This window comes from Pleurodeles waltl, chromosome 8, assembly GCF_031143425.1.
Source record: "Pleurodeles waltl isolate 20211129_DDA chromosome 8, aPleWal1.hap1.20221129, whole genome shotgun sequence".
NCBI lineage: Eukaryota > Metazoa > Chordata > Amphibia > Caudata > Salamandridae > Pleurodeles > Pleurodeles waltl.
Window position 1 is genome coordinate 928,520,703 of NC_090447.1, and position 72,089 is coordinate 928,592,791.

A 72,089-nucleotide genomic window follows, 5' to 3' on the forward strand; every position below is an offset into this window, starting at 1 on the left:
CACACTTCTGAAGTGTGAAAAGATTTTAAGTCAGTCTAAGCATTGTGTTTTGTACTGAAAGGGTATGATTCCTACCACTATGCTGCAAAGGTTTGTGGTTTGTGCTAAGGAACCTGATAGTTAATCAGAGCTCGGGAGAGAGCACAATAGTGTCATTTCTTAAAAGGCATGTTGTTTTCCTCTTCTCTCCTTTTTACACAATGCAGAGCAACAGGTGTGGTTGCTGTGCTATGTTTTGAGTTTTTATGTTCTGGACTAGGTCTCCAAGATTTAAATATTGTTGGAAATTACCCTTTTTGGAGGGTTACCCCCATGCTTTTGGCCTTTCTCCTTCACTTTTCTGACCTTGTTTATGCTGTCTTTAGGACTCTGTGAACTTTACCACCACTAATCCTGTTTGTGAAGTTTCACACTGCCATGTCGAACTGACCTAAAAACCCTTTTGCCAGTCCTAAACCTTCCCTTTTTATACATATAACTCACACTTTAAATAGGCACCGGACAACCCAGAGGGCAAGGTGCAATGTATTTAAAAAGTCAGGACATAAACTTTTAAGTTTGACATGCCCTAGTAGTGGAAAACTCCCAAAGTCATTTTTCACTACAACAAGGCCCATCTCTCCCAGTAGGATAACATTGAGATTACTTTTTCACATCTCATAAGTATAATTCACAATCTGGAAGAGATATGTTTTTTAAGTTTGGTGTCTCTGGACTCACAATTTATAATCACAACTTATTTTGAAATTGCAATTATGAAAATGCCACTTTTAGAATGTATGGAGGCGACTCCGTGCTGATCTTGCTCACTTATCACCAAATCATTGCTGCATCTATCCTTTCCTACTTTTAACTTCCAGTTGGCTTCAACTTCCTTATATTTCCCCTGATCTATGCTGAGCTGGAAAGCATTATTTTAACTACTCCTAAAGCACTTCATGGATTCTGGAATTCAGGAATTCTTTGTTGGCTGTAGTCTCCCTCTTTTACTTGGATTAAAGCTTTGTCATGAGGAAGTGCTCATAATGAAGACTCCAAGAAACTGTACAAAGCCTACTCACAGTCATGATGAGGCAGTATTATCTGGGTAGAAGGCATCACCAGATGTGACCTCATTACATTCTAATATATTTAGCCAAGGTGGCTGAGTTGGGCCCCTAGCTGATACACACCTGCAAGGTAGGGTACAAAGAGAAGGAAACAGAAGAAAAAAAGGTTAAAACTTTAAAGTCCATAATCACAGGTAAAAACCTGTTTCAAGGCAGCAAACAGTCCAAGAATGGCTAACGAAGGTACACAGAACATCAGACAATGTGTCACTGCCTACTCCTATTTCAGGATACTCAAATGGACTTCCAGGGTGACCTCCATGATATATAAAATGCAGACCAGAAGCTATCATCAAAAATCAACGTGTAATAGCTACAAGAGCAAAATAGCTATGCTTCCTTTTATTACAAATACAGGAGATTGTATCATCCCTGATGCCCTTGGTTCCCCTGTAAATTCCCCTGGGATCGTAGGGAACTTACAATCAGACTCTATCTATGCGGGTGACAATTTAGGAGAAGGAGAAACTCTGGGTTCAGGATTCGGTCATGACCACTTTGAAATTTTGGCTAATTCTTTTGATACTTCATTACCCGTGGATCAATTACAGACTTTAGAACACTTGGGGGATATGGAACAACCCATTCCATCATCAATGAATATGGGTGCAAATAATAAATCTACGTTCATAAGCAGGACAAACACTGAGTCTACAAATTTGACAGATGAGTGTACTCCCCTAACTTATACAGTATTGCAGCAATGGGGGCTATTAGTAATACCCTGATGCAGATGTGAGAAATACAATCCAATCAATCATCATTATTATCAGAACAGGTGTCACTACTAAATCAAATCAATAAGCAATTAACTTCTCTTAAAACCAATGCAATTCACAAATCTGCAATTAAACAAGGCCTTAATTATTTAGAGTCTGCTTCAAACAACGTATATCACCTAGATGATATAGTGGATCTACTACAGCTGTTCCCAATGAAGATCCAGACTCTAATAACATGTACAGGCAAAATGCATGCAGCGATTAATACGAACTCGGATTAAATCTGTGCCAGTGGCCCCGAGAATACTGGAACAATCAATGTTGATGAATATCATGATACGGTCACATATGAGAACAAAACAGCATCACTTGTAGCAAATTTACCCCTCAGGAATTTTCTGTCAACCCGACTCAAAAGTACGTGCTCAGTCGGGCTCTAAAACCTAGGCCTGAGGTTACTGACTGACTAGTAACAGATATGTCAGCAGGTAGCCAGCAAACACGCGTGAACAGGAAAATCAAGATTGATCCTACAGATAGGTGCTGCAACACCACAATTGTCCCAGGGAATGACTGTAGAGGTGAGAATTTTTACTCATATACAAGCAGCTGTTGAGTGAAGAAATTAAAATGACTTAAGAAGAACGCATGTATGAATATGGAATCTGCAAAACAAAACCCTCAAACAATGTTAGATAATACCCTATTCTCATGAACATAACTTCTAATACTACATCACATTCTTTTGCAGCACCCACCTTACCTTTTCCTGTTAAAAACATAGATGTTGCATCTTTGAAAGATATGCTGATTTCCACCTCAATCATCTCCAATGCCACATCTACATTATCAACAAGCCATCATCTCAGGTGTAGTGACACAGAAAATTTTGGAGCATCAGTTTCTAAAGGACCAGATGAAAAAATGGAAGCCTCTCTTACATTACTGACATCACCAGATTCATTATTACTAAAACATATGATGGATGGAGTCATCTTAATAGCAAAAACTCTAGCACTTCCCAAATCTGTCCAAGAGGGCACAATTGTTTTAAAACAGATCCATCAAGAGGTTGAACAGACAGTTAGTGTTTTCCAAAAAAACACCTGCCATGATCAGTATAATTCTACAGATTCATAAACATATAAAAACTCACAATTTAGAGCTCCGAAGGGAAGACATGTTGCAAGGGCACCCCAAAATGATAATTGAATGTACCATATTGAATAGCACACGCAGATGAGGCTCACAGTGTAAACAATTTGGCTGTTTTGATGTATGAAACCATCAAAACTTAACTTATTAAAATCTTTTAATGAACTAAGTTGATTTTTCAAACTTATCAAAAGTGTACTTGCTTCCAAACCAATAGATTAAAGGAGGTGGCAAAATCACTAGGATGACCTGGGTAGGTAACTGTATTGTTCAGAAAATATGGGCACATCAACAAGACCCTGCTAATTAGGGAAATTTAGCTGCATAAGTTGAAAGAGATAAATACCCTCAAATGCTCAGGCTTAGAGGTCAACAACCAGCAAGTTCAACATCTTCACTACAGTTGGCTCCAAATTTCAAGGGCCCAAGTCACATTTTTCCTATGTTAATCTAAAGATTACAACAAATTCGCAACTACCAACTCAATGCTCAATACTTCTTTCAGGCAACCCTTCTGGCCAAAATTCTTTATTAACTCTGCCAATGATTCAGAAAGCCAACGTTGCTAAGGATAAGTATGACTCCCTTGGAATTATCCCTAATTTCATGATTTTTAGGAGGTATAGCTAGACATCTAAATCTATCTGGAAGAAACCTGAATTATTTTCATATAATATGTTGACAGGAAACCTGAATCTCCTCTAAATTTTTGCATCTGAGTTTTTCTATTCACAAAAATTTGGCATAAACAGCTGTTATGGGAAGGCCTAATGGAGGCCTGTTAACTATAGTCAACAATAAACTCAGCCTGAAGAGTGATAGGCTCAACTTGAATTCCAACTACATTTTGGCAGTTTTGGTTAATCATTACAACAATTGGAAACTTTGATTCTGAATGTCCGCATTCCACTAGACTTGTTAAAAGACGGTGGCAATACTTGCGGAACTATATTAACTTTTAGAGAAATAAAGCCATCTTTTTACTAATATAACTGGGGATTTTAATCAAAACCTCTTACAACCAGGCTTACATAATATAAGTAGAGAAGACCCAGACTATAAATCCCAGGTCCACAAGTCAATTTTTATTAGAAACTTGAGTGATGATCTTTACTAAGTGGACAAAAATAAAACATTTTAACTGAGACAGGCTTTACCTCGCTTAACAGCCGAATGCCAAAGCATTAGCCAGTGAAGTCCAAATTCCGACAACCTTATGTACCGTCGATCATTGATTACACCTTTTTCCACATACCAATTTTCACGTATGCAAACACTTCGAGAAAATTAAGAGGACTGAAAGTGATCATGATCCCCAGAACATGACACTTAATCAGCTCAAACTGGGAAAAGCCTCTAAAAGAAACCACTTTTTTTGTGGCAAATAGGAATAAACATATATGGAATGAAGACCTTAGGACCAACTTTTTAGGTTGATACAATGTTTAGTACTGTGTGACTGGATTCAATCTTGGCAAAATATTTCTGTGTGTATCATAGAGCATGCAACATGGAAGCTATCGGGGAGAAGTCAAGGTGTTACCCATTCCTTTACTCTGGAAATTGGGAATGCCAAATGACTCTTACATAAAAGCTTAAGATTCACTATGAAACTACCAAGTTCTGATGCTCCCAATATAAAAATCAGGAATTTAATGATAACTTTTTGGTAAAGAATTATGGATATAAAGTGAAATAATCATGAGATAACCTGGGCTAACCTATTGCATGCAATCAATACCCAGAATGAGAAAGCATTCTGCACTATAATTGTGCGTGGATCATGGGCCTAGTGCTGCACAAATGACAAATGGGAGTCACATATCAATGAACTGTATGCATCAACCATTCTAACTCACCAGATATGTAGAGTGACTTCTGCATTGACTTTAAAGGTAACTCTGGTGGAGATAGCAACTTTATTTAATAATACCCACCTGTTGAAAGCTGCAGGCCAAATGGTATTTCTATATATCTAATCAAACCTAATGTTTAGTTCTGGAGCACTCTTCTGTGTCATCTATTTTTAAAGGTAATCACTACTGTTGTGGCTCGCCCAGCATGGAAATGAGCAGTAGGACCACCTGCCCATAAGAGAGGGTCAAAGCAAAATCTGATAAATTATCAGGTAATTGCCCTTCTGGATTTCGAGGTGAAATTATTTGCAAAATATTTGTTAAACCATTTAAGGAAGTGGGCGAAAGATCAGGGCCTAATACATTTAACTCACATAGATTTTTGCCCCAGATACTCAACAATTGATAATAGTGCAATGCTTTCCCCTCTTGCAAACAAGGCGTTTGTGAATAATACAGCTCTCTATGCTTGATTTGTGGATTATTCTACGGCTCTCAATAAGGTTGATTGCCATTGTCTGTAGAATTAGCTTGTAAATGGAAAATTTACTAAACCCTCTTGCATCTCTTCATATAGCTACTTTGGATACATAGCCACAAGTAAGACTTACTACTGAGAAAATACAAACCAAGAACAAACTCAAACAATGCTTTGATTTTACTCTGCTCATATTTTCCTTTATATAGCTGACTTGCTGAGTTTCACAATCAATCAAGATCATGTGGTTCCCCCAAAACTGGGAATATGGAGGATCTTACATTTCACAAATGCCAGACGGATTACAAAATCTTTTAGGGCAATGAGGCAAGTTCAGACTTGGGAATGGTTTAACAACAAATTACTCTAAAACCAAAATAATGGTGTTTGGGAAGAAAGCAAAGGAGATAGCCTGGGAACTTAGTGGTGCAATCATTGAAGCTGTTAATCAGTACAATTATCTCTGGCCTTGATCAATAGTAGGCTCTCATGGTTAAGTCATCTTTCAGTTAGGAAGTTCAAGTCTACCATCGTCACTATATCAATCATGAGATTCACCAATGCATTTGGTGACAGAGTTTTTGTCTTGCTCCCTAAAAGCCTTAAGAATGAAACTTATTCTATTTCTTCTTTATGCTTCACCTGTTTTGAATGGGAAGAAGGTCCTCAAATTTGAGAAAATCAATATGCAGAGTACATGTCAACTTTTACATCTTAGATCCACAACCTCTAATTGTGTCATCAGATTGGATATACATCTAAAATCACTCTCAGCACTCAATATTGGTACTACTGTGATTTATCTGTGTGGCTGTGTAAATGCAGATCCCACCACTGTAACATCTCTGATTTATCTGGAACTCAAGAATCTTTTAAACAATTACATGGAACTGAATATTTATTCTTTAAATAAGGTGATAACACACACAACATAGGAGACTTTTATAGTTTAGGTAAACTGAGTTGATCTGTATGGAAGAGTGTAATATGGAAGGCCTTAACTTTTGTTCAAAAGGAGAAAGAAAATATGAGCATATGGATCTGGTATACAAATCCTATTTACTGTCTCAGCAGGATCATATCAATTCTAAGTTGAAAGGTGCAATAAAAAGGAATTATTTAAGATTTTGATAGATGTATATTCCTAGCATTGAACATGGGGGGTGATGGTGGCAGGCTCTGCAAGAAAATAAGACATGTTGTCTCTGAGACTATAAAGGGGAAACCCTCAGTCACCTACTATGCATTTGTCAAAAAATTCTGCCCCTATGGAGTTACTATCTGCGGACCCATTTTAAGGACTCTAATATAAGTTTAATCTCTGAAGCAGTTAAATACTGTTTTAATTTTTTTAATCTTTATTGAGTTATTAAATGAATTACATTTTTAGATTTAACTTATAAAACCATCATATTTAAGTGTATTAAACTAATTCAGGTTCATAATCCCATTTTAAAAGTTTACTTTGACAAGTGTGGAACAACTACTTTTTAAATATTGTAATTACTGTGATTAATACAATAAAATGTTAAAAACAAATATTAAAACACATCAATATTCAATACTGATGACAATGGCTGCAATCACTAAGGACAACAGATATATTAAAAAAGTTAGTTCATGGTAGGAGGTGAGGGAAAATTGAAAGAGCCAACATGGGTCACAAGCACCTTAAACTGTGGGTTCTTCTTCTGTCTTTCAGTCATTTTATCCCTGAGCAAGGGAGAATGGTGAAGCATTAGATGTATAAATATTCAGACATAAGATGGAACATTCTTCAGAACACAGTTGTGTAGGACTGTCAATACTGACGGGTACAGTAGGCTGAAATAAGTCCCCAGGAACCAATGAGGTAGCATGATCGAATGTAAGTGCCCTCTATGTCATACAAGTGTGTAAAAGAGAGAGACGCCATGTACCACAGAGTCCGTGTATATGCTGTGGATTATAATTCACTGGAAAGGGTAGGAAGTTTCTACTTTACTAGGAGTGGAATAGAAAAATATGAAGGAAAAAAAGATCTCTCTATGTCTCTAGCATACCTCAAGTACCATTACCATGAGGCACATCACTGTGTTGGATGTGATGTGAAGAGAGCACAGTGTTTAATATGTAATAAGTAGGCAGCACTGCTAAATGCCAGAAATGCAAAATACTAAAATAGCCTAGACTTTACTACCCCTCTTGCCTCTTTCATCCACCACCCTTTGCTTCTTGTTTCCTTATCTCACTGGTGGTGGTTACTTTTCAACCCTCCTTTCTTTCTTTGTCATCCCTCTTTCACCCTTTTCTCTTATTTATTTCAAAATGTAAAGATGAAAAATAAGTCATGTCCTCCAAAATTAGTATGTGTGTGTGTCTCTGTGTGTATATATATATATATATATATACATATATATATATATATATATACATATATATATATATATATATATATATATATATATATATATATATATATATATATATATTACCTATTGGTGGTCACCAGAAGGAAGTTATAGTTAAGCCCTAGTTTTCATTGATAAAGCATTTTTGGACTTGGCTATATCGTTGGTAACATTTGTTGTACATGGAAAGTGGGGTCTTGAGAAAAGGAGGGGTAACAATAAGCGTGTTTCCCATGTTAATTCTTTTAGACTCTTTAGACATGCCTGTAGCCCTATCCACGGGAAGGAATTACACCAGATTTGCCAGAAAGGATAGCTTTTTGTCCGCAGATAATGCGTTTTATTATTTGGTGTAAGTCCACTTGTAAGCAGGCAGCACCTGATTGCGCTATAGCTATGGTGGAGCTGAAATCCTCATGCAGCCTGTCCCAGTTTTCCTCCAGCCCGGTGATGGTTATACCTCAACAAAGGCTGGCACTTTCCTTGGAAAACAGTGCAGCAGAACGTAAACTAGCCCTGATACTACCCCAATGACACTGACCAAGTGATAGGAGGCCTGGGGCATAGACTCTGGTAAATTCTTTACTAAGGTATTGGGTTGGGGGCTGAGGAATTATTCAGGCTGCTAGGGTGGAAAACATGTATCAACTGCATGCAAACTTGGTTCAGACACCCAAATACGATGTTGTTCACTATTGCAAGGACCCCCTCTAAATTCAGATTGATCCAACTGTTTGGTTACTGCATACATTTTCTGTATGGTTGCAGAATAGTTACTATCTCAAACATGAAAGGGGGATCAGTTTTTAATTTACAGACCGAGAAGCTACAGCATTATAACACTTACGCAATATGGTGAATGGCAATCACTGGGGGCTATAGCTAGCGGGGAGGCTGTGGGTTGAAACATAGACATACAAGATTATCTCCTGGAATATTTGGGGAATGGTCACCCCAAGGTGTTCCCACATGATATACTCCTACTTGTGGCATAGCCAGACACATATCACTTTCTTACTAGAAAGACACGTGACCACCCCAGAACTTCGTAAACTGCAGTGGAGATGTCAAATCATTAGTACTTCCTACTTGGCAAAAGAAAAAAGCAGTTTTCTTTTGGGTGGCTCCTAGGTCCCTCTGACAACCAGCCATACAGTGGAGGATCCAGAAGGCAGATATGTGGTGGTAGATGAGGGTGTTGGATGGGGCACCTATCGGTGCTCTAGGCCCGCAACAGTGACAAGCAACAGTTGCAAACACAACTACCTCCCAAAATATACAAAACCTAGAGGCACTGCTCATATGGAGAGGTAACTTCATTATTATACATGATATATCCTTCGACAGGTCATTTCCCCGCCCCTGTGGGGAGGCTGGTGATTAGACTACTCTGTGCTTTCAGGTACTGGCTTACAAACTGTCAACTCCATTACATTTGAATGTCCAAGCATCCCACCACAAGAGAATACTCATTTTTCTCCTCTGGACAACAATTTTATACTAGGACAGATTTACTCTTGTGTAACTTCATGGCATCTTGGGTCCTGTTGTCCATGTATTTGGGTTGCACACTGTCTGACCGCAACCCCCATAAATTGACACTGCAGTGGGACAGATGGCCAGCATTGCTACCTACTTGGAAACTGCACATGCCGGCCCTACAAGACAAAGTATTCTGCAACACCATAGGCACACTTGTTACTAGTTATTTTGAGGAGAACGAGGGGGCGGCCTCAAGCACAGAACTGAATTGGGATGCCTTTAAGGTCATTTTATGGGGTCTGTGCATAAAAACATGATATGGTATACGGTGCATGTTACAGATGCAACTAATTGATCTTGAATGTGCCATATGAGTGGCAGAGATGGGGGTGGGCACAAAGGAGGTCACTCCCCTCAGGAGGGAACACAGGAAGGTAGTGGCCAGATGAAAGTAGATCAGATGTAGTACATATGTGGCCAGGCTACATGCAGAGGGGTATACGACTTGGGGGTATTGGCCTGACTCCTGATGGCTGCTGTCCCTGGGCCCCATGTAAATGCCATTAGATCCCCAGCTGGGGAAATCTGGAGCACGCTGACTGAAATTAGTGAGGTAATTTGGGATTACTATACCTCACTCTATCAGGAGGAACCAGGACAGTTTGCAGGAATATATGGATGGACTGCCCAGGTCATGGCTTGATGCTGTATAGTGTCACACTGTAGAGGCATCACTCATCGTGGAGGAAATCTGCCTAGCAATTCACCAGATAGTGCACAATAAAACTCCTGGAATGGACAAACTCACAGTGAAGTTCTACTCCACTTTCAGAACCACTCTTGCTGTGAAACTTCTCAAGGTTTACTACTGGCTAGATCCAAGGGCACACTTCCACTGATTAGGCGAGAGGTGATGATCATAGTTCTGCCCAAACCCAGGAAGTGACCCGTTGGAGTTGTGATCAAACAGACCCTGTCTCTCCTGAACATAGATGATAAGTTACTTGGGAAGGTCATCACAAATAGGCTTTTGCCATACCTTCCCCATTTGGTTCATCATGACCCAAACAGCTTAATCCCAAGGGAGAAATATGCTCTTAAACCTAAGATGCCTCTTTCAGCTCATGTAAGAGAATCCACAGGTGACACGGCTGCACACAGTCCTTTCTCTTGACATTGAGAAGCCATTTGATGCCTTAGGATGGCTCTACCTGATGGATGTGCGGATGAGACTGGGGCTTGGCCGAGAAATACCATGCTCAATCATCCTGCTCTACACCACTCCAGTGGCTTGGAACTGAACCGACAGAGAGATGTCAGCTGCTTTTAAGATGCACAGGTGCACCAGACAGGGCTGCCCATGGTAACCAATCATTTGTGTGCTGGCCCTGAAGCCACTTAAGGGCTTGTTTCACCTGGAGGGAACACAATGGGATATCCCAAGGATTCCAACCTGGAAAGCTCTCTTGCTGTATGCCAATGATGCTTTGGTGTACCTCCAAGATGGGACTAGAGACCTTCCCTACATGATGGAAGTGCTGGAGGCTTTTTCTAAGGTCTTAGGCCTAAATGTGAACTGGGCAAAGTCCGGCTTGTTCCCTATTTGCTGCCTCATACAGGCAAGGTGGGAGGTATTGCCTCACCTGACTGGGATGGCAGCATGACATCTTCCAGTACCTGGATGTAAACATTGATCAAGCTGATGATGAACTAATTGGCAATTTTGATCTCCTTTCAGCTTTTACCAATTGCCAGGGTGGCAACAACAAAAATGTTGGCATTTCCTATGTTAATGTACCACTTCCCGGCCCTCCCAATTTGCCTACCCAAGTGCTTCTTTTGTGACTTGAACTCTGTCCTCTCAAACTTAATTTGGGGGCCTGGTCTGAAGAGGGTGGTGCTACGTAAACTCTATGCTTGCTGGAGCGAGGGGGCCTATGAGCACCAAACTACAAGCTGTATTATGTAGCTGCACAGTTACAATGACTGATGCCCTGGCTCTCGGACACTCCAATCCCTGAGTGGTTGTTCATGCAGATAGAATTGGAGGACTGTGACACCCCGACCACTTGGTTAAGACAGCTAAGAGCTGCTGGCACACTGTGCCCAACTTAAACGGCACCCACCTCCTTACTTGTATGACCTGCTGATGTGGACACTGTCAGCTTATGTACAGTGGCCGAACAACACAACACCATTGCATGGAGAGAGGCTTGGCTTGTGATGCATGGTGACCTTTATCTGTTTAAAACGTTCTTTTCAGGAAGTTACCTATCCGTATGGCCTAGAGGAGGGCCAGTTCCTGTCATACAATGCCATATTGGGTGCGCTGTGGGGTCCAGAGCAAACAGAGCCTGACCCCTTCCACCCTTGCAAACCCTGCTTACTCATTGCCACAATAGGCGTGTGGAACTAACATTATATAGAGAGTTGTTAGATGTAGAAAAGTGCCCCTTTTTGAGATGGTTATAACTCACTTTTTGCCTGGCATTCGATAAAATTTTGATTGAAAGTGCACTGGGTTCCTGCTAACCAGGTCCCTGGTGCCAGATCTCTTTCCCTAAAACTATGTAATAGTTTCCTAATTGGCAATACCTTTGGTCACCCTTTAAGTCTATAGTAAATGTTACCCCTGGTACCTAGGGCACGGATACCAAAGAGGGTCCCTAAGGGCTGCAGCGTGTATTGTGCCACCCTCAGGGACCCCTCACCTAGCACATGCAGACTGCCATTCCAGGCTGCATGTCTTGGTGCAGCTGAAAGTGAAAACACAACATGGCACACAGCCTGTCTGCCATGTCCCCTAATGCTGCATGCAAATTATGTAAGTCACCCTTACAGCAGGCCTTATAGCCCTAAGGCAGGGTACATTATATTATATGTGAGTAGATATCTGCAAGAGCAGACATAACCCTGCTATGTCTTTGTCAATTCTTAGACATACTAGGTGAACAGGGAAGCCATTTTAAGTACATGTGCTGGACACTGGTATATAAGAGTTCCTCAGCTACATGATGGCTTCCTTGAAAATAGGGATGTTTGATATCAAACATCTTTGATATCAGACATCCCATATTAATAAATTCATACTGATGCCAGTAATGGATTTATTAATACCTGCAACCAGAGGGCATCTCACAGGTGAAAACCTACCAACTGCTTGTAAAGGGACTTATTAGTTCTAGCCAGCCTGCCACCACCAGACAAGATTCTGGCCCCCTATGGTGAGAACCTTTGCTCTCAGGTGGTCGGGGAAAAAGTCTGTTCTGGGAGAAGTGTTTGCACACCCTACCCAAAAGGATGACCTGTGAATCTGCATTCCAAGGCAAGAGACTTCAAAAAAGCCTGCCACCTTTGGTATGCAGATTTGGCTTTACTCACAGGAGAGTGGCTGCCCCCCCCACCCCAAACGGCCCATTTGGTATCTAGACTGGTGGGAATTTTTTTATTCAGGGAGGTATGTCCACCCCTAAAGTCAGTCCCTCCCCTAAAATGCACTGCCTGGTATGGACACCACTTTTAGAAATCTGCATATTTAGGAACTCTGGGACAGGGTCCAATAACACAGGAAGTGGTCATATAGGGGTATAATGACCCCAGGGGTAAGTAGCTCATTGGTTGCTACCCTACTCTTCCCGAAATGCCCCTAAATGGAGTGTTTCTGGGAGAACCTGGCACCGGCACAGTAGATTCCTGCTGACCTAAAAAGAAGGACCCTGAATAGCTGCAAAAGCAAAGGGAAAAGCATCTGAACTGGACCAGGCCCTGCTGGCCTGTCTGCTGCTCCTGTTGAATTACTCCAAATCATCTTGTCATGTAGCTGTTGTGCCTCCAAAGCCTGGGAGGACTGTCTGCCTTCAACAAAGACCTAGGAACTCCAGTGGAGCAGCAGAGATGCTTCCCTTCATCCTGTGGGCATACCAAGACAAACTATCAGGAATCTAGACATTCTAAAACCTGACACCATAAAGCACCACTGTCCCCATGCCACACAGCCCAAGTTGAAGTGGATCACCAGTGCCAGCCTGGTTCCCCAGTCCTCTGGGGGCAAAGCCCATCTTGGACTTGCTCGCTGTGCACTTGCCAATGTCGCCTGCAGCCTCTGCATGCAGGCTTCCTCAGCCGCAAGTGCTCTGATAGAAAGAATCTGATGCCTCAAAGCACCTCTGAACCTGTCACCCCTGGCCCATGAAGAACAGGACCTGAGGTGTCCACATGTCCCCTAGCATCTGAACTTGAACCCACTTACTGGTTCTCTGTCCAGGCCTCTAGCCCCTTTGCAACACGACGGATCCCCATTGACTAACATTGGGCACCCAACGCCATTCTACACCTCTACACCTGACCGTCCCAGTGCAGTCTACTGTGACGTGTTGGTGTGGTCCTGACCCATGCCCAATACTCACCTTAAGTCCAGGAGATTGGTCCTGTAAGTCGCAGCACTGTACCTGTTTGTGGTCTTTGTTTTTCCTCCATAGGATAATATTGCAGTTTCCAAACATTGCACAGTTTCTACTTTTCAAAACTGTACAGATTTTTCTTGCAAAACATAATTACTTGATGAAATGTATTCTGGTGCCAAAATATACATAAAGATATTTGTTATTTTTGTAAATTGGAATTGGTCTTCTTGAGTTGTGTGTCTCATTTATTGACCTTGTGTGTATTTGCAGATATCTTAAACGCATCTCTGATGAGCCTGAGGCTGCTTGGCAACACAAATGTAGAATGCTGGCCTTCTATGTAGTGTGAAAAACTAGGCATATTGGGCAGGGGTCCATGCAACCAAACCAGAGGCAAAAACTAGACCACAAGTTAGGCTCATCTTGGAGAGGTGCAAAGCGTTTGTTGTACTTACAGTATCAATCATGCATCTCACACATTCGAAGGAATAACTTGAGACCAATTTATAAAAAATACTTCAGATTTTTATATAGATTTTAAGAACAAGATTATCTAAATTGGTTAAATATTTTTTAAGATATGGATGTCTGATGTTTTACTAAATGCAGTCTTTCTGTGTGTATTTACGCATCATAGGAATCAATAGGCAGTCACCCTCACTGGACTGCTGGTTCTTTGCTAATTGCACTCCGGTACTTCCACTCAGAAGGGAGATATTGGGGCATTGTGAACCCTGGAGGACCTCTGGGTTTCTTGAGGTCAGTCCAGAGTCCAGCTCCTCTGCAGCAGCGATTGTTGTGTCCTGGGTGCAGCAGGCAGGGTTTGGAACCTTTTTCTTGTGCAGTGGGTCCACAGTTCTCATGCCCTGGTTCTTCTTTGGGATGGTCTTCTTTGTCCTTGTGAATCAATATCTGGTCTACAAAGAGCTACTAAATACTGAATTTAGTGGGCATTTTAGGGGGAACCTGGTAGTGTCCAATGGGACACTCAACTTTGTGTGACTACACCCACTATACTGACCATTTCCTGTGGGAAGGGTCACTGCCCTAAACCTAATTGGCTACATTCCTTCCATCCCAGATGGACACAAATTAATTGGGGGTTCACCTTGTAGGCAACACCTTAGGGGTGGTGCATGCCAGGTGAGGCCACTCCTTCTACCCTTTGTTAGGTTTCCCACCTTGGCTACTGACAAAAGTGGGGGTTTGCAAAGAGGGATGTCAACTGCTGCTAACAGCAGGGTTGGGGATTGAGTTTCAAGGGCAGTAAGCCCTTTGAAGCTCACCACCAGGACAGTAAACATTTCTGAGGAAGGGGGTGTTAGCTCCTCCAACCAGGAAAGGCATTGTCTTACAAACCAGAGATACTGGGCTCTCCCCTAAGGTTTGTAGATTGGCTGTGTGGAGGTGGCACCAGGATAGAACCAGTCAGCAACCATGCCAGAGTAGTTAGCTTTTGCCAGGGGCACCTCTAATGTGACCCTTGGAACATGTATGGATAAATCCAATACTGGCACCAGTTTGGATTTATCATTCTCAGTTGTTTGATACCAAACAATCCAGGATTCAGAGTGGCTGTCATGGAGCTGGGAAACTCATCTTGACCAATGTCCAGCAAATGTATTAAAATGGCGGCTCTGTTCATTCACTATTTCCCAGGTTTGGCAAGGACACAGTGGGGACATATTACTCATGCAGCTATGCCTTCACATATAATATGGAGCACCCTGCCTTCAGGCTGCAAGGCCTGCCAGAGAGGTTTCTTACCCATAGTAAATGCAGTGTGTGGTGTGCAGAGCACACAGGCAGTGTGCCATGTCAAGTTTGTATTTTAGGTTTGCACCAGAACACTCAGCCTGCAGTGGCATTGCTGGGTGCATGGCCCTACAGCGTGGTACAATCAGTGCTGATGTCCTCTGGGGCCTACCCGTAGTACCCCACACCCTGGGTACATAGGTGTCCATTTAATAGGGATTTATAGTGGTAGCTAAGGGTGTATCCAATTGTGCCAATGTATCACAACAGATTTGAGGAAAGAGTTCTGGCCCAGAGAACCTGATTAGCAGGGGCCCTGGGCACTACAATTTCTAGGACACATCAATATCAGGCAGAAAGTAGGGGATAACCACATCAAAAAGAGGCCCTCTCTCACAACTACCCCCTAAAAAGAGCACCTTTAATTTGCTAGAGCAAGCCCCTGTCTACTAGCAAGTGAACGTCTGGACTCTTTGCATGATACATATAATTTTGATGTATCATATAAAGAGCCAGCTTCCTACATTGGTGGCAGCGGTGGGATACAAGACTTGACATTTGTATTACCACTGGGTTCATACGTGATACCTCTCAGGAATCCAAAATTGTCTTTAGATAAGATTTGTTTTTCATTTGTCGATTTTTCGAAATTGTTTAAAATGTGCTGTTAGGGTCTTGTGTTAAATCCCCAGTCCAAACTATTTAGAATTTAAAATGTTTTTGTTTAGTTATGCCCTTCAGTATTTTTCTTACAATATTTTCAAGTTTCAAAAAAGGTCCCAACTACTTTATAACCATGACTGAGGCAGCCGGTAAATCCCAGGGGCTCAACCTGCACCCAAAACAAAACATTAAGTTGGTCCAAGCATGGAAACTTAAAATGGGGCTAAAACCACAAAAGCTCATCTGCAACAACAGCTTGCAGAAATTGATAGAACCATGGTGTTAGACCTGGCATCCTTGGCATAGTCTCCCTTGTCCTTTAGCCTCTGCTTCCTGTGTTTTTGACAGTGTGCTAGATTTTGTTTTTGCTGGTTTTTGGCACTTTGGGCACTTTGCCATTGCTGACCAGTGCTAAGTGCAATTGCTCTCTGTGTAAACTGTATTTGTAATTGGCTTTTTCATGGTTGGCATATTTGATTTACTAGTAAGTCCCTGGTAAAGTGCACTAAAGGTGCTCAAGGCCTGTAATTCAAATGCTACTAGTGGGCCTGCAGCACTGATTGTGCCACCCGCATGAGTAGCCTGAAAACATATCCCAGACCTGCCACTGCAGTGTCTGTAGGTACAGTTTTAAACTGCCAATTCGACCTGGAAAGTGTACTGAATTTCCAGTACCAAACCTTCCTTTTTTGTACATGTAAGGCACCCGTAAGGTACACCCTAGATAGCCCCAGGGACAGGGTGTAGCGTATGCTAAAGGTAGGACATATATTGATGTGTTTTACATGTCCTGGAAGTGAACTACTGCTAAATTTGTTTTTCACTGTTGAAAGGACTGTCTCTCTCATAGGTTAACATGGGGACTGTCTTTTAATATCTTTTAAGTGCAGTTTCCCATTGGGAGCAGGCAGAGATTTGGAGTTTGGTGTCTCTGAACTCACAAATTAAAAATAGATCTTTTGGTAAACTTGTTTTTTCAATTGTCTGTTTGAAAATGCCACTTTTAGAAAATGGGCATTTTCCTGTGTGACCATTTTGTGCCTCTGCCTGCTTGTGTATTCCCTGCCTGAGTCAGACTGACAGTTGGACTGTTGTGAATTCCCTCTAGACAGTGACACAAAGAGACCTGGGGTGTAGCCTGCATATCCTGATGGGCCATCTGGGCTAGAGTGGAAAGAGGAGTAGTCACTTACACCTGAAAGGGCTGTGCCTGCCCTCACACAATGCAGTCTCCTACCCCCTGGTATGAGTCTGGAGCCAGGCATGGGCAAGGAAGGATCTTGTGAGCAACATAGACTTTCCTTTGAAGTTTACCTACTTCAAAGGCAGAAAGGGGTATAAGTAGTGGACCCAAAACCTCAGATTTTCATATTACTTCTGAATTCAAGAGGAACCTCTACCAAGTAGAAGCACTGAAGAGCTGGAGAAGGAGTATTGCCCCTTTGCCTGAGACTCTGCTTTGCTGGGTTGGCCTGCAGTTGCTGCTTCTGCCTGAAAGAGGGCAAAGACTGGACTTTGCAGTATATTTCTATTTGTGAAGAATCTCCAAGGGCATGGACTGAGCTTGCCTCCTGTTTTGAAGTCCTTGGTCCATCAAAGACTTCCTCTGCCAGTCCCTGAACTCTCTGCTGAGACTCCTGCCCTTCCAAGTGGTGCCCTATCCAGTCTCTGAGCCCTTGGACGGTGAAGTTGGTAGAAAAAGGCTGAAATCCATGCACAGAATACCGTGTGGGAAAAATGTTGATGCTCCATCCTCATAGCAGTTGTAAAAACAACGCAACACCTCGCCGCTCTGTTTTTCCTTCCCCGTGCGGCTGGATTTTACATGCATCATCACTAGACATCAAAATCATTGTGAAACTGCGAGGATCTGAGGTGCCCCGTGCGGAAATCGACATATCGCTCTCTTGCAGGATAGAAAAATGAAGCAGCGCCTACCCAACCGGAGAAGAAATTACACACTGCCTCATTTACGAGTAAGAAATTGATGCATCGCTGACTTTTCCGATGCACTTTTGCCTGTGTGGCTTTATTTTTTACGCAACCCAGGTACTTTGTGTAAACAACATTTCCATTGTTTTCAAAGTAGTAAGAATCTTTTTATTTTAAACATTCATATCCTGACTTGTGTATGTTCGATTTTTGTCATTTTGGTCTTGTTTGATTTAGATAAATGTAGCCTATTTTTCTTAACCTGGCATGGTGTCCATTTTGTAGTGTTTTCACTGTATTAATGTGTGTGTTGACACACATACTTTACACATTGCCTTTGAGATAAGCTTAACTGCTTGTGCCAATCTACCAAGGGGGTGAGCAGGGGTTATCTAAGTGTGCATCTCCATTGCTCTGACTAGAGTGAGGTTCCCAGCTTGGACAGAGTGCAAACTGACTGCCAACCAGAGATCCCATTTCTAACAATATCTGTATTGCTATGTAAGTGGCTGTGTGAGTGATTGTGTGGGTGTTTAAGTGGGTGTGTTTAAGTGACTGCATGCTGGCTCTGTGTGGGTCTGTGAATAGGTGTCTGACTGCCTGTGTGTGTATATCTCAGTGGGTATGCAAGTGTCGGAGTTTATATATATTTATAAAGGTAGTATCCCCGGGACTGAGATGGGCCCGGGGGGGGCGGCAGTGTGCTCCTCTCATCTATGTAGTGGAGTTGGGGGGTGGGGTCCCTGGGACCGAAATAGGCCAGGGAGGGGGGACATGCAGCCCCCATTTCCTATTGAATAGTGGTGGGCCCGTGAGATGGAGCTCCCGGGGCTAAAATCGGCCAGGGGAGGAGGGCCATGTGGCTCCCCTCCCATAGAGTCTGTGAGTCTCCCTTTAAAATGTTGAGTATGCAAATGTGCAAATCACCTGGAAGCTGAGCCTGTGTGGGCCCCCTCCATCCACCTTAGTAGTATGCATTTGTTCCCCATTTTTGCCAGGATGACGAACAGCTTCCAAAAGGGCCCCCCAGTGTGGACTAAGTTAACTATACCTCACACCCTCACATTGAACTGCTACCTACACCAAATATTACAACACTCATGGCAGCTTTTATAACATAATTAAAAATATCAATGAAACATTAGACAGAAAATTATTGAAGAAAAAACTGTGCATGACGGGGGCACAAGTTATAGTTACCTTAGTCTGCGAGTTAACAACTATAACTGCTGAATATCTGTGGTTTTGTGCAAGTAAATTCAGAACCTAGCTATAACGTCCCTGTAACCTTTGATTTTTTAAGTGAATATATATATATATATATATATATATATATATATATATTAACTCCAACCGCACCACAGTGAGAACTGTAGCAGCAGCCCAGATTTTCAAAAATTAAAACATTGCTCAAACCTCCCACACATTTGCTCTCTTATGGGAGACCCAGAGACTAAATGGATGAGAGTTTAATTTCTATGTTAACTTGCACTGGATTCAAGGAGGAATTACTGACAAAAAAACAAAAATAACAATGAGCCTTGTGTACAAAGGCCCTTTGTAATCACAAACAAATTGTTCACAAAATCACAGGGTATGCAAATATTAAAGTAATTTTCTTTATGTATAAAATACATTTTATGAGTTGCATAAATCTCCCTGCTTATAAAAGAACTTTTGTGATCCTTTCTGATTTGCAAATCAGAGGCACCACCTAAATATCTGAAATCAAAATACATCAATGAATCTGAAACATCACTTTTTTTCTGCCACAGTCTAAATAGCGGAGATCAGAACGACGTGATAAATAGTGTTAAAGTGATAATTATCCAGAAAAAAAAGACATAAGTCAATTGCTTTGTGGTGGCCATCTTGTAATGGGGTGGGGGAAAGTGTGTGAAACATTTGAAACTATGTGTGCATACAAATATACTAAAATTATGTGCAAAGGTACATGCATGCATTAAGTTGTTTACAGAAAAAAGTGAGATCAGTATTGAATGAAAATGCTTACTTTAATAATATTAAAAATAAATGATAGGAACCAAACTTCTCTTTCTAGAGTTCAAGATATGCCACACATATATTTCGTGCTGCAGTCTATGTTGTAATGTGTGTTACATAAACATTTTCTTCACTCAGGAGAATACATTGTTTTCTCATGTTCATGGTCCTTGTTTTGATGATTGTTTAAGTTTAGGATTATTTTGGGCTTCTCTTTTTTAATGACTTCACTTGCTTAGTGACTCTAACTTGGAAACACAACAGTGAGAAACAGGGAATTACTAGAGTTAAGTGTTATCTGGGTCAAAGATAGAGGGGGTATTTGCAAAAGACAATTGCTGTTAGACTGCACAGTGTCCTGTTTGCACTTGTGGAGGTAGATTTGGTGAGACACAATAACAGTGCTTCTGTGAAACAGAGGAAGTGAAAGCAGGGACAGGTAAGCAACAATCTGGGTAATTCACCACAGAAGTGTCAGCTCACTTTGATGTTAGCTGAATAAACACATCGTTTTATAATATTTACCCTGCAGACTGGGTTCCAGGCATAGTTTCTCATTGTTACCTTGTCAGGAGTGTCTCCTTCAGCTAGAATAACATTTTTAGTCACCCACCCAGTGGGTAGTTTCATTTTTAACATGTATGCAGTGTTTTAAGTGTGGTTAGTCCTGCCTCTACAGGGCCCTCATTGCTGATCCTGAGAGTGTTGTCTCAGCGAAAGAAATATGAAAGCAAAAAAAGTCTGAGTGACAGGCTTGGAGGTTAAACCTAGCTAAAGTCATTGTGGAAGGGATCTGGGGAAGGAAGGAGGTGGGCCAGCGGCAGGAGGATGATGAACTGTCAGAGTGTAATGAAAAATCAGTGGATAAGAAACAGGAGGGCTAGGATGGCTAGAACTACAAGGACCAGAGTGATCCAGGCGAAAGGGGACCATGGTCAACAAATGAGGAGGCGAAGGACCAAGAGAAACAGGACAAGGTTCCCGGGATCATGGTAAAATGGATTAGGAGGATTGTGGGAATGTGGATCAAGGAGTATCAGGATCCAGTGGACCAGGGCTTGAAGGAACAGGTCAAAGAGTAAAAGACCCAAGTGAACAGACTCTAGAGGACCAGTGAAAGATAATAATGGAAAGGGGCAAGAAACAAGATGTTTAGGGCCATAGTAGTTGGATCAAGCAGGACCAAGGAACTAGAAGCAGATGAACCAGGACCGGGAAGACCATGACCAGGAATGACTAGGGCTAGCAGAATTAGAAATCCCTAGATCACTAGGACCAAGCAGAATAAAAAGGATCCAGTCGGGCCACAATCAGATGGTCCATGATAGTCAGACTCAGAAGGACCATAAATCAGTTTGACAAGGACTGCAAGGAATAGGGTGACCACAACATTGAAACTAGGAGGACTAGGGGAACAAGGGGAAAAGAAACCAGATCAAGGATGACCATTATTAGATAGACCAGTTCAAACAGGGGCAGGGTCTGATGGACAAGAACAAGGTAGAAAAGGCAAACCAGGAGACCAAGAGGACTAGTTGGACTAGAATAAGGCAGCAGGACTGGGGGGTCCAGGAGCAGAAGTATTAGGACTACATAGTCCAGGAGCAGAAGGATTAGGGCAAACTAGAGACACTAGATGAACCAGGAAAGCTGGACTAGGAAGAAAGAGGGACCAGAACTAGGGTAAGGAGGGTGAAATGGACCAGTACAGGGGGCTGTGAAAGAAGAACACCAGGGTCAAGAGAACCAGCAGCAAGAGTACAGGGTAATGACAATAAAGGGGACAGGACCCAGAAGGCCTGGACCAGGATATCCTTCTACTAGGCTAATATGATTAGTGGTAAGCAGCAAAGGTTATTGCAGACCAGGAGGACAAAGAGCAGGCAGACTAGTGCCAGGAGGATCAGGACAAGATTGAGGAGGACTATGAACATCAAGGACCAGGAGGATAAAGACCAGTATGACCTGGAGAAACAGAAAAGAGAGCTGCTGAACAACTTATATACCAGGGAGCAGATCCAGGAGAATATCATTCACTAAAACAAACAATAAACACCAACTTAATCACTTTACTCATTGGATTAGTGAAATCTTCAATGATTATTCATCACATATATGTTGAGCCCAACATTGAATGTACAAAACATAATTATTTTAATTCACTTGTTAACATTTTCCCTAAAAACATATTATCTTTTCATCCATAATATTTGTTTATGTATTTGGTCATGAATATGTAAAAAATACGTTTAGACAATATTATCAGTGTTTTACCAGCAAAGCTACACATCCTATCTCCACATTTTACATTTTTTATTTTCAAACATCATTCATTTGTATTTCCACACATTCCTCCAACATACCTCAATTGTAATTCACATGTGATTGTGTATGTGTTTATTGTTTTCCTTACTGATCCAGTATGACTAGGAGACAAGGTTAAGTAGGATAGGTACTAAGAAGACTGGAAGGGGGGCAGTGTCACATCCACCAGGTGGATCAGACAAAAAGAACTAGGGGGACTAAAATGATCCTGAGGAGCAGGTCGGGAAGGAGGGCTAAGAGGGCAATGAAGATGAGGACCTAAGGGACAAAGAACTAGATTATCATGTGGAACAGATTGATCATCTTGGGTAACATAACCAGGTTGAAGAGACTAAGGTAAGAGAAGACCTACCATACTCACAAATATTTTATGGGATTATTCTTCATTGTTCCTGTAACAATCAATTTAATTACTAATAGGCTCATTCTTTTGCTGTTAAAGAAGACATTATCCATGAATAGATTAAATGGTGGGAATTAGTTGACTCCTCCAGATCCTTCCCTACTTAAACTTCATTAGGCAATTCTAGATTTTCACATCTCTGGTGTGTAGCTTGAATGTGAATCCTCCCTGTTATGAAAATCCTTCTTTTTTTCCCTTGGCTATTTCTACAAAGACTAGAAAGAAAGAACAGCTGGAGTCCATCTCAGACGTTACTCAATCTGCATCTTTATCTCTCTTTGATCTAAGGTGGAGTTTAAAGAGAAGTCAAGAGGGCACAAAGCATAAGATTGCAAACTGGTGAATGTTCTGGTAGAGGAAATGGCCCTAGCATCCCTAGGATTCTGAATGAATAGTCTGAGCTGTTGCTTACTCCATCTCATTTAGAACCATGTTCCTCCTACTTTTCCAGTCTCGCTGGAACTGGCAAAGAGATCCAGAAAAAGTGGTTTTCTTGCCGAGCACCACGACCCACTTTTCCTTGCCTTGTTTAGTCTGGATTGGGATTAGGGTTGACCTTTCCAACTTTCAGACACTGCAGTCCATATGATGTCTATCAAATGTAAAAAAGGATTTGGATATGAATATGAACATGTTTTTTTTCTCCTATACACTGTGATTGTCCAATGTGTTTGTGTTTCCGATTACAGTAATATTCTTCACAATAAAAGATACATATTTTAAAATGTGTTGGTTCCTACATTGTACATTTTCTAATTGAGAAATTGAGGTGATATATCTGAACATATGAATTCCATATGAACAATTCTGATGTTTCCTAAGTTCTCCCCTAAGAATGTTACTTTAATATGCTGCACAAAAGGACTATTACTTGAAGGGCAGTCATTATAATAATAACATTTTTTTAGAAAGTTAATTATTAATGCCCTAATAAGGGAAAAGTAACTGAGAATTGGGTGAGCAGCTGAGTCAGTCACTGTAAGATTTGCAAACAATGTAAATGATTTAGGACAAGGCTACTTTTTCACCCATTGCATTAATTGTATGTCTACTTTTCCACCAGGGGTGGTTGGAACTCACAATGTTTCACTCCATGGAATTCTGCAGAGTTACATGAAAACTATATGAGATTCCGCAGAGTTCTGCAAAACAGGCAGAAATACACATTGCACTGATTTTTAGTACCAGGAGCTTTTCTGCTCTGAAAAATCAGCACAAAGGGCAAAACACAGCATGTAGCTTCACAAGTTGATTTAGCTGTTGCTCATGTAGATGTTCTACTCAAATGGCAACTTTCTCACAGCAAACAGTCATGACTGCCCTCCACCGCCTGAATTTGGGAAATCTTACCAGTACCGTCCTAGTGACTTAAAATCTTGCAAGAGGACTGGTAAGCCTGGAAATGCTTCAAAATGCTAACAAGGAGAAATATCATTATTTCTCCTCATGTTTTCTTCTTTCTGTTGGGCATGCATGCATAGAAAGAGGAAAATGCCTCAGAGGATTGTTTTTGTGCAAGGAGGTGTCCCTTAGTGCACAAAGACAATCCTGTCTGCAACGGAGGCACGCTTCCACCACAGCACAAGAGTGTCTGCATTGATGTGAGACCGCTAAAAGGGTACTAGTGCAAGGAGAGTAAAGGAATGCATTGCATTATGTTAAATATGACCCCTAATACTTATCATAAATGCCAAATCTCAAACCCTCAACATGCCTCCCACACAAATCCACAAAGAAAAAGGTATGTGTGTAAAAATACAACATTCTCTCTTGAAGCTCTTAACTGCAAATGTTCTATGAAATGACTGCAGAACATTTCGGACTCTCACACCTGATAGCCATTTTTTCCCACAGAGATCTCACAACCATGTACAACAAACAGGGTTGATTTTTAGCTGACCCAAAAGTGATATGGGGCTTTGTACAGTCAGGCCACACTGTACACATCTAGAAATAAAAAGTGGTACAATCCTGGGGAAGTGTCTCTTCCTTTTGTTTTTCAACTTTTAATGAATTCAATTTGGACTGGTCAAAGTTGTTTCATTGCATCCAGGCCAGAGGCGTGCACATCTGGTTTAATTACCTCAGAAACTATCAACAATCTAATGTTACAAAGGGACTGCACTAGCAGCGTTCTCCTCGTTCACCTACTACAATTGGCTTCAGGTAGGTGGGATTACAAAGCTATGTGTGCATGCTAGCATGTCAGTCATACTTTAAGACAGCTTGGTGATGCAGGGCACCAACTTGTGCAACGCACACTGGGGTTCAAATGTATCCCTCCAATCACCCAGTACTAGTAAACCACACATACTGAGTTGCCATACATGACAAATGCAACAGACCACAGTTTGAGGATTAGGACAGACACTAGCCAATTTCCATCAGCAAAACAGGCTGAAAAGTCCTGTGCGCATGCAATATTGAACGTCTGCTAATATGACCTCTCACTGTATAGCCTGGGTTGACGGGCCAGTAGTCAATCTCATGCATAAGGTTACAATCTGGGCATCACGCCAAACAGAAAAGAAAAAGGAAGGAGTACTTGCAGAGGACATGCATGATTGTTTATGTTATCAGAGTGGAACACATGAATAACCAGAATAATTTACAGGGCAAATTGGTAAAGCATTTCTAAGCCATGCAGATGACTTTTCTCTAAATGAATTTAGGTAAACTTTTCTGATCCTGTGGGTGCAATAAAATAATGAAATAGTCACACTTTGTTAATCTCTCAATCATTTGTGATGATTTGATAGAGAAGGAGGAATCCTTTCATTTTCACTCTATGATACACTGAAAGCGGGCTGATGAAATACTGCATGCATCTTATTTACTTACACAAAATCTAAAAGGTGGTGTGACTCAACCACAACACACGTATCTGGTTATGGTTATGACTCTGTAGTCCAAGTATAGGCTGAATGAAATCAGTGCCAAACCATCTGTTAAAAAAACTATTAAACATTTATCAGGAGTATAATTAATAGTCTGAGTTTGGAACATCAACAAGTCTATAAACTGAAAACACAGAGGTTGCCTTTTAAGAATCACATATTGAGAAATCAGATTATGCAAGACATATCATATCCTTAATCCACTGTCCTTGTCAATTATATTAAAGGAATTAAACTTGAAATGTGATGTCATTGCCAAACGTGCAGTTATTGTGTCATATTTAATATTTACTTCCTAAACATAGTTACAAAGGTGTCTGATAAAAACAATAACTGACATTTTACTAAACACTATGGGCCATATTTACAAGGCCTGTGGCACTGCACCACAAGGAAAGGACAGAAATGCATCTTATCTACAAGATAGGGAACCTTTATGTCCTATTTCTTGGCGGTAGCACTCAAATTTCTTCCATGAGCCAGAGCAGGCACTCTAACACCATAGCGCAAAGGTGCCTGCATTGTGGGAATGATTGTTTTTGTGGAGGTAGGAACACCATCCTGCACAAAAATAATCAATGGAGACGATTTCCTCCTTCTATGTGTGCTGCACAGTGGAGCACACATAGAAATAGGAAAAACAGGGAGAAATAAAGATATTTCTTCCCGTTGTGTCACTCTTACGCCACCCCTGGGGTGGCATAGACTTTTGACACATTCACTGGTTTACAAAACCTTCTAAATCTGGGAATGCATCAAAATCCATGGATGTTGCATGGTAACATCCACGCAGCACCCATGGGTACCCCTCCTTAATGCAAAGTAAGGCACTGCATCAACTTGTGCTGCATTGCCTTACTCCATAGCTACAAGGCCATGAAAATCCACACAAAGTGGCTTTGCGTGGCCTCGTAGATATAGGCCAGCATCCTCCACTACCGGTGCATCACAAAAAGTGATGCACCAGCGGCTCAGGCGAATTCTAAATATGGACCTTATAGTTTTTTAAAGATATATAGTTTTTCTTCCTTATGTTGTGATATGAGAATGAAGCCTCTCAATTAAACTGCATTGATGGCTTGCCTAATGGGTTCAATTCAATTCTTCCTATTTTGAAAATAATAATTGCAAATATCAACTAGCACCATGGCCCTGGGGTACAACGATTTCTTTTCTTGTCTTTGCTTTCACAAATCATTGATTTCCGGTGTTGTAGTCTGATTCGCTTAATTGACCTGAACCAGAATTACTAATTCCAGAAAGCAATGATTTGTTCCACGAAAACGCCAGGCAGAAAAAGTGGTGTTTCAATAACATAAAGCCTTTTGGAAATCTTATATCAGCCCCTGGTACATTCCCATGAATTTGTGAGTAAGAGTGAATATATAGCTGTAGAATAGTAAAAAGCTGCCAAAAGACTTGCAAAGAATGTAATCATCTTTTTTATTAGCCATTTCTTCAGTAAAACTTAAAGGAGCATTTGTGGAGTAAGTGACAGCTCCATAGCAGCCTCCCAAAACTCTGTGTCTAGGTCCTTGGAATAATTGAGTGGCATTTTGTGCATGTCTTTCAGGTATTCTTAGAAACATTCACAATTCCTTTTGATGGCTGTTAGGACCTTTAGATCTTAGACTTAGTGCAATTAGGTCGAAATTTGCACTTAAACCAAATTTAGCATGAACTTTCATAAAGAGATAGGTTACATTTTTGTTCACTCCTTGTTTGCAGTTTTGCCTGGTGACAGTTGCCTGTTTAAATTTGCACTGGGCATAATAAAACATTCATTTCACCTGTTCAGACAGCAGCCTGGTAAATAGTAGATTTTCTCTGCTATATGCACGTCTACTGGCAATACTGTACCCACCATCTGCAATTTAACCGATCAAAAGTTGAAAAATGATGTTTCTCGTTCTTTTGCATGGCTGCTGGCCAAACAATGCATAGTTTCTTTCATATAGTCAGCAGCTAGGTAAATAATGCCATTTGTTTTGGTATTTGAATGGCCATTGGTCAAATTGTACCTAATGTGTCCTATTTCGCTATGAGCCAGGTGAAGAGGGAATTTTCTTGGCAACTTGCCTGGGGACTGGACAAATAATGTATTGTGTTTGTTCTTTAGCAGGGTGAATACTGAAACTTTTTTGTTATATGCTTGGCCTTGGGGCAAACAGTATATCGCTGGTATTTTGCCACAGACCAGGTAAACAGAAATTATAATTTACTGTTTGCATGCTTGGCAACCAAACCGTGCATATTCCCTCTTATTAGCCAGCAGCACGACAAACAGTGAAGCGTCTGGGCTATTTGCAAGGCCACGGGCAAAAAGAGAACAATTTCTACTATTTAGCTAGCGGCCGGATAAGCAAAGGGAGAAATTCACCATTTAAGCAGCGGACGTCTTAATATCTATTACCTTTAGTACAGGAGCAAGTGAAAAGGTGGGATATCTTACCTTCTTTGTAGAAGTACAAAACAGACCAACGAGGTTTTGGCTTTGGGGGTCAGAATAACTTGTGCTGAGCTGTTCAAGATAATGGCAAAATATCAAACATTTGTATTAACACCGACTTTTTTCACAAATACAGTTGCCTCGTTCACAAAGTAAAAAACAAGTCAAATAACTGTAGTCACAAAGCGTGATATACATTGTGCCATTGGACATTGCTGATTTCCCACTGCATGTGAGCTTTACAAGGCTGCCCACTTTGAAAGATACCTGCCGTGCCCTGTCACAAACAAAAAGAAAAATCTAAAGAAGCGAGGGAAAAATGAAATGCTTCCTTCTACAAGCTATCATATTGATATTTTACGAAAGTGTACCAGAACACAAGATCAACGCTCCGTATTGCTTTTATGATTGAACGGGGAGCTGTGTGAAAAGAAAAAAACTTGACCTTGTATACATCAATGCTCACCTTAAAAGAACAAATACCATCTAAGGCTTTCAGATAAAATATCCTGCTTGAAAATGATCGAAAGCGATACGGATCCTTAGTGTGATATGTAAACTAAAGAGACAGTAGGTAACATTTGTCTTTGTAATGTGTTCTTTATTTAAGTTGAATAACAGCATGTAGTTGTAATGTAGTACTGATTATTTCAATCCAAAATAATATTTATTTATAATAATATTTATTTTGATTGTCACTCACAGCACAGTAATAAATAAGGGGTCACTTTGTAGTTTAAATGTTTTCTCAGTGTTTCATAATATCTTATTAAGTGATGACTGCAAAGAAGATTTACTGTGGGATTCTTGATGACAGGTGCTGAGGACTTGGTCCAAAACCTTTATTTCTAATCTTTTATGAGGTTTTTCCTGAAACAGTAAATTAGTCGATGATCTTCTTGGATTAGTGCTGATCAAAACAATTCTTATAGGTGCAATGTGCACATCTAATATTCTTCTACCACTTCTAATTCTGAGGTTTCAAAAGAGATTCTGCATGTCTTCCCATGGCCATGCAGAGCTTGGCACCCACGCCAATCCTTAAGGCCCCGTCCATCCTACATCTCTGTCTCCATATCCAGATTAGAAGCCCTGTGGCTGCTTACAACCATGTGAGTGGGCTGGTGAAGTGCCACATTGCCCTTTTCGTGGGTGCCAGCACTGCCACACATGTTCACAGGACCAACATCCTTGTTCCCCAGTGTCGCTATCTCCAGTTTCACCATACATTACATCCATATGACGAGTACTGTTTGATTACTAACAAGGGATCAAGGAAATCCATCCAAAGTCTTTTCACCTCGAGTCCTTTGCTGTCTTATTCAGGACATTATATTTTGCCTCTTGCTGAGTGGGTCCTTTTCCACTTCTGCAGACTTCTTCACACTGGGCAGGATTCCTCTAGATGAATAATATCCTGCGCCTCATCTGCTGCCACTCTTCTAAAGAAGCTGCAAAAAGATGTTTGACCTCTTTATTTTTCAGTCAATTGACTCTGCTATATAGTAACTGATTATAACTCTTCCTCGACCCTGCCTTTTGAGACGACTAGAAATAAAAAATATACGCATGACTAGATAAAAACAAGGGTTCAGTGAGAATGATTTGGAAGTAGAAATTCAATGAACATCTTCATTTTTGGCATATCAACTACTGAGTAAGGATTTAGGGCCACATTTGTCAGAATTCTAGTTACAAAACTGGTCACAAATTGTGCACCATTTTGTGACCAGTCTTAAATTTTGAGATGTAACTTCTGTACAAATATGTCGCATCTTCAAAATATACAGTCAGTGTGAGTCACAGAATGGCCTGACCAATGAAAGGTAAATATGCAGACTGTTGTTTGGAACCCCTGTGATTGGTTACCCAAGTAGAAACAGCAGATCACCATCCCTATGTTTGCATTTCCAAACAGGAAACTTTTTTTCAAAAGTAGCTCGTGTGTCTTAAAGGAATTCGTGCTCACTCGTGCTACTTTTTAATATAAAAAAGGCCCCCATGGCATCAGGCAGTTGTTCCTTGGACCCCTGTCTAGTACCCCGAGATTGCTGACACAGCTCACAAATGTGAGGGTGGTTTGGGGCTGCAAGTACAGCTGCAAATCATTTATGAATATTGTTACCGTTACCATACATACAGCTCCCAAGTAGCATTTCTTTTTCGATTTGATTGAAAAACCTATTTTGCATTTAACAACGGTTTTTCATACTTAAAAAAATGGGATTGGGACACAGAAAATCTCCATCGTGCAGGTGGAAACCTTGTGGCTTTAGGAATCACAATGCTTGTGATCACAAGAAAGCTTTGTACATGTGGGCCCTTAAAGATTAGATTCCAGTGTTTTGAGCATTATAGATGCCTTTGCAGTGCCCACACCCTCATTTTCCAGTGTGGAATACCCAGTTAAAACTGTCCAGTTTTACTTACAGGTTGAAGAAATGTTTCAGGTTATATACAATATTCTTTTTCATCAGATTTTTCTGAAGGCTGCAAGGGTAGACTTCAGTACCTGCATACACCTAATCACTGTTTGTCAAGTACAAATACAAATTCTATCCTCACCTCTGCCACCAATGTTAGAAATGGGGTCTCTGGTTGGCAGTCAGTTTGCACTCTGTCCAAGCAGGGACCCTCACTCTAGTCAGGGCAATGGGGATACACACCTAGATAACCCCTGCTCACCCCCTTGGTAGCTTGACAGTCAGGCGTATTTCAAAGACAATGTGCGACCAACACAACAGTAACACAGTGAAAACATTACAAAATGGACACCACTGCCGTTTAAAAAAATAGCTAATATTTATCTAAATCCAACAAGACCAAAATGACAATAATCCAATATATACAAGTAAAGTTATTTTCAAAATAATAGAATCTTACTACATATAAGACAATGGAAACGTTGTTACACAAAGTACCTGGTTTGCATCAAAAATAAAGCTGCACAGGCAAGTGTGCCTCGGAAAAGTCAGCGATGCATTGATTCCTTACTCGCAAGTGAGGTCATGCATCATTTCTTCTCCCATCGGTAGGCAATGCTTCGTTTTTTACTCCAGCAAGAGAGCGATGCACCGATTTCCGAATGGGGCACCTCGGATCCGCACATGTTCGCATTGATTTCGACACCCAGCGATGATGCGTGAGAAATCAGGCTGCACAGTGATGGAAAATTGCGCTGCGTGGGGATTGTGTCATTTTCAGTAGCCACAAGCAGGTGTTGCATTGTTTCTCCAGCTGTGATGCAGGTGATGCATCTATTTCCCAGCCACGATGCAGACGGTGTCTCGATTGCTCAGCCACTAGGCAGGTGGCGCATCATTTTTACAGCCGCTTTGCAGGTGGTGCATCAAAATCTTCCCTGCACTGTTCCTGTGGTGGATTTCAGTCTGTGTTCCACCAGCTTCACCTTTCAAGGGCCCAGCAACTGAAGTGGGCACCACTAGGCAGGATAGGAGTCTCAGCAGAGAGTCCAGGTGCTGGCAGAGGGAGTCTTTGATGGCCCTGAGACTTCAAAACAGGAGACAAGCTCAGTCCAAGTCCTTGGAGACACTTCACAAGCAGGAATATACCACAGAATCCAATATTTGTCCTCTTTTAGCCAGAAGCAGCAACTGCAGGCCAAGCCAGCAAAGCACAGTCACAGGCAAAGGGGCAGTACTTCTCTTCCATCTCTTCAGCTCATCTCCTTGGCAGAGGTTCCTTTTATGTCCAGAAAAAATCTGAAAATATGGGGTTTTGGGTCTACTACTTATACCCCTTTCTGCCTTTGAAGTAGGCAAACTTCAAAGGAAATTCTCTGTTGTTCACAAGATCAAGCCTTGCCGAGGCCTGGCTCCAGACTCACACCAGGGGGTTGGAGACTGCATTGTATGAGGGCAAACACAGCCCATTCAGGTGTACATGTCAACTCCTCCATCCACTTTAGCCCAGATGACCCAACAGGATATCCAGGCTTACACCCTAGCTACTTTTGTGTCACTGTCTAGTAGGGATTCACAAACATCCCAACTGTCAGTCTGACCCTGACATAGATTACACAAGCAGGCAGAGTAACAGGATGGGTTATGCAAGAAAATGACCACTTTCTAAAAGAGGGATTTTCAAACAGACAATTTAAAAAAAAATCAACTTCACCAAAAGATGTATTTTTAAATTGTAAGTTCAGAGACCTCAAATTCCATATCTCTATCTATCTATACAGTAGCATAATGGGCAAAAAAATGAACTGGAATGTGATCCATGTAATTACTAGTAGCTTTAATTATTTCAAGACTTTCATCTATCACTTTTTGTGCTTTTCCAATTTTGATTTTCACTACTTGGGTTGTGCTACTAGGTTCAACCACATATCCATTACATTCTTAGCAGGCAGTTTGTGGGCAAAACTGATCACTCCCCAAAACCACCTCCTTCATTATTTTATTTCACACTCTCTTTTCATACACTAGGTACTTTGATTTCTTAGTATTTTCTATTCATGTGGTCAGCTGGTTTGTTCAGATGACAATGTTTTTGCCTCCTAAGCTTATATAGTCCCTTAGGATGTACATCATCAGAATAATACTAATCAAGTAGCATATTCTTTAGATCAGGCAGTATACTACTTCTCTAAAGTGCCCAAGGTGGTCTCCAACCAATCTGCAAACATTTAGGTATTGAGGAACATATGTGTAAAGCACAATGTAATGAGGTAAATGTGTGGTAGTTGTGGGATTTTCTGAAATAAATGTATGTAGTATGGTTTTCCAAGGTACAGGAAGTGAACTAGAGCCTTAAAGTAAACCTATTTGATACATAAAGCTTTTTTGTGATTATGTGTATCTTACTCTCAGAGTCCATGTGATCTGCACCTCAGTTTTCATGTACTAGATACAAGTTGACTTAAAAACACCTTTGCATCATTGTAAGAAATCGGGTTAATGGTTGAGAAGGGTAGAAGCTCCAATCAAGCAACAACCACAATCCTGAAGTGAACCACAAATCACTAAGCCTGTGCTTAAAATTATGGTAGCTTGCCACACAAACTGCCAGGCTTATCTTAGACACACCGTGTAAAGTATTTATGCAGCACTCAAACACTAATAAAGTGAAAACACAAGAAAAAAAAACATCTTAATAATGACAAAAATCCAATCATTAGAACTGGAGGTATTACATTTTTAATTTTTCGTGAAAATGGTGACATAAATGGCCATTCAAAATTATCTTGTTGCGCTAGACCGAGGGAAGTCACAAGTTAAGGCTGACCTTGATGGAGTGCTGGCCAGATACAGGGATCAGGTTAGTCCCACTGAAGTTCTCAACCCTGGCGCGAACATTTCCATTCATGTTGGAGGAGACCTTGCTAACGCGGACATTCTAATGAAGTTACTAATAAATATTCATGTATTTTGAGTTTTGGATTTGCGTAGAAAATGAAATAATGAAGGGAAAAAAAATGCACGCATTTGAAAGTGCGACCACGTGAGTGGCCACCATTGTTAACAAAGTGTACTTATTAATGGCTTATTAATATGAAATGTTGAGTTTATGTTTGATTAATGTAGCAGTATATCATTTTAAGGGGTGTCTATTATGTATTAGCTTTATTAATTTCATGCCTTAACTTAGCGGAGGTCTTAGCCTAGTTGCATGGCAACATGTCAAGCTATATTTCTTAGGTGTTTAATAAAATGTCTGGTCAAAGAATTAAATTTAGAATTTCCACTGTGCTGACCTAATGTGTTTGTAGCTAAAAGTCTTTTTCATGAGAACTGCCTGCTAAAAGATGCTGTTCATGCTAACGCAACATTGTAAATGTAATGCGTGTAAGATTGATTTTCCCAGGAGAGTACAGTGAAAACACTGACTGGAGTATAAGCTGCAACAATACTGTTACCTGACAGCCGGATGATGAGGACAGTACGGAAGGAGCCAATCATCGACATGTGAGCCGTGTACTAGTAGAAATGTAGATTTGAAGTTTTAGTTTTATTCGACAAAGTGTGAACATGTGATCCCTTGACCAATAGGGACTTGGGAAGTAGCTTTAGGAAATCTAACTTAGCCGGACTGCACAGAGACGAGAGACCACCATTTCTTTTGAACTGCCCAACAAGTCACTTTTGCTCTAGTTCTTGTCCACTTTCCGTCTTGAGAAGAGACATTTTTAATTCTAATTCTTAAACTTAAAAGACTTTTCATTTTCTGAACTTTGATGCTGAATCCTAATGCCTTGCTGACCAGACAGATTTCCTGATGAAGGAGATGGTCCTAGATTGCTGATCCATACTAAGGATAAGTACATTGACTATGATGTTGTTTGCTATGTCTATTTGCCTTTGTTTCTAGGTACCGACTGCGCTATTTTGATGATGTTTTTTCCAAATTGTGTTGACTCCATTGTTTTCCATGAAGTCCAACATGCTAATTCTAATCTGGTGTTAGTTAGGATCCTCACTAATGAAAACTGATACATAGAGTAACATTTGATGTATTTGTTTTGCTGAATCTAAATATATGTAATATTGTTCGCGCAATTATTCTTGCTATTAATTTGCACTGTAACTTTAGAATGTGTAGTAGCTCAAGCTTTTATTAGATTGCGATTCTTTCATCTCTTTGGTCAGCCAGTGCTGTTTCTGTATTTCTATCAATTGATTTTGAGATTATTTTACGTGACATTAGCATTGTTAATATAGGTAAATAAATATTCTAACTTTTACATAAAGGTGTGGTTACTCATGACTGTGAAGTCATGGTGTGTGACAATTACTGACTTCTTTTCAATTACTAATGTTATTGATTGTATCATTGATTATTGTTCTGCATGTACTGGATATATGGTGTGAACATCTTAAGCGAGTCAAAAGGTTCATCGGCCTATTTGCGTCCCCTTGTAAGTTTGCTTATTAAAGTTAGACGTGCCAACAACCGCAAGGAGGAGGCTTTCGGTGAAGAGCCCGTCACAGATAGTCATTGGTATAGCATGAAGAGCCTGTCACAGCTGGAGGTTTGCATTGGTACATTGTCACAAACTGTTTCTGTGGACATGATGAGCAGGTCTTACCAGAACTTATTATTGGTGGTCATCACGGGTGACAGAGTTTTGGAGGGAACAGTTGTGAAGAGCCCAAAGGTCTGGTTTTCCACCTTTTTCTGGTGGAGGACCTCTCATTGATGCCAACCAAGGGTCTGGGTCTTGGGATGTACGTCTTGGGGATCAGGATCTACCCCAGCAGAGGCCAGCAACAGAGCTCAGCCAGGTCCAAGCAGTTCTAGTCGATGCTGGCCATTTGGGCAGTTGCAGGGTGGCCTCTTAAGTTTGTTGCACCCCTGCAGCTCACAAAGGAGGTCAGTCAACTGACCCTTCAACTCCCTCGGGGTATCCTGGGATCAAGGTAAGTAGGTCCAACCTTCCTTCTTCAGGTGGCAAGGCAGTCCTTTCAGCAGCAGGGCAGTCTTTCTGGCAGCAGGGCAGCCCTTCTTCTGAATCTTTCATAGGTCCAGGAGGATTCTGAAGAGTGGATCAAAAGGTCCTACTTTTATATCTAGTGCCAGACTTTGTGTAGGGGATTTCCCTGACCATATCCCACCCACTGGCTCAGGTCCCTTCCTATGGGCCTGCCTCCCAACTGTCTAGGGTGTGAAAAGGCAAGACAGGCGTGGTTATAGGTTCCTTTGTGTGTGCTGCAGTCAGGGACCTTTGACATGTAATTAGTAACCCACATCTCCCCCCCAGCCGTCTTGCTAGGAAGACCCTCTCCTAGCTATATCCAGGTCCCACTATTCACTGTCTGGGCCCAATATACTTCCTTGATAAAGAAATCATTAGTATGCCTAGCAGCTCAAAACTCCCAGAAAGGCCTCAGAAACTTTGAGGCAGGAAAGTTCCAACTATTTAAAACTGACAATTTCAAAATTATAATCTAAAATCTGACTTTACCATTGAAGAGGATTTTAAATTCCAATTTATTTTAAACAGCTTATATCTATCTGCTCCCAATATGAAGTTAGCATCTATTAAATGTAATAAGATAACCCAGTGTTAGTATATAGGAGAGCCAGGCCTGAAACATGTTTTTCAGTGCTACTTTAGGGGATGACACAATGAGTGCTTGCCCACTAGAAGTGTTTCATTTACAGGCCCTGGGCATATGCATTACTATTTACTATAGACTAATCAGAAAATTAAATGTACCAATTAGATGTAGGCCAATTTAGTGTGTTTAAGGGGAAGAGCACAAGCCCTCTACCACTGATTAGCAGAGAAAATGTGCACAGAGCCTGTAAAAGCCAACAAAAACGAGTTCAGCAAAGGCAAAATCTGTGGTGATCCTGCATAAAGGGCCAGGTTCAAAAATCGTGTGGACCAAAATTCGACCATTTAGCCAAATTACCAAAATGCATGTGAGAAACGACTTTCACGTTTAAAAGTTTGATATCAGATGTGTGTTCACATTAGGATCAGAGATGGAACACATCCATATTGCTAGCACATGTCATTGGAATAGTGTGCATATTGAAGTTAGCTCCTGAACAAGGGGAAAATTAAATGTGCATTTCATAAACAATTCTTTTTTTTTTTGTTTTGTATTTTTCAGATGAAAGTCTTTCTTGCAAAGCTCTTATTGCTATTTCAGGTAGAGTTTGCATTCAAACAAGCACATAGGGGGTCATTACGACCCTGGCGGCCGGCGGTAAGGTGGTGGTAACACCGCCAACAGGCTGGCGGTGTTCCGCCAGCAATTATGACCGTGGAGCAATAGCCACGGCCATACCGCCGGCCCCTCCAACATACCGGCAGGCTTCCGCCTGGCAGTCATAATCCCCAGGGCAGCGGTGCAAGCACCGCTGCCTGCCCTGGGGATTATGAGTCCCCGACCGCCAGCCTGTCCGTGGCGGTAAACACCGCCATGGAAGGGCTGGCGGTAAGGGGACTTGGGGTTCCCCTGGGGGCCCCTGCACTGCCCATGCACTTGGCATGGGCCCCCAGGCATAGCCCCGTCGTGCATTTCACTGCCCGAATTTCGGGCAGTGAAATGCACAACGGGGGCTACTGCACCCGCTGCACATCAGCATTGCCGCCGGCTCTATTACGAGCTGGCAGCAATGTTGATGTGACATTTCCGCTGGGCCAGCGGACGGTAACACTGTTACCGTCCGTTGGCCCAGCGGAAATGTCATAATAGGGAGCCAGGAATACCGCCAGGAATGGCGGTATTCTGTCTCCCGCAGCCTCAGAGGTCTTTTTGCAAGACCGCTGAGGTTGTAATGACCCCCATAAAGTTGCTCGCAGATTGGATGAGAAGTCAGGGTAAAATGTCTTGAAAACACAAGTGACTTCAGTAAACCTCAGGTCCAGGTAAATTAGGATGCAAATCATATTATAACAGAATGAACTGCTTTCAGTGATATGAATTGCTTTTCAGGGAGAAGCCAGAAGTGCATTTACATAGTTCAATATGGATTGTGTGCAGGCTTGCATAAATATAAATTAAAGTCCTGTTTACAAATGTTATAGATAGGACTTTGCACCCATGCAGAAAAATGTGCCACCCGTGCACCAACCATGCAATACCACCTTGTCATAAAATAGCTCAAAGTTCTTCTCCGTGCTTCTTTTCTTTACTTTTAGGCAACTTTCCAATGCAAAACACATTTCTTGATGGAGAGTGGATCCTAAATTGGCATTTTGGTGTGAACTGGTTCACTTTTGGAGACTTTGCACCAGACCAAAGTGTTGATAAAACTGGCTTGTTGTTTATGCTGATCATGGTATTCTTTCTGTGAGCTAGGGCATGGCAGCAGGCACAGAAACACATTAACGTCATTATTTTTTACGTTAATGTGGCCCAACGAGGACGATATCTCCACGCATTATTTACAGGGTGGACCAGTGCATGCATTGCCCCACTCTGTAACTCTTTGCGTCACGTTATGCTTGCGCCAGGCATAATGTATGCAAGGGGGGTGTTCCCCCGTTAAGGGAGCCGGAAAAAGGGCATCTTGCGCCATTTTTTACGGCACTTTTAAAGCCTGCTCAAGAGCAGTCGTTAAAAGGGGGCTTACATTATTTAGGATTGGTCCCTTTGTACTCTGCAGGAGTAGAGCCAAAATGTTGGTGCTACTCCTGCAGATTACATATAGCACCAAGAAAAATGACAATATTGCTCCCTGCCCTGCGCCACTTTCCATAAATCTGCCCCATAGTCTTATCAGTTGCAAAACAAATTAGTTGAATGTGCCCATTTATGGCAAAACCTACAGCCCAAACAGAGGTTAGATTCTGTCAACATTGCGTTATTAGTGCGCCTTACTTTCATGGAATAAGAACAGACTGAATCCGGTGTATCCCAGAGATCTCTAGAAGTAAAAGTGCCAATGCAAATCAGACCTGAAGAAATCAGAGTAATTACCCGAACGTACTCCCATAATATGTGTCACTTGTGGTCAGTTCAATATAAGTAATATTTAAGTTTGCTCCATTCCGCCTTTCACTTCCGCTTGTATTGCACTCGTCCCCTCAGCCCTAAGCCAAAAGGGTCCTTAAGAAGAATGTCTCTTTTCATAGTGCGGCGTTATTCTTTTAACACATTATGGCGTGCATTCTTATCCTTACTTATAGGTAGGTAATTTAACAATGTGTCTGGCCATTGCGCAGGAGAATGCAGCTAATTGAAAATGTGTATTAGAATTGATATGGTACTCAATTCTGTCGTGAATATCAGATAGGACAAGCATGTGACCGCTGACCTCAATTTAAACGAAAGGCCTGGAACAACTTCTGCCATAATGTTTCAGGTTTCTTTCGTGAAGCTTCCTAAATCATTGTAAGGAGAAATTGTGACACAGTTTATGCAGGTGAAAAGTAAATTATAGCCACATTCCTTACGCATTCTAGGCTTGAAATGGGGCTCTTTTAAATACAAAACTTTATATTTTCAGTTGTAATAAAAATACCCTAATCATGTACGTAAATATGGAGTGCGACCACCAAATTAACGATTCCTGTAAAAGTATCTACATGCAAATAAATACATATGAAAACAGTAATGAGAAACAATCCGTGCTGTACATTAAAATATTATAAGGATTATTATCTTTGAATCAGATGAATAGTGGTATTAAGTGCAAAATGCTGTAACACCTGTTACCAGAATATAAGGATAATACTATCACGTTTTTTTTTCTATTAGAGAGAGCATCATGCACTTATCTTAAATCTGTACGGTTTAATGATGTGTTCAGCTGTGTCTTATGCATTAAGGCAAATTGCAGCAGGAGAAGGCAATGTAGAGTGATAATAAAATTGATTCCGGGTTGAAGACTTGAGTACAAAGTCAAGCTGAAACATGCGATAAACGATGTGAGACTAGGAATCCATCATTTTCGATTAATTTTCATATTCTGTCCATAGGGAATCTTCTGACAGATCAGATCATTGGTGACATTCATGTCTGTCTTTCCTTTCATTTGTCGGCCTCTCCTATTTTCTGGGAAAGACAAAGTAGATGTTCTGGGGGTGTGGGAAAGGAATGATGGGCAAAATATTTCCTCTCCATTCTGTGCTAGAGCTGTTAAGATGTCTTATCTGTAAGGTTGGAGACGAGTGGCTGCAGCTATATCTATGAGCCATAGGACAAACATTCGTGATACTTACCTGTCCGGATATGACTCTCATAGTTAGAATGTGTAATCTATTATAATTCCGGTGGGCACTGTGTAATCGATTTTCCTGGCCAGATGCAGGGGATATATTGATTTATGTTTCAATAATGGGGTAACTTTATATAGCAACTACTTTCCTTTTTATTTTTCTGTTTCTAATAAAGAAATTCCTTTCGGGCAACATTTATTTTAACTATGTTGTAAACGGAAAGAAATCGCATTACCTGAGGCCCCCGATGAATGAACCAAAAAACCAAGATCTTCCCCCTCAGTAGGGGCGAAGCTTGGTCAGGTATAGAATGAGCCATCCTTTAGAGATGTCCTCAATTGGTCTTGCTGTAATTCAGCACACTTTAGTCACACATAGACTTATATTGTGAGTCTTCTGTTGACCGAGACCCAAAGAGTCTGAGCGATATGCGGCCTACATTGTTCATCCCCGGGAGGAGCTGTGGGGCACTCAGTACCTGAGACCCTGTGAATTGCTAGTGTCCTGAAGTGACGCCTCATGCAGCTTACTGCGGGGCCAGACAGCCTGCTAGGGTCGTTCCTGGATGCTGGTGCTGCCATCACTCCCTCCTTCTTTCTCGTTCTGAGGGTGTGCACCACTACACTGGTGAGCAGTGGACCTACTCGCCTCGGTCTTCCCTCGTAATTTTGCAACCATCTATATCCTACTCACCTTAAGCGCCATCCAACCTCTGCAACACCACCGAGGACTACCACTGGAGCCTGCAGAAGGATGACATCTTGGAGTGGGTAGATAATTGGGGAGTGTGACACTATTGGAAAGCAGATGTCTCCCTTCCCTGATAACTATAGGCATTATTCTATACTAATGTGGTGCTAATCTAGTCTCAGATTAAGTGTATTGCACCTATAAAGATGCTATCAATAACATAAGCCCTTCTTCTCTAAATAATTTTCCTGGCTTTTACTTCAACAACTGCAGTAGTATTATAAATGGACTGCTAACTACATGACTTCCGTATCATTACTATTCAAATGTTGATCATAGCAATTTTGAAAGGCGAGGGTTTCAGGCAGCTCTTTCTCAGAGGTGTTGACTGGTTTTAAAAAGGCACACCCTAGAATCAGTCATGGCATTTATATTAATGGATACCCTCATGACCAAAATTAGAGACATTAAAGCCTCAATAACCACAGTGGATGAGTTGTCAGCAGAAATAAAGCAGGTACTGAGGTGGATGATTTAGGGCTACTGTTCTTTTAGAAGCAGCTTAAGAACTAAGAGAACATACTGAAGCTTTGAAAAGAAACACCAAAGAGACACTGGATTAAAGTGGGACACACATGTGGCACTTCTAAATAAAGGTCACAGACCTAGAAGACAGGAACTGTCTTCTTGAATCGGATTCCTACTTTTGTTATTACAAGTCAATTTTTGTCGGCCAATTGAATTTTAATAGGCACATAGAGTTAGCTAAAGGCGTAATCTGAAGAACTATCCACGGCTTGCCATTATGTGCCTTCTTCATCATCAGCATCCATGACATTCCAAACAGCCTGCTGTCATAGCCTCCCGATCCATACAAGGACTCTAGATTGTCTTTTGCAGATGACTATTCCTTTGAAACTTATGTGCTCTAGAAAAAATTCCTTCTGGCAATTACGCAAAGTAACATCAAATGTGGTCTTCTGGCCCGCAGACAACCCTGGTAATGATTAAGGGGAAATACAGGTATTTCAGGACCCTCAGAAGATGGATTGCGGCTCGACGACTAAAGTAAATTATACCCCTCTTCATGTATAAATCCCAAGTCAGGTTTATTCCTAACTGTTCATCTCTCAGTCATATGCAAACTATAATGCATCTGCTTTGGGCTACCAGTTTCAGTTATGATGACGATGAAATTGTGGACCTTTCCTTCACCTCCAAGAAGGCTTTTGATTGAGTAGAATAAGTTTATATTTTGCATTTGATGACCAGACTGAGCACAGGCCTCAGCTTTATACAAGTGACAAAGTGGCTCTACAGCTCACCAACAGCTGTAGATAACTGTAATGGCTTGCAGTAAGAAAACATTGCTATCGGTTCAGGCACTAGGTAGGGATGCCCCCGACTACCCCGATTTCCTTGTGGCCTTGGAACACCTGGTGATTTTAATATGCCATTCCAACAATATAAAGGGCTATTGCACTCCAGCCGGCAAACTTACGATAATGCCTTATGCAGATTACATACTTCTCTCAACACTTGACCTGAGCATGAAGGTCTATGCTATCAGCCTTCTCATTGTTCTACGGGTACAAAATTATCGGGTTTAAAAGCAAAGCCTTTTCTATGATGACCCATACTACAAAAGGCTCGCTCCGTGCACACCCATTTTGATGGCTGCCTACCAGGATAATGTACCTGGGAATAGTGATTAGCACTGATGTAGCTGGAATTCTATTGCTATCTTTGATGTCACAGTAATCATCTATATGTGAAAGAGTTAGAATTTTGTTATTTGAAGTCCTAACATATTAAAGTAGTGCAGTGAAAGCCAATGTTAAATTGCATTCACTGTAGATTAGTGATTTTTTAACTGATGAGGTATAGCCCTAAAACTTTAAGTATAATCATTTGTTTTGACTTCATGTGTTTCTTCATGATGTTAATTAATAGTCTTCACTAAAACGATAATTAACTTCTAAAAACAAGTGTTTTAAATGTCACATGCAAATGTAAAAAATGCAGTTCTGCATTATATATTACAGTGGTTTAACAAAAATGTTTTTATTTCAAATCTACTGTAACATGCACACTGACAAATCTTATTTATGATGAGTTCATAATTATGAAAGTTGGTTTTGCGTTGCTTGATATAAATGAATGTGACATTGTAAATCACTTTCGTAAACCTATGTGAGACCTGCAAGGCCCTGTTTCCTGACCTTGTAGAAAAATGTTTAGTCCTTCTTGCTAACATGTAATTTCTTTCTTGCTTGCTTCATTCCCATGAAATGCTAGCTTGGAAATAGTTATCCTATTGTTTTACTAATATTGAGTGAGAGAAAGTAACCTTGAACCCAGTTCATTGAAGAAATGTGGAAATGGACTAATCACAATTGTACATCTGTATAGATAAGCTAAGATGGATGCCTTTTCTATGTCAGCAATTGGAATCTTTCCTGCTGTTTCAAGTGACTGTCGCACAATGGACATTGATTGGCCAGTGAAGTCTTCTGATTGATGTCATGCAGCTGATGGACAAATCATCAGTCACTTTGGACTTTAATCTTCCGATCCTCAGCATTTTTCTTGTCCTTTCCTTTAGGAAAACCTGCTTGGACTCTAAACGGTACAGATCTCTCTGCCCTTACCCTTCATTTCCAATGCTTTACTGGGACTTAGAAACTTTACCCCTGACCCGAGGAGAAGAATCTGAACCGAGCTTCTGAAATGCTGACACTTTCCCTTTTTGCCTACTTTTTCCAACTTTGGTTAGTCACATTTTGCCCCAGATGTCATTTTTCCTAATTCTTTTGGTCCTCTATTTCTTTTTACTTTTTGACCTCATGTGTTTTAGCCCAGCACATACTTATTTGAAACTTTCCAATTCGTAGGGTTTTTCTTTCCTTTAGCTAGCTAACTTAGATGACTCTTACATTTTCTTCATGCTTTAAAGGACTGAACAGCACTTGTTTTCAAATCATCAGATCATTCTGTTGGTATTTTGTATTCCTATTGTAGAGTGCTTAGTCCTTTTGATGTTAGTTTGTGTAAACTTGTTTCAATGCCTTGGACAACCCATGGTGATTCTGTATCTTCATAATCCTATTTTGAGAATCATTTATATAAATTTGAGCATGATTCTGTAATAAAATCCCTAACTAGAACCCTAATTGGAGTTTTCCTTTTGTGGCCGCATGGGTCATATGGTCATTTTGAACTGTCATTTGAGTTTTGATGCCTAACCTTCTACCCCTTTATGCAGGGTGAAAAGACCCATGAAAAAAGCATACCTAAAAAATGCTTTACCAGCTCCAACTTTCAAACAATGATCAAAAGCAACAAAATGGTGTTAATTGTTCAGATGTGCAGAGATTAGTATAACTATTGGGCCGTATTTAGAACATAAAAATGGTGTCTAGCATGCTGCTGTTACCTGCACCAAATCACAACTTGGGCTAGTTGAAGGTTATATCAAATATTACATATGGCAAGGTTAAGCACCAAGATCACCCATGCCTATGATACACATGGCCACTGGTTTGTGGGCATTATGGCGGTCATTCCAACCGCGGCGGGCGGCAGTAGCCGCCCGCCATGCGGTTACCGCCGAATGACCGCACCGCGGTCAAAAGACAGCAGCGCCCATTCTGGCTTTCCCGCTGGGCCGGCGGGCGACCGGCAAAAGGCCGCCCGCCGGCCCAGCAGGAAGCCCCAGCAACGATGAATCCGGCTCCGAATGGAGCCGGCGGAGTTGCTGGTGTGCGACGGGTGCAGTGGCACCCGTCGCGATTTTCAGTTTCTGCTTTGCAGACACTGAAAATCATTATGGGGCCCTGTGAGGGGGCCCCTGCACTGCCCATGCCAGTGGCATGGGCAGTGCAGGGGCCCCCAGGGGCCCCACGACACCCGTTCCCGCCATCCTGTTCCTGGCGGTATTTACCGCCAGGACCAGGATGGCGGGAAGGGGGTCGGAATCCCCATGGTGGTGCTGCAGGCAGCGCCGCCATGGCGGATTCCTTGGGCCAGGGGTAAACCGGCGGGAAACCGCCGGTTGCCCTTTTCTGACCGCGGCTTTACCGCCGCGGTCAGAATGGCCCTGGAAGCACCGCCAGCCTGTTGGCGGTGCTTCCGCGGTCCCCGGCCCTGGCGGTGATGGAACGCCAGGGTCGGAATGACCCCCTATGTTTTCCTACAATACCAATCTGTCAAATGGCACAACACGTCCCACAGCTGACATACCACTTTGCCTCTTACATAGAATCCCCTGACTGGGTAACTATTCAGAAATATTGACAAAATGGCACACAAGTGCTCTATCTGTGTAATCTATTGCTTGAAGTAAAGGATAATTCTATGTTATCAGGGTCCAGGGAGATATGGACAGAAGCCCACAGATCTCAGAATAGCTTTGTGTGTGCACACCTCTCTCTGGAACAATAAGGATACAAGTGCAGTGAGCCAACCGCTGTTTTGGCAAACTTAGATTCCAAAAGGGATAAAAGTGCACCAAGTCCTTGCAAATGGCTCTGCCAAACCCTTTGTAGCTCTCTGCAAATCATTCAAACTAAGCAACGTTTCATTTCTATGCAATTTGCAACTAAACCCTTGCCTTAGCAGTGCTGTGAGTAATCGGATAACAGCATCTACATCACCACTCCCTACATATACTTGGAAAAATTGAGTAGCATTAAAAACCATTGGGCATATTTGTAGCCCTTTGCACCACGCATAATGTATGCAAAGGGGGCGTTTCCCTGTTAGGGGGGCCAAGAAAATGGTGCAAGGAAATCTATCAGGACTCAGAGCATGCATTAAAAGGGGGCTTCCACTATTTATAATGGGCCCCTTTGTACTCTGCAGGAGTAACACCAATATTTTGGCGCTACTCCTGCAGAGTGCATCCATAGCGTCATGAAAAATGAAGCTATTGCCCCCTACCCTGCATCATGGCGCGCTGTATTTTAAATATGGCAACCACATGGTGGTTGTAAGGGGGCAATAAAGGGCGCAAGAAAAGTAGCGCTGCACACAGTGCTGCACCACTGTTCATAAATATGCCTCCTAGTCACTAGCATCTACAATACAGAGATTGAGGACCTATTCTCCAAACCTACAGCTGTGTATCTTTAAAATAAATGTCAGCCCTGTTTTCAAAAGACATGCACTGATGGTGAATAGTTTGACCTCCCGGCCACCCATGACAAAGGCCTAGGGGAACCTGGTTCAAGTTCAGCTTCTACAAAATACTCCATGGCTGGAATTTATTGTCTTATGTATTGCATAAAATTAATTTAGTGCCAAATTCAAATTGTTCACTTTGCTAAGGCCAATGAAGAGACATAGTACACATTTTAGGGAGCTGACTGGCACTTCATGGCTATAACAAACAAATTTAGAGTCAACTGTCAAGCAGTAGTGGTTAGCTTGTAGTTCCATGTCTAAAGTTTGCCCTACATCAACACATGTAAAACATGAAGGAAAAAACGAATCACAAGAAATGCTGCCTAGAATCAGACCTTTCTAAGGTGGCATTATGGGGTCATTCCAAGTTTGGCGGGCGGCGGTTGCTGCCCTCCAAACTTACGCCGCCACTTGACCGCTCCGCGAAGACCGCGGGGCCATTCAGACTTTCCCGCTGGGCCGGCGGGCGCCCGCCAAGGGAGCACCTGCCGGCCCAGCGGGAAAGGCCCTGCAACACAGAAGCCGGCTCCGAATGGAGCTGGCGGTGTTGCAGGGGTGCGATGGGTGCAGTTGCACCCGTTGCGATTTTCACTGTCCGCTATGCAGACAGTGAAAATCATGCTGGGGCCCTGTTAGGGGGCCCCTGCACTGCCCATGCCTGTGGCATGGGCAGTGCAGGGGCCCCCAGGGATCCCACGACACCGTTCCCGCCATCCTGTTCCTGGCGGTAAAAACCGCCAGAAACAGGCTGGCGGGAAGGGGGTCGGAATCCCCATGGCGGCACTGCTTGCAGCGCCGCCATGGAGGTTCAGCCCAGCCAGGGGAAACTGGCGGGAAACCGCCGGATCCCCTTTTCTGACTGCGGCTTTACCGCCGCGGTCAGAATGGCCAGGAAAGCACCGCCAGCCTGTTGGCGGTGCTTTCCGTCGTTCACGGCCCTGGCGGGTTTTACCGCCAGGGTCGGAATGACCCCCTATGTGTCTTACCTGGCGATCCAGAGTTCCTCCAACGACATAGGAGTGGACTGACTCGACTCAATAGGCTTAATGGCACGATCTGAATGCATGCATAATAAATTGAACAATCAACTACAAATGTACAAAGACATCTGGGGCCCATACTGTCAGAGATCTGAGATTCAATCCTACAGAGCCAATCCCTACTCTACATTGTTTATTCAATCCCTGCACATAGATGACTAAAGAATCTGTATCTAAAAAAAACACACCTGTGGAGATTGACCTTACATGGTAGGGAACGTTGTTCTTCTCTGACTGTGCTTTTTCGTGGGGATCACTCATAAAGAATATTTATGAGAAAATGCATAATGTTTATCATTATTCTGCTGTTTGCTCTGTGATTATATTCATGCCTTACAGATACCTCTTCTATAATGTTGATTAATGCTTATAGTCTTATAAAAAGATTCAAACAGTACTGTCTAGTACATAGAAAACTCAATTGATTTGCAATGCACTCAGTTTGAGTGGTCATGTCTCTCGACTGCTTTTTGCTGGTCACACGAAACCATATAAACTGCTAAAAGGCCATCAATTACTTTGGTCCAATTGAGTAGCGAATTGGAGCTTTTTTGAAGTCCAAATTCACACTGCAGTGGGAATGAGAAAATGTTTCTGCGAATCGCTACCATTGAGTATCAAAAGGAGGGTCCAATTTGGTAATTAGCCAAACCTCTCTGATTTTAGAAACATGTAATGCCACAAATTCACCTCCCTCATGCCTCATACTAGTTATCACAGTTATCAAATTGGGGCCCATATTTAAAGGAAAATGACGGAGCTCAACACTGAGTCAAAATTGTCAGTTCCGCGCTCTGTCGTTTTCACGATGCAGGGATGAGTCGTATTTAATTGAATACGGTACACCCCTGTGTTGACCCCTGCGCTGGAACTAAACTTAGCTGCCAGCACCAACACAGGCATCCTTGCACCATTGTGCAAGGATGTCTGCATTGAGGAGTTTGATTGATTGAGTGTGGAAAAGTGTCCGTTCCTGCATATAAACAATCACTAATGGTGATTTGGCATTTCTGTGGCAGCACACACAGAAGTGCCAAAGCGTAATTTTGAAATGATTGTTGATGTGCAGAAAGGAACACCTTCCCACACATAAACAATTGTGTCCGGCATTTTGCTCTTTCTATGTGTCCTGTAGAATGCAGCACACACAGTAAAAGCTAAAAACGAGGAGGAATAAAACTGTCCCTCCTCATTGCGCCTTGCTAATGCCACCCTTGGGTTGGCATTAGATTTTGGTGCTGCCTCAAGTTTACAAAACCTCGTAAATCTGAGACAGCATCAAAATGCAATCGGTATTGCTGTGGGTGTACCATGCAAAGGGCTGCGTGTGAAGGGGTTGTATTTACAAGGTGGAGTTAAGCCATAAAACGTGGCTTAATATCACCCTGTAATTACAGCGCAGGGCATAGCAACACTGGAGCATCACGAAAAGTGATGCTCTGGTGGCGCAAGGGCCTCATAACTATGCACCTTATTACTTAAACTCTTCTAACACTGTAATTTTTACTGATGGGCATGTGCTGCAGGATATACATGAGGGACACTGCTTCAGAAAGTTAACCGGAAAAATGTTTTTGTAGGCATGTGCATATGCCTCCATAGCACATGTTGACATTTTGAAATTATAAATATAAACAAAAACGAATTTCCCTCTATTTGCCATTTTTGTCATTTCGCCCCAAGAGGTTACTCAAATCATGACAATCTATACGTCCACAAATTATTTATTCTAATAATTGTAAAGAAATCCATTTCTCCCTGGTAGCAATCGATACATGTAGGAAAACATATATGTACATTTTGAACAGTTCTTAAAGTGAAAATATTTTTATTAGATTTTGCTTGTAAGTTATACATTTGTAAGAGTTTTCACATTTTTTGTTTAATTCAGCCACAAAAATGCAAATTAAATTGCCTTGACTGGAGTATGTGGATTTCGGTCATTTGTCATTTGCATACCAAGGGTCATATGCATAACCACTTTTTCCCATAGACACAGAATGGGTAAAAACCTTTGCTACATCTGGCCCCAAATCCCTTTTAAGAAATCATCCATGGCAGAAATGTAGCAACCAGGAAAGCCCATTATTATTCTAATTAGACCACATACTAAGCTATTGTTCTCATAGCGACTAGAACTGAATATTGACTTCAATACCAATAGGTGGAAGCATTCATTCGTCTATGAGATAATGTAAAAATTGGGGTATTAGTTGAGGGAGGTAAGCCCCCACCTCAGATAATAAATATAGTCATAGTTAGGGTGAACCACTGAAATCACTACATTAATTTGTTCTCCATTCCCTGGCAGCCAGGGCATAGAGGAGACAGGCTGCACCTAGATCCAACGTGTAAAGTATTTAAGCAGTGCTAAAAGAGCAATAAAGTTGAATTGCAAAACAATACAAATAACCAATGAATTTGGAAAATAATGAGAAAGCAGAGATGTATTTGTAAAGCTTTAATTAATACTAGTGTTAAGAAGCACAAAGTGCCACTCATAGAACATAGCTAAGGTAGAACAAGACCTAAGTGCAGTTTGACACTGACTACAATGGAGGGCAGTTCACATACACTAACCAGGTTAGCCCTGGTCAAAGATTTTACCATCTGACTTTAGTGATTTAAGTCATAATCCCCTACAGAGTTACACTTTTAAGCCCCACCAGACCTCAAGGGAGGCACTTAAAGACTCACAGGGTGGCCGGAAGAGCCCAGCAGGAGGGGCCAATCCAGTTCCAGTTGCCACTGGTCAGCCAGACAGTTGCTGGAGAAGGCATCTTGTAGCTTGCTGTGATCCTATAGCTTTAACAGAAGGTCAGTTTCATAACCCATAGAGTACCCTTCTTTGCCCTGGATACAAGGAGAGAAGCCCAGTCTGCTAGTGCTCTTCTCAAGGCTCAGACAGCAGGTGCAGTCCTCTTCCGATCTTTAACTGGTCCTGGAGTGTTCTAAACTGGTGCCTGGAGATGTCGCAATTATGCCTGGCACAAGTATGCAGGTGGGAATGATGCCTGTGGACACCCCAGCTGATGGGGTAAGGTTCCGGGGCTAATGCTACTCACTTTAGGCATTTTCCAGATGACCTAACTCTGCAGCCACACTACATTAGTGTTATGAGGGATGGTTGTGTGTTTATGTGGGGGGGGGGGTTACTATAGCAAACTACTTGTCATCAGACACCTAACATTAAAAATCCAGGTTGATGCTGGTCCAGTACCCACAAGAAGCACAGAGACAGAAGTCTTAAAGAAATGATTGACATTTTGCTTCCCTTCTTTTAAGTATGCTACAAATATTTTAAGTAAACACAGCAGGCCTGTCAAACAGTTAGTGATAATGTGATTTCAAAAGAGGCAGCTGTGATTGGGGCCTTACTGGCTGGGTAGACAACAGAAGGGCCCTCCCCAAATGTCAGCTAACGTTCGCCTGTGACAGGAGAGGCATCTTTGAAGTGCATCCCAAGTGTCATATGAAAAGCCACAGCAGATGTGTCAAGTAGGATGTGACATTTAATCGGGGTATCACACTTTAATGTCAAAAAGGATCCTCCCAGCTTCCTCTGCATATTCTGTCAGATTCAAATGGGTCATCTCTGCCCATTCAAGTTGCCCTATTGTTTGCTTTCCTGACCAAGTTCACACCTCATTGACCCCTGTTTAAATGATGATTACTGGCTGGCCAAAGAAGGATAACGGAATACAGATTAACTTCCAGGGACTTCACAAAGAATAAAGGTAGCTTTGTAAGAGATACTTTTCTGCACTATTTAGGAAACAACCTAGCTTCACCACTGAATTTAATGTTTGCTAACTATTAAACATAGTTCTATCATTGTTTTCCTAGCTAGCCTCATTCATGAGCTACAATATAATTTTGTAATATTGTATCCCTTTGTTTACCAGTGGAACAGCCAGCTTTACTACAGTGAAAAATGTTTTGAGGTGATATTCACTGCAAGGACGTTTATCATTAAACCTTTATATGGCCTATGCTTAATTACCATGCAACCTTTACTTTATAGACAATCATGCCTGCTTAGGGGTTACTCAAATATTTTAAGTCGTTTTTTTGGCCTATTAAAAGGGTTTGTTTTGACTGATCAAATTTGCAGTTTTAAAACTGCACAGCCCAAACATAATGGTAGGCCCAGAGACAGGTATTGCAGTGCTACTGACATAGGTTGTACAATGGGTGCTGCAACCAACTGATATTCTTGAATTACTAGACCTGGATGCACTTAGTAGCTTATACTAGGGTCTTGTATGCAAATGAAATAAACCAATCAGGTGTATATCAATTTTACCATATTTAAAAGAGGAACACAAGCACTTTACAACTGTGAGCAGGGGTAAAGTGCATAGAGTTGTATAGTAAGCAGAAATAGGGTTCTGCAAAAAAAGACAAATTACATAGAAAAGTAACAGTCTTATTGTGACGGTCAATGCTGAGAAAGGTTAATCTTTGTGGTCTAGTGCTTTGGAACCTGAACCAATGTGATAAGGTTTATTGACATTAAAAGTCACTTTAGGAAAACTTTGTCTTATATCTGTGTTGGATTTAGAATGATTTACTGATTATCTTGAGCAAGAATCAGACAAGTGGAATGCTTTCATACTCGAGTACTTTCTTTTGATTAAATATACCTAATTAAGCTGAAAAAGTCAAGTGACAGGCTCTAGTTGCAGACAAAGTGGTACATTGTGCCTAGTCATGGTTTAGTGCATGTCTGCTATCTGAACAAAATGTGCCAAGAAGCCAGAATGAGGGAAACCAATTTCATATAAACAAAATGTATTTAAAAATGTACCCTTTTAGTTAAAAAAGTGGATGACGAAGCTACAACATACATTATACAGACACAACCCAACAAACATAGATAGATACATAATGTGTTGCATAGACTACAACCTCTAAAGAGCACACCAACTATACAGCAAACACTGCATACAGGGAAGCATTAATACATTATTGGCCCTGGTCACAAGTTTAGGTGCTATTTATTGTACCTGAGAAATAAGAATACCTTAGGGTACATTAAATAACGGTACCATGGGGTGCGATAAATAACACCTATTACAGGTTGGTGGGGGAATAACCTGGATTTTGCTGTTTAATACACCAAAATCCACATGATAGGTACATACTATATGCTTTTCCTCTGTCAGATTTCAGCAGATATGACCTGTCAAAAATAAACAAAGGTTGAGGTATTTATTACATCCAATTAATTATCAGATTAATTAAATACCTACCAATATGTACTTCAAACCTGTGCATAAAGAGGAGTTTTTGCGTGGATCAGAATGTACTGACCAATTCGAATTGAGGGTCCTAGTGTCTAAATGTGTCAATCTTTCAACCTTTAACTGTATTATCTGCACAAAGACATCATCAGTACAGAATGGGTGTACTTGTGAATAAGGATCCACTGAAACAATTTCTGCAGAAATATATATAACTTTGCACATCATCAGGTGGCACAATTCTATATGCATCAGCATAAAATCTCTTAGGGCAATATGGTCTGTATCACTGAAGGCAGCTAAAACTCATGGAGACCGGGATGCATATCTTATTTATAATGATCATTTAGAGATCCTCAAGTAACAATCTTTAATGTGTATAATGCTTTGAGAAAATCACAGCATAATCCCTCACACTGGGTAGAAGGTACACGTTTGTAAGGTGCACACCACAGGAGATTCTCTCAACTATATCCATTGGAAAACTCTAGCCATGCTGGTGAAAGTACCCTATGCATATCACTGGACCCAAGATACATGAGCTCCCGTAGTTGTTGTCGATGTCGTTTCTCAGTTTATTTAGTGTGGCTACATTTTGATTGTAGCAAAATCAATTGCCAAGCCTGTTAGACTTCTTCATTTGCATCTTATTTACTTTTCATACATTTTCAGTTTTGCTAGACCTCTCAGTCTTAAGTTGGTCCTCTCTCCAACTTGTTGCCTTCTTCCTCCATTTTTGCTGACCTTATTTTTTCTGGCCTTAGGACTCTGTGTACCTTACCACTGCTAACCAGTGCTGAAGTGCTTGAGCCCCTCCTATAAACATGGTAACATTGGCTTATACCCAATCTGCATATTTAATTTACTTATAAGTCCCTTGTAAAGTGGCACTCTGCTGAATTGCACACTGCTGGACCACTGCTCTGCTGTGCTGCTGCTTTGTTGCGCTGTCCTGCTGCCCTCTTGTCTGGGTGAGAAGGACTGGAACAACATTACTTAAACCCTGAACCCAGATGGACTCCTACGGCTAATTGGCTGGCTTCCTGATCTGAAACCTTAGGGACACAGCAGGCTTCTAACAACCTTGCCCCTGCACCTACACTTTGCCATTTATGAGTCTACCCTTCCAAGTGGTGCCACCACAGTCCTGGACCCATGGAAATGGGCTTAAAATGCTTATCAGCCCCAGTGGATCCAGTGGATCTCAACCCAGAGCAGAAGTGATGCGTTGCTGCTACTGCAAGAATTGGACCTGTTGAAAAGACCCAAATCGCATAGCAGCCTGTTGCTGCATTAGAACCATCCCTGCATGCAGCATTTTGCCACAGGCCCTCTCATCTCTTGTCGATGGCGGCCTTTTCCACAACGCTGAACTCGGCATATCAGCCGCCATGCTCTTCGGAACCGATGCATTGCCCTGACTGCTCACCCCAATCTCGATGCAGGACTTTGTATTGTCAGCCCTGTCAACATGATCCTCGATGATGACTCAGGAACTATCATCGCAGCCTCCTTACATCTCAGAACCAACAGATTGCTTTGGCTGCACAACAGATTTTTGAAGCAGATCCCCACATCCCTCTGGAAACCAGGATTTTGGGTATTTTGTTCAGGTGGCCTAACTTGGTCCTTGTAGCTGGTCTGTGGTCCATCATGGTCATCCTGAACTTATGACTTTGTACTGACTCGCATGACTAGATATCAGCAGTTGCTGTTTTACGCCTTTTAGTGCTATTTTTCCTAAAACCTTTACAATTGAATATCTCCAATTGATTTTTTGTTGTTCTCATTTTTGGTTTAGTTAATAAAAATGACTTTATTTGCCTAACGTTGTGGTGAGCTCCTTTTGTGATGTGTTTTCACTGTTACCCTTTGAAGTGTTGCATTATTACTCTACACATTGCCTCTGAGTTACGCCTGTCTGCTCTGCGCTTAGCTACCCGAGAATTAAGCACAGCTAATTTAGGGTTTGCTTATGACTTCAGCCTGAGGAAAATTGTGGTTATTGCTTTAGAGGAGTTTCTTCCCTCAATCAACAGTACAATTTCTTACTTTAGCTAATATATCTCTATATACTGACCGTCTATAACAATTACTTGGAAGCATTGGACACGTAAATAAGGCTAAAAGTCTGAAGGACCCTGCATGATTTGTTTTCCACATACAAGATCTCTGAGATACTTGTGAGCAGTACCCAAAAACTGTGCTTCATCACAAACAGTAAAGTATTACAACCTGACCCTTGGCATACCCACTGTATAACTGGATGAAGCTCTAGCATGTCTGGCAAAGAAATGACTTAGGGGGTCATTCCGACCCCGGCGGGCGGCGGGCGCCGCCCGCCGGGCGGAAACCGCCCAAACTCCGCCCCGCGGTCAGATGACCGCGGGGGACATTCCGACTTTCTCGCTGGGCCGGCGGGCGATCTGCAAAAGATCGCCCGCCGGCCCAGCGGGAAAGCCCCAGGAAAGATGAAGCCGGCTCCGAATGGAGCCGGCGGATTTGCTGCGGTGCGACGGGTGCAGTGGCACCCGTCGCGATTTTCAGTGTCTGCAAGCAGACACTGAAAATCTTTATGGGGCCCTGTTAGAGGGCCCCTGCACTGCCCATGCCAGTGGCATGGGCAGTGCAGGGGCCCCCAGGGGCCCCACTACACCCGTTCCCGCCAGCCTCTTCCTGGCGGTGTAAACCAGCGCCGCCATGGAGGATTCCTTTGGCCAGGGGAAAACCTGCGGGAAACCGCCGGTTCCCCTTTTCTGACCGCGGCTTTACCGCCACGGTCAGAATTGGCCAGGAAGCACCGCCAGCCTGTTGGCGGTGCTTCCACGGTCCCCGGCCCTGGCGGTCATGGACCGCCAGGGTCGGAATGACCCCCTTAATGTTTTTTTTTTACATGTATTTTAATTCAGTCAGAGCTTGTTTATTTCTACAAAACTTCTCCATCATGAGTATGAAAAATGCTTATTTCAATAGGTGAACCATTGTTGCATTCCATTTCTAAATAGGCCCTGTTGGAGCAGAGGACACAATGTTGGAAAAGAACTTGTACAAGCCCTCTACTCATATCAAAAGGCTTGCTTTCATGAACAAGTCTGTTTTGCACCCAAGTTCTATTAAAAAGAAACTTAGAGCCTGTTTTAGAGTTTGTTGGATGGGATATTGCATCCGTTGACAACAAGTGCATTATATTCTATGGCACTTGTAATACAGCAGACGAGATATCCGTCACGTTTTTGCTAGCATGCCGCATCCACCAAATTCAAAATGATGTGCTATAACACTATGTGGCACTTAGGGCCTTATTTAAAGTTTGTCGAATGGGATACAATGTGAAAAACCGGGCGAGCCAGTAGGATAGCCAATCCTCCTTGTTACAAGTGCATTGTCTCTGGCATAAAGTTGCATTGCTTTTTGTGTTTTTTTTCCTATGACAATCATTCTCAAGTATGCCCTTGAAATCTAGAGAAGAAAGCAGATTTTCTGACATTTAAATAAAGAGTGCAGACACCGTCACAGGAAGAACACATTCCTGGCCTCTGCTTTTCCCAAAGTACGCTTCAGATGAGCTAGATTTCTTGTCCTATAGCTGTGCTTGCCAGGATTCAGATTATATAATACGTGTTGGCACGGAATGCGCTTCACGGGATAGAGTCAAATCGCTTGGCATGCAATGTGGCCTTCTACAGCTTCTGATAGAAAACAATATCCTTCTCTGACATACAATATTTCACTTTTGTTAAAAAAGAGAAATGCGTTCATAAACTGAAGGCTTTTTCATCCATTTTGGATAAAATTTTACTTACCGGTTTGAAATTGTCACTATATATTTTATCAAACAAATTAAATATGTTGCATAACGAAAGCATAAGAAACCAAGGTTTGTTTGTAATTCATAGTAATATTCTGCCACCTCCGTTTGAAAATACATTTCTGTCAACAGAGTCGGCCCTGTAAAGAACCAATTTCAGAAAACCACCCCACGGAACTTTAAAGAGGTCAAACTCACTGTCCTACCAAAATAAGACCTGATTTGCAAAAAAAGAGTATCTACACGAGTCACAGACATAATCTGAAGTATTTCTAACATATTTATCTTCAGTGTTTCTCAAATATTGTTTTGACAGAGCATTTTATTTTTTGAAAATTGTGGTCGTTCATGAGTTCACTTAAACTAGTGTTTTTGATGCTAATTTCTGGTTAACAGTTGGGTAAGGGTTAAGGTGGTAAAGCATCATAACTTTAACCTTCATTATGTCGCTTCTTGGAAAATGTTTAGTGTAGGAGTTTCTAGGCGATCCATAAAAATATGGCAGCGTTTGAGGTCCTTTCACAGGCAATTAACATATACAAATCTGCACTTTTACCTAAATCGGATGTTATATTCCACTGCTAATGTTGATAGGTATCCAGAAACTTAAGACTTGGTAGATGCTCCCCTCAATTTATTCTCTCATACGAAGCACTAGTTTTACAGCACCATCTGTCTCTGTGCCCGGTCTGCTTCGTATTAGGAAAAACAAATAAAGGCATAGTGGTTTGCTTTATTTTGCATACCTCCGTCCATGGAATTGCAGGCATTTACAGAAGGGGCATGTGAGAGAACAGGGCTGACTGCAGAGGCCCCCTAACTTTTTGCCCCCATTTTCCACTTTTTGCTGGTGTTTTCCTGACTCTGATGGTGCCCTGGGTACTGCTAACCAGTCCCAGGGCCTGTGCTCTGTGTAAAATCAGTATGCAAATTAGGCTAATTATAACTGGCTAAGTCAACCTACCTATAAGTCCCTAGTATATGGCAGGGCATGTAGGTTTAGGGACCCCAGCACAGGTAGTGCACCCTTAGGTGCACTGCTGAGGTGCCCAGTGTCATTTGAAAGGCAGGCCTGCCTTGCTGGCTGCTTTTAAATTACAGTTATATGCAAATTCGACTTTGGAATTAAAAGTAGTTCCAAAGTCTTAAACTACCTTATTTTTACATATAAGTCACCCCTAATGTGTGCCCTATGTGCCCCTAGGGCTGGGTGCCATGTAACTATAAGCAGGGACCTTATAAAAATAGTTTTATAAGCCCTGGTGAGGCAAAAAACATCCAAATTAGTTTTTCCCTCATTGTAGTGAATGGCCTCCATAGGCTAGAATGGGCAGACTTGATTTTAATTTAAAAAGTACCTTTAAGTAACAGATACCAGAAGTTTGGTATCAAATTAATTGTTATAATAAATCCCACAACTTCCAGTTGTTGGATTTAATACAACTTGTTCAGGTAAAGAGTTTTAAACTTTACCTGAAAAGCTGCCAACTTCAGCACTGCAGTGTTTTTGCTGCTGTGCTCTGATTGGCCAGCCTCTGGCAGCCTGGCCAGGCTGTCTTGATGAGGTGTGAAGTGGCCTGTCTTCACACAAATAGATGTGCCTGTGGGAGGAGATCTCCCTTCAGGAGATGGTGAGGCAGGAAGGGGGAGGGCTGCCAAACTGGTCTTCAAAGGCAGAGAAGGACATTTGGAGCAACCCAGCAACAGCCCCACACCCAGACAATTAGTGCCCCCTTGATTAGATTAGGAGAGGGCAGGAGAAGGGTGTGTTTACGATTTTTAGCCACACCAGTGGGTGGGCTCAGCCAGATGTAACCTGCAAAAATCACTTTCTGCCATGATGGATTTTTGAGGAATGTTGCTCCCTGGGATTGATTTTTGCCACACGTCCCAGGAAGTGGTCATCACAGGGAGAAGGACCCTGCCCCTGATTGGAGAACCAGGATCCCCCTGTTTTTCAGCCAGGAGCAAGGATAAAACTGGCAGACCTGCACCCACACCTCAGTTACCTACCAGATCCCCATCAGATTCCAACAAGGAAGAACTACAGGAGAAGAAGGACTGCCCTGCTGGACCCCTGGCCTACACCTGGACCCTGCACTCTGAAGGACTGCACCAGCTGCACACTTGGGCTACACCACAAGAAGGACTTTGCCTGGCTTCAACTGGTTCAAGGAGCGACTACCTATTTGCTACATGTGAAAATTTACTAACCAGAGTACCTTGCACCAACTCCTGAAAAAAACAACCAGCTGACCACTGTCCAGTGGCCAAAAAGGAGTTTGCACCAGGTGCAATCTGGGAGTAGTAGTCCACACCCTCAAGGATCATCTCAGAGCTTCTGGAACCTTGGGGTGAGCTGTGGACCCCAAAAGAGCCTTAAAGGAACATCTGAAAGAAGATCCAGAAGTTTGGAGAAGTTTTGAAAAAAAGCTCCATAGAGGGACCGACCCGCTGCGGCAACTCTAGCCGGCTTGCCTGCCTGACTTGCAGGTTCGTCCCGGTGAAGAAAATCTCCAAAAAAGAGACTAAGTTCAAACGTAGGAAGTTGACCGGGACCTCCCAGCCAGCGTGTCCGAGGAGGGCTCCAAGGACGTCAGATCAAGATCCAGGTTTGCCCCGGTCGAAGGATTTTCACCTCGAAAAAACAACTAAGTACAAAAGTAAAAATCTCCACTGAGGGTTCTAGCGACTCGTATCCGAGGAAGAGTTCAAGGAGGTCGGATTGGACTGGCAGGTTCGTCCCGCTGAAGAAAATCTTCAGAAAAACAACTAAGTCCGAAGGTAAACTTTTGACCGAGGCCTCCTGCCGGCTGTAGCTGAGCTGAGCTCCATCACGGTCTGCCTTAAACTTTGACTTTGCCCCGGTCGAGGTGCGACCAGATGACTAGATTTGCGCCTTTTGTTTCTAGGCGCTAGAAAACCATAATTCTTTAAAAATTCATATCTCCGGTTCCCCTTATCCGATTTTATTCGTTTCTGTGTCATTTTAAAGATAAACATATAATCTATTTTTATACATTGATTTTGGATTTTTAAACTGTTTCCTGTGTTTTATTTAATTACTGTTTTGTGATATTTGAATGCTTTACACTCTGTCTCCTAAATTAAGCCTTGTCACTCGTTGCCAAGCTACCAAGGGTTGAGCTGGGTTTAATTTACTGAGACCTAACTGGACCAAAGTGAAGGTTAGTGGCCTATTGCTAAGTGTAGGTACTTACCTGCCCTTACCAATAACCCATTTTCCAACAGGGCACAATGTGCAACTGGCCTAAATATTATTCATTATACAGGTTGCCTTGCAATCCCCTGCACACGAGCAATTGTAGCTGAAACCTATTAGTCATGGGCTGCACCCCAAAGAGGGACATCTAAAAGGATTTTGGGGTTCCTGGGTCAAGAGTATTTTGGGGCCTGCAGCTGTATGTATGTATGAATGTATGTATGGGTCAGTGCATGCCTACTATGAGAGATTGTTGCAGTTGTTTAAGCAGCATGGTGGAATGGAGACTCTCCAAGCTTAAGACATGGGAAATATTGTGTCCTTTTATGTGACTAGATTGAGTCCTGAAATTAGCTTGATGATTCAGTAGCATTTGTTCTGTTGGCAGAAAACAATGGTTGATGAGATTCTAAGGTATAGAAAATATTGTAGTGATGAGTTGGAAATGAACCAGTAGCGATTGAAGGAGAATTTGATAGTGGCACAGGTTAAAGCAGCACAGAGAGGAAATCAGAGCTATCCTTTTGTTTTAACTATTAGTCCTGTTCAAGAAGTATATCAGCAGGAAGCTCCTTTGAGTCAAAGTGGAAATGTGTTCCTGTAACAAGGTTGAAGTCCTGTGTTCCAATTGACCGGAGTACTGGGTTTGATGTTTCAACATTTAAGAGATCGAATCCTTGTTATTATTGCAACAAGGTTAGGACATTAAAAGCGGGAAAGACGTATTTATTCTAACAGGGTAAAGAATGAGAATCAGGTTCAGAATTCAGGGTTTACACAGCCCCATAATAATAACGTTGCACATCCACAGAACTTACAGACAATGAAAAACTCTGTGTGCCAAGCTCCAGTGATGCAGGTTCCACAATCCCTGATGCTGCAGCAAAATATAAATGGTCTCTGATTTAATTCTATTCCTACTTTTGATGCATATGAGTATTATGGCTCTGATCTGTCACATTGATATTGCCTGAGTGGGAGGAAGATTGTGTACTTGGTCTTATAGGTAGACCAGAGTGGTTCATTTGTAGAAGGTGAGGTGAATGGCCACCCCATATCATTCTTGATAGATACTGGTGCTATCAGTGCTACTGTTAGAACAGTGGAGGTTCCAAATCTACCCCTCTTGGAAAGAAGAATCCAAGTTGTAGGAGTCACAAATAAACAAATGACAAACTCTGTAACAGAAGAGGTACCTATTTAAAAAGGGTCCTTTGAGAAGAATCACTAGTTTGTGGTTTTTGATTCCAGTCCAGTGAGCTTGCTAGGATGTGATCTGCTGTGAAAATTAAACGTTAAACTTCACTATCTATTGTACCCCGAAAGAAATGGATTTTTGACCCATGATAAGGATGTGGGGTTTAAGCTAATGAGTCAAGGGCCAGTGATTGGGTTGTATTCAGTAATGACCACTGAGGACTTACCAGCAGACCTCAGAGATATGGTGAAGCCTGAGGTCTGGGCCTTTTCATTTGTCTCATAAAAGGAGTTGAGTCTGTTCACACAAAAGTAAAACCTAATTTTGAGTACCCAAGAACTACACAATGCAATCTGATCCCTGAAACAGTTGCGGGGGATACTTCTACAATTGAGCTAAAGATACAACAAGGCACTTTGAAGGAGATAATGGGGAGTCCATGTAATTCACCCATTATGCGCTTGCAGATGCCTTGCAATAAATACCGCATAGTGCAGGATCTGGGAATGATTAACAGTACCATTGTTCCCTGTTGTCCCGCAGGATTGAATCCAGCTGTGATTTTGTTTCAAATTACATGTGAGGCTGAATGATTCACTGTCATCAATTTGTGCCTGGCATTTTTCTCTTCTCTCTTGCATGAGGACAGCCAGTACCTCTTTGCTTTTTAGTTCCAGAACTGTGTTTTGACATGGTATTGAGTCCCACAAGGATATACAGAAGTCCCTCAATTTTTAATCAGATCATCAACAAGAATCCTGAGGCTCTTATCATGCCCTGTAATTCTGTTCTAATTCAAGACATTGATGACCAGCTACTCAAGAAGCTTGCAAATAAAACACCATTGTATTGTTGAACCTCTTGGCTGAAAATGGACATAAGGTCTCCCCTGAGTAAGTTATAGTATTGTCAGAAGGAAGTCTTGTATCTTGGACAGCACATGGATGTGTCTGATCCAATACCATTGGAGAACAACTGCTTGGTTGCCTTCTTAGAGCTGAGAGTAAGTCTCTGTTGTGTACTGGCACTGGGAAAGCCTGATTAAAATAAAGTGTCCACTCTTTTCTTCACTGAGAGAGAAAGGCAGCACTCTCTCAGTGCTTACACTGGATGCACAAAACTGCAAGATGAGCTGTGGCTTATTTTTCTGCTTCTCGTCACCATGTAGCAGCAGGACTGCCCAGATGTATTAAAGCCATGGCAGCAGTTGGAGCCAGTATAGATTGATGTGAGAGTATTGTGATGGGACTTCCTTTAACTGTTCTTATACCACACTCAGTTGACATATTGTAGACATGTACTCAACTCATTCAGCACCTCACAAACAGCCGCTTGATGAAGTATGAACAGATTATAATTGCAGCTGACAACGGCACCCCTAAGAGGTGTGTTACTTTGAAGCCTGCTACTTTGATGCCTCTCCCTGGAAATGAAAATGATGATGGGGAGGTTGAGCATGATTGTCTCAAGTCACTGAACTATGCACCAAGCCGAGACCAGAAATACGAGATGAGCCACTGGTAGAATCGGATTACATACTGTTTGTGGATGGTTCATGCCAAGGAGACAATGAAGGAAATTTGAGAGCTGCTTATGCAGTCTGTACAGTATCAGGGGTAGTCAACGGCCTTATTACATATTTAGTGGCTGTGATTACTCTCGTGATTACTCTATCACAAACATGACAGGTATCCCATCCACCCTATTACAAGTACCTGCATAGATTGGGGGGGTATTCCGTGGTCAGGTTGTTCAGACAGCATTAGTTTCACCCACGATTTAGACTGGTGACTGAAGAATTGTGCCACAATGTATTGTTTGTCCACAGATGAACATAGAGAAAAGAAGTTCAGTGACATTGAGTCATACAGGAAGATCAGGAGGGCCACTGAACAGAATTCAAACCAACTGCTTCAAAGTGCCTATGAGCAACAGAGTGAGGGGGTCATTCCAACCCTGGCAGTCGGTGTTAAAGCGGCGGCCAAACCGCAAACAGGCAGGCGGGCAAAAAAACTTGAATTCCGACCCTGGCGGGAACCGCCAACACAGCCCGCCACTTTACCACTCCGACCGCCACGGCGGTACAGACAAGCAGCGCGGCGGTCACCGCCAACAGATAGGCGGCAGACAATGTACCGCCCACCCTATCACAACTCACCAATCCGCCACCTTTTCCGGGGCGGGAGCCCCGCCGATAAAAACATGGCGGAAACAGACTTCGAACGGGAAAACGCTCACCTCCATACACCCCACGAGGAATCTGGACAGCATGGAACCCGAACTACACATCCTACCAGCTATTGTCTACCTGCTCCTCTACCAGGAGCAGGAACGCCGGAGCAGTAGACAACGGTGAGTACTGCACCTATGACACAGGGGAGGCAAAAAATTACGTGGACACACCTTCGCCACAAACCCACCCCCACCCTCACCCACTACAACACACACATCAATGCAGAGCAACAAGTCAGAGTGACACCCCCCTACCCCCCCGGAAGAATGCAAAGACAAAATTAAATGATCATTAAAAATGAAGTATAATATAGCATAATTGAAGTTAAGTGAAATATGAAAATATAAATAAAATATATTACATCATGAACAATATATACATAGGTCAAAAGTCCGGCCCATATTGGCTATCATCCATTGTTCGTGGGCCAATGGGCCTAAACACATGGGCAAAGCCCACACACGAGACCCGATTCCATTGGAGAGAACACTGCAGAGGCATCAGATAGTAAAACGACAGGCACCTCAGGGGGAAGGGAACGGGGGCACCTCAGCCAGTTCAGTCCACGACGCGAGATCCACGAGGGGCCTCCATGCCCACTGTACCATCCTGGGGAGTGCAAAGCCACAGTCTCACAAGTCTCTACAGTGGGTGGGTTGCCCACTGTACCATCCTGGGGAGTGCAAAGCCACAGTCCATCAAGTGGATTACAGACTCCACTGGTTCTGGAGGAGGCATGGTGCCCAGAGTGCTTCGTGAAGCCCTGGCCGACACAGATCCGGCCCTGCCAGTGGGCCAGCGGTGCTTGAGATGAAGGGCCCAGCGGAGCAGTGCTTGACAGGAAGGGCCCAGCGGAGCGGTGCTTGACAGGAACGGCCCAGCGGAGCGGTGCTTGACAGGAAGGGCCCAGCGGAGCAGTGCTTGACAGGAAGGGCCCAGCGGAGCGGTGCTTGACAGGAAGGGCCCAGCGGAGCGGTGCTTGAGATGAAGGGCCCAGCGGAGCGGTGCTTGAGATGAAGGGCCCAGCGAAGCGGTGCTTGACAGGAAGGGCCCAGCGGAGCGGTGCTTGGGATGAAGGGCCCAGCGGAGCGGTGCTTGACAGGAAGGGCCCAGCGGAGCGGTGCTTGACAGGAAGGGCCCAGCGGAGCGGTGCTTGAGATGAAGGGCCCAGCGGAGCGGTGCTTGACAGGAAGGGCCCAGCGGAGCGGTGCTTGACAGGAAGGGCCCAGCGGAGCGGTACTTGACAGGAAGGGCCCAGCGGAGCGGTGCTTGAGATGAAGGGCCCAGCGGAGCGGTGCTTGACAAGAAGGGCCCAGCGGAGCGGTGCTTGAGATGAAGGGCCCAGCATAGCGGTGCTTGAGATGAAGGGCCCAGCGTAGCGGTGCTTGAGATGAAGGGCCCAGCGTAGCGGTGCTTGAGATGAAGGGTCCAGCGGAGCGGTGCTTGACAGGAAGGGCCCAGCGGAGCGGTGCTTGCCACGACGGGGCCCAGTTCGGCGGTGCCTGCCACGGCGGAGCCCTGTTCAGCGGTGCTTGTCACGGCGGGGCCCTGTTCGGCAGTGCTTGTCACGGCGGGGCCCTGTTCGGCGGTGCTTGTCACGGCGGGGCCCTGTTCGGCGGTGCTTGTCACGTTGGGGCCCAGTTCGGCGGTGCTTGCGTGGGGTATTCCATGGTCAGGTTGTTCAGACATCATTAGTTTCACCCACGTTTTAGACTGGTGACTGAAGAATTGTGCCACAATGTATTGTTTGTCCACAGATGAATATAGAGAAAAGAAGTTCAGTGACATTGAGTCATACAGGAAGATCAGGAGGGCCATTGAACAGAATTCAAACCAACTGCTTCAAAGTGCCTATGAGCAACAGAGTGAGGGGGTCATTCCAACCCTGGCGGTCGGTGTTAAAGCGGCGGCCAACCCGCAAACAGGCAGGCGGCCAAAAAAATTGAATTCCGACCCTGGCGGGAACCGCCAACACAGCCCGCCACTTTACCACTCCGACCGCCATGGCGGTACAGACAAGCAGCGCGGCGGTCACCGCCAACAGATAGGCGGCAGACAATGTACCGCCCACCCTATCACAACTCACCAATCCGCCACCTTTTCCGGGGCGGGAGCCCCGCCCATAAAAACATGGCGGAAACAGACTTCGAACGGGAAAACGCTCACCTGCATACACCCCACGAGGAATCTGGACAGCATGGAACCCGAACTACACATCCTACCAGCTATTGTCTACCTGCTCCTCTACCAGGAGCACGAACGCCGGCGCAGTAGACAACGGTGAGTACTGCACCTATGACACAGGGGAGGCAAAAAATTACGGGGACACGCATACGCCACACACCCACCCCCACCCTCATCCACTACAACACACACATCAATGCAGAGCAACAAGTCAGAGTGACACCCCCCTAACCCCCCGGAAGAATGCAAAGACAAAATTAAATGATCATTAAAAATGAAGTATAATATAGCATAATTGAAGTTAAGTGAAATATGAAAACATAAATAAAATATATTACATCATGAACAATATATACATAGGTCAAAATTCCGGCCCATATTGGCTATCATCCATTGTTCGTGGGCCAATGGGCCTAAACACATGGGCAAAGCCCACACACGAGACCCGATTCCATTGGAGAGAACACTGCAGGGGCATCAGATAGTAAAACGACAGGCACCTCAGGGGGAAGGGAAGGGGGGCACCTCAGCCAGTTCAGTCCACGACGCGAGATCCACGAGGGGCCTCCATGCCCACTGTACCATCCTGGGGAGTGCAAAGCCACAGTCTCACAAGTCTCTACAGTGGGTGGGTTGCCCACTGTACCATCCTGGGGAGTGCAAAGCCACAGTCCATCAAGTGGATTACAGACTCCACTGGTTCTGGAGGAGGCATGGTGCCCAGAGTGCTTCGTGAAGCCCTGGCCGACACAGATCCGGCCCTGCCAATGGGACAGCGGTGCTTGAGATGAAGGGCCCAGTGGAGCGGTGCTTGACAGGAAGGGCCCAGCGGAGCGGTGCTTGACAGGAACGGCCCAGCGGAGCGGTGCTTGAGATAAAGGGCCCAGCGGAGCAGTGCTTGACAGGAAGGGCCCAGCGGAGCGGTGCTTAACAGGAAGGGCCCAGCGGAGCGGTGCTTGAGATGAAGGGCCCAGCGGAGCGGTGCTTGAGATGAAGGGCCCAGCGGAGCGGTGCTTGACAGGAAGGGCCCAGCGGAGCGGTGCTTGAGATGAAGGGCCCAGCGGAGCGGTGCTTGACAGGAAGGGCCCAGCGGAGCGGTGCTTGACAGGAAGGGCCCAGCGGAGCGGTGCTTGAGATGAAGGGCCCAGCGGAGCAGTGCTTGACAGGAAGGGCCCAGCGGAGCGGTGCTTGACAGGAAGGGCCCAGCGGAGCGGTGCTTGACAGGAAGGGCCCAGCGGAGCGGTGCTTGAGATGAAGGGCCCAGCAGAGCGGTGCTTGACAAGAAGGGCCCAGCGGAGCAGTGCTTGACAGGAAGGGCCCAGCGGAGCGGTGCTTGAGATGAAGGGCCCAGCGGAGCGGTGCTTGACAGGAAGGGCCCAGCGGAGCGGTGCTTGAGATGAAGGGCCCAGCGGAGCGGTGCTTGAGATGAAGGGCCCAGCGGAGCGGTGCTTGAGATGAAGGGCCCAGCGGAGCGGTGCTTGACAGGAAGGGCCCAGCGGAGCGGTGCTTGCCACGACGGGGCCCAGTTCGGCGGTGCCTGCCACGGCGGGGCCCTGTTCGGCGGTGCTTGTCACGACGGGGCCCTGTTCGGCGGTGCTTGTCATGGCGGGGCCCTGTTCGGCGGTGCATGTCGCGGCGGGGCCCTGTTCGGCGGTGCTTGTCACGGCGGGGCCCTGTTCGGCGGTGCTTGTCACGGCAGGGCCCTGTTCGGCGGTGCTTGTCACGGCGGGGCCCTGTTCGGCGGTGCTTGTCACGGCAGGGCCCAGTTCGGCAGTGCTTGCCACGGCAGGACCCTGTTCAGCGGTGCTTGCCACGGCAGGGCCCTGTTCAGCGGTGCTTGACATGTGTTCCCAGGGAACCAGATCGGGCCAATATTTTCCGTTCAGTCGCCATCCGACCTTTCGCTTGCGGGGCCCTCCTGTGCTGGAGTCCTGGGCCCGTGGGTGTCCTCCTTCACACCCGAAATGCGGCTGGTGTGCATGCAGGTGTGAGTGGAGACATCACAGGGAGGGAGGAGGGAGACGAGGAGGAGGGGGACACAGAGGAGGCAGTAGATGTTGGCATGTCTGCATGTGGATGTTGCATGTGTGAATGCTTGTGTGATCTGTGGTGTTTATGTCTGGATGAGCTGCCCTTGGGTGTTGATGTGTGTGCAGGCTGGTCTGTAGGTGTGGCTGGGATAGGCAGAGGAACAGGGGAGTGGGACTGGGATGAGGAAATTGGAGGGGGGAGGCAGGAGACAGGGACAATGGCTGCTGTCAGTGCTGAGGCCAGAGCGTTGAACGATCGCTGATGGGCAGCCTGACCCGAATGAATGCCCTCCAGGTATGCATTGCTCCGGTGCACCTCCCTTTCTACACCCTGGATGGCATTCAAAAGGGTAGACTGCCCAACAATGAGCGTCTGGAGGAGGTCAATGATCTCCTCACTGAGGGCAGCAGGGGTAACTGGGGGAGGGCCTAAGGTGCCTGGGGCGAAGGAAATGCCCGCCTTCCTGGCCGAGCGGGCACGGGGCGAACGCTGAGGGGCTGCTTGGAGGGCGGAGCTGGTGCGCGGCGTGGCGGCTGTACCTGTTGTAGCGGTGGGCACGGATGTTGCCGCCACCACAAGGGAGCTCCCTTCCGAGGACGTGTCTGTGTCGCTGACGTCTCCACGGGTCCCCGTTGTGGAGCTCCCCTCGCCCTCCGTCTCACTGGTGAACTCGGAGTCGGTTGCATGGCCCTCCGGGGCCATGTGAGATGCAGCTCCCTCGTGCTCCGATGCCACTTCTCCTCCGCCTGATGATGCTAATGCACACATGAACAGGAAGACCACAAAAAAGGGGGGGGGGAAATGACATGTTGAGTGCATGCATTGGCGACACCGTTGGCAGAGAGGACAGACACAGAAGCCCCCTGCACTACGCCGCGCAGTCGGTGTACACTACTCAATTATTGTGACTTGGCCTACAAGCCTATGGACGACAACTGCACACATAGGTGACCCAGGGCCATGGATAGCTGGACTTAGCACCCTACAGAGGTGAGGGGCGGGGGCACAGGGCCATGCCTTACGGAGGGGACCAGCCTACGGAAGTCGCCCTGGCCTAGAGATACCCACAGCTCTCCTCCCCCACCCAGACACCTCCACTGTGCGCTAACATAGCAGAATGTGCTGGTACTCACCCCCTTGTGTCTGCTGTGATGTCCTCACGCGCCCATCCAAATTGGGGTAGGCCACCGCCAGGATCCGGGACATCAGGGGGGTCAATTGATGGGAGCCACCCCTCCTACATTGGGAGGCCATCCCCAGCAGAGCCTCCGCGGTCTTCCTGCTCCCGCGGCGGATGTCCTCCCACCTCTTGCGGCAGTGGGTGCCCCATCTGTTGTGGACCCCCAGGGTCCGGACGTCCTTGGCGATGGCACGCCAAATGTCGATCTTCTGATGGGCGCTGACCTATGTGACATGGACAGGGTGGGAAAAAAAAAATCATCATTTTCTGCATGGTCGATGTGAGTGGCCCCCCCTCCCCAACCTTGCCATATGGCACATGCTCTCATCTGTCGTGCCTCATTCGCTCCCCTCCCCACCATCTTTCATCCACCCCACTCAACACAGGCATTGCCCACAAAGCATGGTCCCAGTGTACTTACCTGTTGGTCTGGAGGACCGTAGAGTAGCGCATACTGGGGGAGGACCCCATCCTCAAGTTTCTCCAATTCCTCAGATGTGAAGGCAGGGGCCCTTTCCCCAGTCGCAGCAGCCATTGTATCTTCCAGACCGAGGTCACAGCAGCACTTGCAGTATAGGTCCTCTCCTGTGGATGATCAGGTCTCGAGTGATTAAGCAGATAGAAGATGGCGGTCACGCCCGCGGCGGTGCGTACCACGACCGCCGGCGCACATCGTCATTGGCTCCTGAGACCCATAGGGTTCAATGTTAACCAATGCTGCTTTGCGCCGCGGTCTTCGACCGCCTACCGCCATGGTGTTCCACGCCAGCGCATTGACCTCACATCCCACTGTCACACTTCACAGGTCAGGCAGCCGCCATTTCAAGGGCCCACATGGCTTAATTTGTACTGCGTCACACAGGCCTAGGCCTTGCATTGCCACTCATACAAGCCATTCAATGCATAGCGATTCGTGTTCTGTGCAAGCTGTGGTTACGTACCTGTGGGTTGCTTGACTCTGTGCTCCATGTTGTCCTTCCTAGGCACCGTCCGCTGGGACTTGCGAGGAGATGGAGGAATGTTCCCGTGTACAGACCGCCGGTGGACCTGTCGACAATGGAAGAAAGACATATCATACTGACATACAGACTTGACCGAGCCACTATACAGGAACTGTGTGCCCAGCTGGAGCCAGACCTGATGTCCCCCATTCGCCAACCCACAGGGATTCCCCCTCTGGTGCAGGTTCTGTCAGTACTCCATTTTTTGGCAAGTGGATCATTCCAAACAACAGTGGCCATATCATCAGGGATGTCTCAGCCTATGTTTTCTAAGGTTTTGTCCAGAGTGTTGTCTGCCCTGATGAAATAAATGCGGAGATACATTGTTTTCCCTGAGGTGGGCGAATTGGCTACAGTGATGGGTGATTTCTATGCCCTTGGCCATATCCCCAACATCATTGGTGCCATTGATGGGACCCATGTGGCTTTGGTTCCCCCCAGTGAAAGTGAGCAGGTGTACAGGAACAGAAAAAGTTATCATTCGATGAATGTGCAGGTGGTCTGTTTGGCTGACCAGTACATCTCCCATGTTAATGCAAAGTTCCCTGGGTCAGTGCATGACGCGTACATCATGTGAAATAGCTGCATACCTTACGTGATGGAACAGCTACAGAGACACCGTGTGTGGCTAATTGGTGACTCTGGTTACCCCAACCTGTCGTGGCTACTGACCCCAGTGAGGAATCCCAGGACAAGGGCAGAGGAACGGTACAATGAGGCCCATGGGCGTACTAGGAGGGTGATCGAGCGGACCTTCGGCCTCCTGAAGGCCAGGTTTAGGTGCCTGCATATGACAGGTGGATCCCTAATGTACTCACCAAAGAAGGTGTGCCATATCATCGTGGCCTGCTGTATGCTTCACAACCTGGCTTTGCGACGCCAGGTGCCTTTCCTGCAGGAGGATGGTCCAGATGGTGGTGTTGTAGCAGCTGTGGAGCCTGTGGAGAGTGAAGAGGAGGAAGACGACGGGGACAACACAGACAACAGGGACACAGTGATACAACAGTATTTTCAGTAGCACACAGGTACGAATCAACCCCGCCATTTTACATTTACTTAAAGTCTCCTGCCTCTCTACTGTCTGTGTTTCCCCCCAGTTCCTGTTAACTGAGTTGTGACTTTCCCTTCTGTTTTCAGAGCTGTGGGCCCCACTACGTGACCTCTGCTTTGTTTGCCCATGGACTACAGCTGTGTGACAGTGGTATGTTGTCATCACAATGTAACTGAACATTTTGGCACCGTTATGTCTAATACATTTGTTCAAAATACAAGCAGACTCCAGATTTTTTAAGTGCAATAAGTGATTTTATTAAAGTGCTAAATTTAGGGACATGATTGTAAAACGGTGATGGGTGATGGTGGAGTAATGTCCATGGCAGAGTCCAGTTTTCAGTCTCACAGGTGCATTGTCCATATGCCTGTGGAAGGATGGAGCAGGGGCAGTTTAAGTTTGGACAGGGTGACAATGTGGGACAGTGGGATGACATCAGGGGGTATCGTTTGCTGGCGGGGGTCTTGGCATCCTACTCTGTCTTCTTGTGAGATCTCAGGTACCGCTTGCGGGGTGGTTCTTCTTCTGCAGGAGGTGGGGTTCTGGTGGCCTGTCGTTGGGTGGGGGCTTCCTGTCCACTAGCGCCGGCGGAGGTGGTAGGCTGTTCCTGGTCCAGGCTAGTGACAGGGGCCCTTTGTGGTGCCACATGGTCCCGCAATGTGGTGACTATCTGGTTAAGGGCCACGACGATGGTCCCCATTGCGGAACTAATGTTTCTCAGTTCCTCTCTGAACCCCATGTACTGTTCCTCCTGCAGTACCTGGATCTCCTGGAACCTGGCCAGTACCGTAGCCATCGTCTCCTGGGAGCGGTGATATGCTCCCATGATGGAGGAGAGGGCCTCTTGGAGAGTCGGTTCCCTGGGCCTGTCCCCCCCCTGTCGCACAACAGCCCTCCCAGTTCCCCTGTTTCCCTGGGCCTCTGTCCCCTGGACCGTGTGCCCACTACCACTGCCCCCAGGTCCCTGTTGTTGTTGGGGTGGTGGGTCAATCTGGGTGCCCTGTAGTGGTGGACACACCACTGATTGACGTGTCCTGGAGACAGAGGCATCGGCCCGCTGGGTGGGAGCTGTGCTGGTGTTCCCAGAGGGGGTTAGGTCTGCTGTAGCCTGTGGCTGTCTGTGGGGAACCGACTGTCCCGAGGTCCCCGATGGGCCGGGCTGGTCATCTGGGTCCAGGGAGACAGAGCTGCTGTCATCACTGGGGGCCTCTTCTGGGGGTGGGATGGTCATCTCTGGACCCTCCTGGGCGGTGTGGTGGCGTTCGGGTCCTGCAGGGGTATAAGAGTATGGTTATTGCTTCTGTGTGTGCCATTTCGTGTAATGGGTGGGTGGCCGTGTACCCCAGTGCTGGCATTCCCTTGTGGGGGCTTTTGTGACGGTGGCTTGTGGGGGAGATGGGTATGTGCAGTGGGCATGCTTAGGTGATGGGTGTCCATGCTTTGGAGAGGCATGCAGGGCTAGGTTTTGGGATGGGTGGGTTGTGATGGTGAGCCATTTGCAAGGAGTTGGTGTGATGGGGGTGGGGGTATGATTTGGCATGCAGGTGGGGTGGGGGGAATGAAGTAGTGAAGATTTGACTTACCAGAGTCCATTCCTCCGCCTACTCCTGCGAGGCCCTCAGGATGCAGGATGTGCAAGACTTCCTCCTCCCATGCTGTGAATTCTGGGGGAGTAGGTGGGGGTCCGCCACCAGTCCGCTGTACCGCGATGTTGTGCCTTGATACCATGGAACGCACCTTCCCCCGTAGGTCGTTCCACTGCTTCCTGATGTCGTCCCGATTGCGTGGATGCTGTACCACAGCGTTGACCCTGTCCACTATTCTGCTCCATAGCTCCATCTTCCTGGCAATGGTGGTGTGCTGTACCTGTGCCCCGAAGAGCTGGGGCTCTACACAAACTATTTCCTCCACCATGACCCTGAGTTCGGCGTCAGAGAACCTGGGGTGTCTTTGGGGTGCCATGGGGTGGTGTGGATGAGGTGAGGGGTGGTGTATGTGTTGTAGAGTGTGGTAAGTGTGGTGGTGTATGGTGTTTTGTGCGTGGTAATTGTGTGGGTGATGTTGTGATTTGCCTCTGTGTGATGGTCTACTCTATGCTGTGCTGTCTCTCTCTGTCCTTCAGTCGCAATTGTGGTCATAAGGGTTTGTGGGTGATGTGGGTGTGTGTTTTATATTTAATTGGGTGTGTGGGAGTGGTGTGTGTATGTGTCTCAGGTGTGTGTATTTTGAATTGTCCAATGTGGTAGTGTTTTGTAAGGGTGTGTGTATTTTGACCGCGGCGGTGTGTGCCACCAATGGAATACCGCGGTAGAAAGACCGCTGCGGGGATTTGTGAGTCGGAATGGCATGGGCGTAT